This window comes from Protopterus annectens, chromosome 14.part0 (assembly GCF_019279795.1).
Source record: "Protopterus annectens isolate FY-2018-M chromosome 14.part0, PAN1.0, whole genome shotgun sequence".
In the NCBI taxonomy this organism is placed as follows: domain Eukaryota; kingdom Metazoa; phylum Chordata; order Ceratodontiformes; family Protopteridae; genus Protopterus; species Protopterus annectens.
The window spans coordinates 549,929,934-550,002,022 of NC_056748.1; positions in this window are offsets into that span (position 1 = coordinate 549,929,934).

A 72,089-nucleotide genomic window follows, 5' to 3' on the forward strand; every position below is an offset into this window, starting at 1 on the left:
ATAAACTAATCATTCTGGATATCCACATTCTGCCACCACCCCTGGTCAAAGAAACCACTGTGAAAAACTTTTCAAAAGCAAACTTCATGTTACTTAAGACCGAGGTGGGAAGTTTCAAAGCCCCTATGCTAAAGGATAATTCTGTCCAAGCTGTAAAATCCTTTACTAATGCACTCTACGGGCACCTACAAGAATGCATGGATCATGCTATCCCAAACAAAACCAAGACTCACTCCTCCAAGAAAAGGAAACCAGTCTGGTGGACCCCTGCCATAAACAAGCTACACAATAGAAGGAGTAAACTAGTACAAAAAAGAGTAAAATCCCAAGAAGGGAAGACATCCCTGATCAGTATCAGCAAGAAACTACGTTCCCTCATAAAATCATCCAAGGCTAGCTTTGAAAGAAAAATTGCCATGGATCCAAAGCTAACCATAAGGCATTCTTTAGCTATGTCAAGAATCTAAGTGGTAATTCTCAGATCTGCTCAGAGTTAGTTTAGAATGGCACAAAATACACTGAACCGACCGATATAGCCAACATCCTGGCAGACAGGTTCAGTGCAAACTTCACCCCCCTCTCACCCCCAAAAGGGCCCATAACTATACAAGAAGAATGTAGTGCCCCTGAAATCACAGACACTCAGGTTAAAACAGCCCTCTCCAAAGCCAAAAACACAGCATCAATGGGACAAGCCGGAGAGTCAATTATAGCCCCTAGTTTGGATGGTGTCCCAGGCTGTGTCCTACTTGAGCTCAAACTAATCCTTCACCTAAACACACTGTTTAAACTCAGCCTCTCCACAGGCTACATGCCCACAGAGTGGCACACAGCAACAGTTATTCCACTCCACAAAAGTGGAGCCGCAACGGACCCCGGAAACTATCATTCTATAAGCCTGACTAGCTTGGTCTGCAAAGCTATGGAGCGCATCATCATGAATCTCATTAACAGAGACAATGGAAACCTTCAAACACTGGACCCTACCCAGTTTGGCTTTGTTAAGGGCAGATCATGCCTCCTAAACCTGGTGGACTTCTTTGAGACAGTTACCAAGGCTATAGATGAGGGAAAGGTGGTCCACACAGCCTACCTATACCTTGCAAAGGCCTTCAACACCATTCCCCACTCAGGTACAAGCACATCAGCTTGAACATAAACCCCTTCATCACGAGATGGGTTGCCAACTGGCTCATGGACAGGACCCACATAGTAAGAGTTGTGGGAGCTAAGTCTGAAATCTAAACCGGTTACAAGTGGCATTCCCCAGGGCTCAGTTCTAGGACCCTTCCTGTTCAGCATATACTTCTCAGAGGTACAGGTAAGCACAGGAGGACTATGGCTGACCAAGTTCGCAGACGACTGCAAACTAGGGGCTATAATTGACTCTCCAGCTGACACAGACATCCTCCAAAGGGGTCTCACTGAGACAGATACCTGGTGTCAAAACCATGGCCTCAAGCTAAATGCCAAAAAGTGCATAGTCATCCCCTTTGGAAAAAACAAAGTACCCACAAACTACCACATAGGTGGTAGCCCCCTAAATACGGAAGACGTAATAAGGGATCTGGGGACCCAAGTAGATTGTAACCTCTCCTCTGATTATCACATTGCCAAAGTGGTTAGAAAATCCTTCTATGTGGCCCACCTAATCACAAAAGGGTTTGCAACCAGATCAAAAGAGGCCATTGGGCCCTTCTATGCATCACTCATCAAACCCATCATAGAGTACAATGCCTCATTTGGGATGTACCTTACAAGACACCTGCAACAACTGGAAAGACCACAGAAGTACCTTACCAAGAGGATCACTGGCCTCAAGCAGATGCCCTATGCAGCTCGACTGAAGAAACTCCAGCTGTACTCGGTTGCATACCACCTACTCAGAGGTGATCTCTGCCTGACATACAAGGCCTTGTCCAACCCAGAATTGATGGACATGCTCCACCTAAAGAAAACCATATCCCCTCGAGCCACACGCTCCAGGGATCTAAACCTCACCACAACAATAAATAGGACGTGCTGGAGGGATAGATTCCTGTCCCAGAGACTTCCCATGCTCTAGAACAAGACTCCAATCTACATTAGGCAGAACTCCTCGCTAACCCTCTTCAAGAGAAACCTTGACGACTGGATGGGAAACAGAAAGTTTACCCAGGGATCACTCCAATGGCTCTGCTGGACAGAGGCACAGGGAACTAATCTAAGGGGGCGGTGAAAGCCATCACATTCCGGCTAGGCTTATAAATGCCTTCGGGCAGATAGCCTAGTACCTACCTATGAACCTATGAACCTATGAACATGTTTAGAGACACTTTAACAAATAAAACTTTCAGTGCTTAGAATATATATTTTTAAATTTTTGAACAGCCATACCAGTCTGAATTATGCGCTGATCAGTTATATCTGCAATATTTTACAGGACAATTCACACGTGACATCTGAATTTGCTTTTTTTTGGATAGCTCTTTCAGGACTACAGATTTTCCTGGTGACAGAGTTTCAGATCTCTCTGTCTTTATAGCTCTTGACTAGCTCAATTTTAACCGTGTTTTATCATTTTGTGACGAGTTAGTTATAACTCTAATTACGTTAGTTATAACTCTAATTACTTACCTGCCTAGAACTTCAGCTTTGATGTATTTGCAATATATAGATGTCTGTTACTCCTGGACAACTTTCCATTCTTTATAGGAATAAAAAACACAAAAGAAAAATCTAGCAAAGCTAGACTTTCTACTGTGGGATACCTTAAACCTCTTGTATCAGAGGCCACATGGGATATATGCAAATTACTCTTTTAAGGATATCATATCAGGTGTTTCAGCTAAATGGTAATTCTGAATGTCCATGACTTTTTCTTTTACTTTTACTTTTAAGTCTATTTATGGACAATTTCAGGCCAATAAAATCCCATGTTGCCTCTGATACAAAAGGTTTAAGGTATCACACAGTAGAAAGTCTAGCTTTGCTGGATTTTTCTTTTTGTGTTTTTTAACCAATTGTTTTTTCTGTGCGACCGTTTTACTCATTCTCCCTAAGAATAACACAATTTTGACTTAGTTGCTTTACTAACTACTTTAGTGTCAAGATGGTAACATTTCCATGGCTTTTGTATTTGTACTTTGCCTCCACCCTGGTAGTTAAATGGTGGTAATACTCTTGTTCACACTAAAAAGAGTCACAATCTCAGATACCCTCATTGCCTTTTGACTGTTTACAAGAAAATTTAACTTGTCCTTGTGGTTTCCAACAATGAAGAGGTTCAATACAACAACACCTAGCTATGTAAGAGAACTACTACCTTTAAGGCACCTTGCCAACCCATTGTCAACTTATTTTAAAAGACTTGTAACATGATATATAAGTTTGTTTAAATAAAAACACAAGGAATTCTTGATAAAATTTAACAAAGAATGAACATTATTTGCTGGAAAAATATATGTACAATAAGAATATTTTCATTATAAAACCTGACAAGCAGGAGGCCTAGTAGTTACGAACTACATTGATTACGTGGGTAAAATGATGGCAGTACTTAGTGATGAGGTACTGCAGGAAGTTTCCTTAAATTAAATAAATATGGCATACATGAATATACAGATGTGCCACTCAGAAGGTTGGATAAGGAGAAGGTTACAGTTAGCTGTCTGTCTGGTGGAGGGATCAGAAACACCACACATGCACTCAAGTCTCTCAGCAACAAGTACTGTTATGATTCTGTCATAGTACATGTTGGTGTGAGCATCTTGAGATGTACCTCTCTGGACTACATGAAGAGAGACATGATTGAGCTCTCTGATTATGTGCCCCAGCTGGGCATGTCCATAGCCTTAAGCAGTATACTACCCTCACCTAGGATGATGCCACAATATGAACAAAAGATGATTGATTTCAACAATTGCCTTATCTTCTGGTATCACTCCAAGGGGAGCCAGTTCCTGTCAGCCTGGGATTATATGGTTGATAGACCTCTATACTTTGACAGAAATGGTCTTACCTGTCACCTCAGGGATTTTGGTTACTGGCAAAGGCTGTTGCCTCTCCCATACTGCCATTTTTTTAGACACAAGAACAAAATTTCCAACATAAATTCCTCCCCATAAACCAACATCAGGGTCAAGCTGCTAAACCCTAGGAGTCTAAACTTAAAACTGCATTCACTGGAAGCTGCTCTCAGCTTGGAGGATGCTGATGTGTGTGCACTGACAGAGACCTGGTTCAGGGCTGCAGAATACACCACAGCCATACTGGGTTACAATGACTTCCACTCACTTCGGCCATCAATTGAGAGTGGGAAAGCTAAAGGAGGAGGGGTATCAGTACTTATCAAAGGCAAATACACCTCAAGACTGGAGGAGGGGTATCAGTACTTATCACAGGCAAATACACCTCAAGACTGGAGGAGGGGTATCAGTACTTATCAAAGGCAAATACACCTCAAGATTGGAGGAGGGGTATCAGTACTTATCAAAGGCAAATACACCTCAAGACTGGAGGAGGGTATCAGTACTTATCAAAGGCAAATACACCTCAAGTCTGGAGGAGGGGTATCAGTACTTATCAAAGGCAAATACATCTCAAGACTGATCAAAGGCAAATACACCTCAAGACTGGAGGAGGGGTATCAGTACTTATCAAAGGCAACTACACCTCAAGACTGGAGGAGGGGTATCAGTACTTACCAAAGGCAAATACACCTCAAGACTGGAGGAGGGGTACCAGTACTTATCAAAGGCAAATACACCTCAAGACTGGAGGAGGGGTATCAGTACTTATCAAAGGCAAATACATGTCAAGACTGGAGGAGGGTATCAGTACTTATCAAAGGCAAATACACCTCAAGACTGGAGGAGGGGTATCAGTACTTATCAAAGGCAAATACACCTCAAGACTGATAAGACTGAATGAGCCCCTTGAACTACTCCAAGTACAACTTAACATAGGCAAGACCCCTCTCCCAGTTATTGCCAGTTATAGGACCCCTTCCATGCACCAGGACACTAACAGTGTCTAGTTGGACCTACTGAAGTCACTCCATATACCACTAAACAGACTGGTATTGGGTGACTTCAATTACCCATCAATAAACTAGTCAAACTGTACCTGTACCAAAGCACTCACCCAGAGAGTTTTCAACTTTGTAAACTCAAATGCTCTGTACCAGTTAGTTGATTCCCCACAAGGGGTTCAAACAGTCTGGATCTGGTGCTTACAAGTACAGGTGATTATTGTACCACCCCAGGTGTACAGTCATCCCTGGTGAGATCTGTTACAGATCAGTCACACTAGAAGTAACAATTACATCTGACCCACCCCAGCTGAAACAAGGCTAATACATTTCTCCAAAGCTGACTACAACCTTTCATGAGACAGTATTAGTAGTTTCATAACTCCTGCCACTACTGATGGCAAAGATACTGCACCAACGCCTTGTGTAAACATCTACACAACTGCATCGACTCAGCTGTACCTGACAGCTTCAAAGTACTTTCCTCACGAAGAACAAACCTGCTTGGTGTATATCCACCATAAACAGGCTATATAACAGGAGAAAGAAACCAATGTCTAAAAGCAGTAGGGGATGGTCCCCTAACTCAAAGGATTCCCTCCTCAGCTTAAAAAAGAAAATAAGAAACCTAGTAATGAAATCTAAAGCTAACTACAAATCTAAATTGGCCACCCTTACTAAGGGCAACCATAAAACCTGCTTCAGCTATGTCTGTAACCTCAAAGGAAAATTGAAGATTTGTGCAGAACTTGTTGTAAATGGCACAGCCTATACTGAACCTGGGATAGTGCAAACATGCTGGCAGATATGTTCAGTGAGAACTTCTCCCCCTTGTCTCTGCCTGAAATACCACAAGACATCCTTCCTACTTGCCCCCCCCCTCCCCATTATCTCTAAGGAACAGGTTCATAATGCCCTTTCCAAGGTTAAAAAGATGGCCTCTATGTGATTGGACAACATCCCTGGCTGCTTTCTAAATAGTTTAAAGCAGCAGCTAACTGCACATCTAGGTACCCTCTTCAACCACAGCGTAATCAATGGGTATATCCCTGCAGAGTGGAAAACTGCTATTGTCATCCCCCTACACAGGGGGGAGGGTCCTCCACTTACCCCGGAAACTATAGACCAAAATGTATCAACAGCCTCATATGCAAGGCCATGCAGAGAATCATCATGGACCTTATCAACAAAGATCTAGGTGACCTCTAAACAGTAGACCCCTTCCAGTCTGGCTTCATTGAAGGGAGATCATGTCTATTGAACTTGGTGAACATCTTCGAGGCAGTCACCAAAGCCCTGGACAAGGATAAAACTGCACATACGGCCTATTTATTTTATTTATTTATTTGAAGTTTGTTAACCGGGAAAGTCCATTGGGCTAAAGTGAGCCCTTTTTCAATGGATTCCCAGGGAGAAAAGCTCCACAATATATAAATATATACAAAAAATATAATAAAACAGGTAGTTGATCCAGAAATTAATACAGTAATAGTTTTAAAATACATGTGCATGCAACAGATAATACAAGTAAAATATCAGGATATAATACCGAATGTTTTAGATACAGTTGATTGTCAAGCAAGAAGTAGCACAAACAGTAACAGTTACATCAGTAGAAGATCCCTAAAAGGAAATGTAAATATTCATTCCCCTTGTCTCCCCACCCCCGCCATATGTGGCAGGCAGAAAGTATAACTGAGCTTGGGTAGGGCAGTATGAGTAAGAGGAGGAGATGAGGGAGGGGGGGTTAGGATGGCACTATTCCCCACTTAGGTATAATTGATAAACTTACCCAACTGAATGTAAACCAGTATATCATTAGGTGAGCTGCAAACTGTCTCACTGATGGAACATACACAGTTAAAATAGGGGACTCTACATCCACCAGCAGACCAATAGCCAGTGGAGTTCCACAGGGCTTGGTGCTGGGGTCCCTTTTGTTTGGAATATACTTTTCAGAAGTATAGGCCAAGACAAAGGGTGTGTGGCTGACAAAGTTTGCAGATGACTGCAAGCTGGACATGGTCATAGAATACCCTAGTGACATTGACACCCTTCCAGAGGGTCTTACACAAACCAACGACTGGTGCCAAACTCATGGGCTTAAGTTAAATGGAAAAAAGTGTATCATCATCCCCTTTGGCAAGGGTGATGTCCCCACAAAGTGCCACATTAACAACAATACCTTAAGTACCCAATCCATGTTGAAGGATCTGGGTGCATAGGTTGACACCAACCTCTCCTTTGACCATCATGTTTCCTCAGTGATAAGGACATCCTTCTGCATTGCCCATCTTATTAGTAAGGGCATTGCCTCCAAGAAAAAGGAGGTTATAACACCCCTGTGCTCTTCCCTTATCAGACCAATAATATACCATAATGCCCCCTTTAGTATGTACCTTGCCAGGCACCTTTAGCAACTGGAGAGACCTCAGAGGCACCTTACAAAGAAAATTCATGGTGTTTAACACATGCCTTATGTTGATAGACTAAAATCCCTGTCTCTGTACTCTGTGTCATACATACTACTCACGGGAGATCTCTGCCTCACTTATAGGGCAACCTGAGATCCTGCCCTGATGGAATTGATGCACATTAAGAAGTAAAATAGCACTTGTTGCACTCACTCTAGTGACCTGAACATGCAATGCGACGTCAACAGGACTTCCTGGAGAGACAAGTTCATCTCCCAAAGGCTTCCCCTACTCTGGAATAAACTGCCAATCAAAGTGAAACAGACCCCATCTTTGACCCTATTTAAGCGTAATCTAGATGATTGGATGGGAAAACATAAATTCACCAGCATCCCTTCTAGACAGGGGCATCAGATGTTGAGCTAGGTCTGCTAATAGCATCAAGACGGATATGGGGTAAAAACTTGGCTAGCATTGTAAGGGCCTGTGTGCCATTAGCCTAGTAACTTTCAATGATCATTTTCAATGATCATGACAGCTTGCTTTATGACATGCTTGTTCAAGGACAGTTGGACAATAATGCTTATGAGTTTTTTGTTGCAAAACAGCTCTTGATTCCATCTAATGTTGGTATTCCCAATGTCCATGAAAATGTGGTGGATTCACCCATCAGGCCAATTGTGGATTCAGGAGGGGCTAAAAGACTTCTGATTACTATGTATGTTGATGGGAAATTAAAGATTGTAAAGAAGAAAGTAAGCTTTCTACTTAAAGCTTCGTGGGATTTTTTGAGACTTATGGTAAATGAGTTATATACAGATCAATTTTGTTTTATCATTGGAGATGTTAAAGGCTTATTTACAACTAGACCCCAAAACTTTAGGGTTTAGGGGGTATTTCCATGAAGTTAACAACATTTTGTGCTAAACTGAGCTAATGGAAATCATGTTAAAAAACAACTACATATATTTTGAAGGAGAATACTAACAACAGAAGCTCGGAGTGTTATGCCAACAAAGTGATGACTGAATGAGAGAAAAAATATTTATTTAACGCTGAATCTGTGAACTCTTGAAACCCGTATACCAGGTTCCTGGTTGGCATATGTATTTTCTGAACCTACACTAAAGAAAAACATTGTGAATTTCCATTAATAACCACACAGCTTGTTTTGTTTTAGTCAAGAGATGTATAATACAACATTTTCTTATCTCCATGTGGAAATAACTAAGGACCTGGTGAAAAAAGAGTTTGCTTCTAACATTTTCCGAAAACTCATTTACTCTGTTTCACTTCTACACAATAGTACTTTTCATCCTCACTATTAGAAAAAACAGACGTATTAAGGGACAGATAGCACCCCTTGTAAGGATAGTCTCAAAAGACAATTTGTTCTTAAAAACTTAAAAGCATATTAAAAAGGTAGGGGTATCCTGATGAGATTCTGATTAACAATTACAATGAAATTGTTCACAAAAAGGAGACAATATATACCCTGTTGTTGGGTAGGGCAGAGAATACCTTTCGTGACAACGTTTCCAACAGGAAGTTGGTAATCAATGAGTGGTATGGAAAGGCAATGAGCATGACTTATCCAGTGGGCAATTATTCCATTATGGAGGTGATCAGGACACACTGGAACATTTTTAAGTTTAGCAACCTTAACTCTAGGGCTGGTGAAAAAACCTGGATTTGTGTTTAAAAAGGGAAGAAATTTCAAAGACATAAAAGAAGAATGGTTAATTAAAATATTTATGGTTGCTGAATATTTGAATGAGAGACTACATTTGGGAGACTTTAGGAACATCACAGAGCACATGAACTCAGATGGATTGTTAAGCTGAATGCTGATAAGTCTCCTGGTCTTAATAAGGTGATTTCACTCAAGCCTTATTTAAAGGCACGGTGATTATGGTAGTGCTGTATATATTTTTATTATTTTAGTATTTAGTATTAAGTGAGGTTTTTGTTTATATGTTATGTTTTATGTTATAGTATATTTCTTTAATGTTTATTGAACCTCTCCATTTTGGCATCTACTTCACTGATTTCTAGGCCAGGAATCAGGATCATTGGTTAAATATGTTTGTAGATGACTGCAGACTAGGTAATTATTGTCAATTATACCATGACCCCCCCAAAACGTGCACGCTGATTGGCCAGCATGCACATTGTAAATCGAGTTATACTAATGGAAAAAGGTCCGGTCGCCCAGACTTTTTTCCATTAGTATAACTCTACTTTTAAAACCCTGTCTCGCTATGTTAAATGGGTTTAACATAGCGAGACAGCTTTAAAATAAGCAACGGAGATCTCCGTTGCTTATTTTAGCTGTCTCGCCATGCTAAACCCATTTAACATAGCGAGACAGGTTTTAAAGCAACGGAGAAAGCAAGATCTCCGTTGCTTTTTATTAGCTATGTTAAATGGGTTTAACATAGCGAGACAGTTTTAAAATAAGCAACGGACATCTCCGTTGCTTATTTTAAACTGTCTCGCTATGTTAAACCCATTTAACATAGCAAAACAGTAAAAAAGCAACAGAGATCTTGCTTTCTCCGCTGCTTTTGCCCACAGCTCTGATGTACTGCACAGGCGCCAAGAGTACATCAGAACTGCCGCGGATGCCAGACATCTGTGGAAGGGCAGTAAACAGGCATTATACTATGCCATTATTTAAGAAAAGTAATAGTTTCTTTTCTTAAATAATGTCATGGTATAATAGCAATAACCCACTTCTGGGTGTGGGTAATGCTGTATTTACCCACAGTTGGCTTTGTTTGGTCCCTCGGGCTTCACCCTCGGGACCAAACCACGCCAACCATGGGTAAATCCAGCATTTCCCACACCCAGGAGTGGGTTATTGCTATAATATCCTTCTATTAGCCATTCATTATAACAGGAACTAATCCTTCTCAGCAAGTGTGTATAGAAAAATGGCAAAAATGAAATGCAAAAAATGTACTATTGCCACATTTGGTAAATGACTTTCTCAGTCAATGTACAGTATAGCCAGTTCCACAATTCAAAATAACAATAATGTAGTCAGAGAGCTTGGAATCATGGTAGATATTTCCTTCTCCTTCAATCACCATGTAGCAAAGTAGTTAGCAAATCCTTCCGTTTAGCACAAATAACATACAAAGCTGTATCATCCATGTCAAAAGAAGTTATCTTAGCTCTATGTGCAGCCCTAATTAGACCAATTATTGAGTGCAGTGCCTCCTTCGGGATGTTGTTGTGTCTTTCGGCTTTTCCTGGTTAGGGTCACCACAGTGGAACTCTGGTCTGCTAATGATTGGTAGTTGATTTTTACGTGCCGAGTTACCAGCCCTGACGCACAACCTTCAATGAAGGTATGCCCATTCATGCATGTCTCCATGCAGAAGATGCTCTAGCTGAGAATCGAACCGGACAGCGTCTTACTGTGAGGCAACAATGCTACCGCAGCACCACCACCGCGGGTTGCCTCCTTCAGGATGTACCTTTCTAAATATATATAGTAACTAGAAAGGCCCTAGAGGTTTCTAACCAAGAAGATTGTTGCCTAAAGTTCCTGAGCATTATCATTTTGCCTAATTTCTGATAGGATGTTGTGGGTTGATCAAAGCCTTATGCTCCATGCCATTAGTGATGATGTACTCCTCAATCTCCTGTATCTTTACAAGCCAAATAGCTCCACTAATATAAGAACTAAGGACCTAAATATCTACCAGTACATAAGTAAAACATGTTTGATTTCCCCTGTGGAACAGACTTCCCCTGTTAGTTAAAAAGTGACATCTCTGCATCCTTCAAATTAAACTTGGGTGAATGGGTGGTATCCATACATTTGCTCAGGAATTGAACCACTTTGCACTTTTAGAGAAGGTGGCTACAGCATGAGGGCACATACTGGCAAGAAGTAAATGGCCATGTGACTCAGTTGCCTTAGTTTTTCTCTCTCAGGCTATGGTACTATGATCCCATAACTGCAAGTCACACAAATGTAAAATATAATCTGCAACAACCAAATTTAGAAAAAAACACTATAATGCTTTCAAAGCATTTTCACCCCATATACCACTGCTGCGTATATAAAAAACCAAGAGTATTGTACCTTGGAGTAATAGGAATAGACTGAGGTATCACAAGCATACAGTTAGTATGCAAGTAACCTAGTCACACTTTCTATCTAGCTGTTCTGATAATTGCAGCTACGTGTATGCACACGCCAATGGTTTAATATTTGTTAAACAAAAAATCTCTGTTAGAAGTTTACACCATGAGTGAGGCACTAGGATGCAAATGTTCCACAGAAACTCTGAGCAGATACCACAGAAAGATAACTGTTATTCCAATTAGAAAATAAAGACTGCCTGGGAAATAAACATGGGAAAATGGCTTAGCAATTTTGGCGTATGGCAAAATTCTGATAAAAGTATACATTTATGTAAATGTAAGCATTAGTATAAAACTGAAACGCTACATATAGCTGCAATGAAAAAGCAATAGTTTTTAACCTTCAGTAATAAACTTGTGACAACTTGTCAGGTATTGTAAAAAGAACTGATATAATTTATATTCTATGTCTCTGTCTTTGTCTTTGTGTCCTCATACATGCAAAGAATCGAGCAGTTTCTCTGTTTCAGATGATGTTTCATCATTCTATGTGAGAAATAGGAAAAACATTTCCACCGTGAAAGTAATTCTGCTGGTCTTAAGCATGAAACTTAACAAAATATGAACATTGCAGAACTGTCAGGTGACCATTTATTTCAAAGGTAAAAAGGAGACCCCAACCTGGCAACCCCCCCTTGTGAGTTTTAGCAGATCCACTGAGGCGAAGGACTGGCTTATCCACATCTTGTTGATTCATTCTGCCTTTCATAGTAATAGTCTGTAGACAATCTTAATATTCTACTGTATGATTCTATCTGTCAGATAATATCTGCAAAGTTTGTACAAAGACTGCTGGAACTTATGACGTAGCACAAAGGGTATATAAAAAGAAGACAAAAAGTAAAGATGTTTAACATGGTTTGCATGCTATAAGTATTATGAACTTACTGTTAAATCTTTGATTAGCCGTTGAAAGATGTAAAACGTAGAGTGGGTTTATGATTCCGTATGCATTGGAAACTATATGATCCTCTAAAGTAAACCTCAAACAAGCTATTCAATTATATTTGTTTCTTAATGGTCTAGTGAAGTCTTCTTTTCAAGAACATTATTGGATAGTTCAGTAAGCACTTTGGTTCCCATCTTAAGGAAGATAAGACAACCATGCATTCAAGGCATGTTATGGGGCAGTAGGATTGGGCTTAAAGCTATGTGAAAACAAGCAAAAGGTAAACTTTCCAAATTTTCATAGAGGGACCTTGGCACTGTGTATTTTGATACTACATATATATATATATATATATATATATATATATATATATATATATATATATATATATATATCAAATATAACTCTATGTATGTCTATATATATCTATCTAGATATATATATATATATATATGTGTGTGTGTGTGTGTGTGTGTGTATGTAGTATACATATATATATATATATATGTGTGTGTGTGTGTGTGTGTATGTGTATAATACATATATATATATATATATATATATATATATATATATATATATATATATAGATATGTAGTCCTGAGCATATCATCCTTCAAATGAGATAGTAAATCAAGGACTTAGCATCTCACCTTCTCAAGTTCGTGGTAACTCAGGTGGATGCACTAGATCCCATGGCATCTCTTGAAAATAGTAAAGGGTCCTTTATTTAACACTATGTAAAAAAAAAAAACAAAAAACATTATTTACTTGTTTACAAAATGTGCATATTTACAGGCATACATATACAAATCTTGATTTTTTTATTATTTTTCATTTTTCTTATAACATCCTTGTTGTTATTCTTCCAGAATTAACTCCCAATCCTTCAACAGCCATAATGTAATTTTTCACAGTATATATGAAAAAAATCCATTTCCATTTAAATAAAATTGCAGTCAGTCTTTCTTTCCAAATGAAATGTATTATATTAAATAAATTCTTATGTACCCTTCTCACATATTCTTTATTCTTGTTGTTTTAGTATCCATATATAATCGTATTCATATCTTTACTGTTTATGTCATTAATATTCTCAAAAATATTTTCTTCACACATTTTCCAGAGTTTCACCACTCTTTTATATTTCATAAAAATCATGTTCTATTGTCTTTTCTTCCCCACAAATAAATATGGTCTTTTAACTTTCTTTTTATATGGCACATATAACCCTTTACAGGTAACTTATTTATTACCAGTCTTTATGGAAATCCTGACAGTCCATTATCATGGTACACTTTTTTTCCTTACATTTATGGCTTTCATCACTTCTTCTGGTAAAAATTCTTATAGATTTACATAGTAATATTGTTGCAGCACATTATTATACTACATCCTTAAATCTTTCTCTGTATCATTTCTTTATATTTTCCATGTTAGTATTTTTTTTTCTTGATAATTTTAAATTCTTTCATTTACATATTCTTTTTCTCTTTTTCTTATTCTCATCATCTCCCAGAAGTTTTTTGTACTTATATTTAAACATTCTCAGTATTAATTTTTCATTCTCATCCTTTATCCACTTTCATATTCTATAGTAATTAAAAGAAGCAGAATAAACAACTGGGCTTAGGATCCCCAATCACCCTTGATCTTCACTCATATATAACTCACCTCTTTTCACTGGGTTTAATCTTGAATCCCCATATGAAAGAAAACAATTGTGTAATCTCCTTTTCATATTTTGGGATCATATAAACATTTGACATATATGCTATTTTTCCAATTAATACAGAATTCACTAGATAAACTTTTAACTAAATGTTAATCTATACATCATCCACGGAAGAGATATTTCTTTAATTTCCTTTAGCAACCCACCTCTTACATCATAACTACATAATTTTTCACAAATCATATCCCTAACAAAGGCACTTCATTCAATGAAAAATTCACCCCCACAATTATTATGACATCACCCAACCTCTTACTTTTATCTTTATTCAAGGTCATTCTCCTTTCCTTAAACATCTGTTCAGATGAGCACATCCCTCTTCCATATTTTGTTCTTAACAGCTACAACTATATTGTCTGTGTATGTCAAAACTACTGGAGTCACCACATCCTTTTGCATCACATATCTAGCAGCTTTCATTTTATACACTACTTCATTAACTATCGCATTTATTACTAATGGAAACAATAATGCACTCGTGTGACATCCTTGTCTTATACTACGCTGTGGCCTATTTCTTTACTCCTCTACCCATTCACTAACACTCTCACTCTGTTCTTTGATATGCTGACATATGCACTTGCCTAATTCTGTTACCTGTCTCATACTTCTCCATAACATCTTACAAATCATCATGTCCTATTCTAGAAATTGCCTTACTGATATCACCTGCCATAAATTTCACATCATCCCTTTTACTTAAAATATCATCCACAGTTTCTGTCACAACCAATAACAGTTCTTGACAGCCCTTCCCTTTTATAACATATATACTTTCTTCCATAATATCCCTCATCTTTCCTTCCATTCTCCAGTGTATTATTTTTATATAAATGTCATAATCTGTGTCATTTAGTGTGACAAGTGTCCATTGTTTATTTCATTCTTCTCATCTTTTTTTCCATATAAACATTATGATCCCACTACATAACTCTTCATAATCAAACCCTCCCTCCAACCATTCGTTTGGTACATTTACAAAATACTGTCCATGTCAATCCATTAATTTCTTGTATATTTCATCCCCTATATAATCTAGGCCTCATACTAAATCAACATTTACTCTGATAAGTGTTTTATCTAATTCACTATTACCAATTTTGCTTTCAAATTCTTCCTTAAACTCCTTCTAGATTTTTTTTACTTTCTCTTCTCTTGTATTTTCCTTCTTTTTGCTGTTATGCATATTTCCACTTGCTGTACTACAATGATCATAATTTGCTCTTGTATTCTTTTTAACCTCTCCATTTTCATTTCCCTCGTTATTCTAATATCCTCCTTTACTATTTTACTCAAATATGTAGATACCTCCTCCCCACTCCCTTGTAATAATTTCTCTGCCTAAACAGTAATGTCCTATTTTTTCTCAATTTCCTTTATATATATATTCTCTTTCCATATCATAATATTCTCTTGTATTATTAATTCTCCTATACATTCCTTACCACACTTCACTTTCTCTTCCTTTCTTATATCATTCTGCCATTGAAAAAAAAAACACTTTTAATACTTCATTTTAAATAAAATCCACCATTCAGACCAGTCCTTCTTGGTTATATGATCCTTCATAACTGCAATACTTCCCACCATCCAATTTCATCCCATGATTTCTCATTTATTCTTTTTATTCCCTTTCATATTTTAATATAATCCCTTTCTTGCATCATCTCCATCCTTATTGCTAAAAGTCCAGAAAAACGTCACAACTGTTATCACCATCTGCTACCCCCAAGCCTTTTGATAATACAAAATAATAATTCTCAAATCCAAGTGCCCCCTTCTGTAAGCCTATTTACAAAAGATTAATAACAGATTATATGGAAACAAAACCGTCACTATGCAAAACTAACTGGAGTGATGCATTTAGTGGAAAGACTGAAGAAGGAATGTGGAAAATTTTGAAAGAAGTACTGAATGTAAAATGTAAAAACAAAAATGTTTAACATCAGGATCTCTAGGCACACAATTTCAGAAGGATATATTTCCATAAGAACAAGATACCTGATTAAGATGAGAGACAAAATATATAAGAAATGGAAAAAAGGTTGAACTACAACTTTGAAAACTGAAATAAACAAGATATGGCAAACAAATTAAACGGTGTGAGATAAGATCAAGAAAATTTTGAAGAAGATTTATATAAAGATATTGAGCATAACAAGAAAATATTTTATAGATACATAAGATGTGGAAGGAGAAAAGATGTACAAATTAATTATCTGTGTATAGACTCTAAAATGTATTCTCAGACACAACAGATTATAGATCTATTTACAAAATCTCATGCAAAACAATGCGGCTCTACAAAGGGGGTGATAACTTGTCCTAGTGGACATTCAGGTAACCTCACATACTGAAATCAAATTAGATTACATTGAAAAAGAGCTATGCAGACTGGATCCAAACAAAGTGATTGGAGGAGACATAATTAGTAATGACCTGAGACACTTCCGTAAAAACTTACAGTCATATTATAACAATTATTTACAATGTCTTATAAATATGGTGAGATTCCTCAAGATTAGAGACATGCACTTATTAAGCCTGTTTTTAAGGGAAAAGGCAGCAGGACAAACCTAGAGTCATGTGGACCCTTCAGTTTACTTTCATGTTGTGGAAAAATAATGGGGAAGGTAATACTGGATAAGTTATTTTCAGAACTGGAAAGGTTAGGACTTAAAGCCATATATCAGCATGCATATATTGAAAATAGATCTATTTCCACCAGTAACATGATGTTCTATAACAATATAATAACATCTGTGAATGAAAATTGTGCTATGATGCTATTTACATAGATTTAACTTCAGCATTTGATAGGGTCAAACACAAAACACTGATCAAAAATTTAGAACACCTAGATATTGATGTACTCTTGATAAGATGGATAGCTGCATTGTTTACATGGCAAGTATCATGCAGCAACTGTACAGGTGAAATCCTTGGTTACAGTCAAGGTGTCCCACAAGGCTCTGTCCTAAGCCCTTACTTGTTTAGATTCTATCTTTCAGATCTATCTTTTCATCTTAGATGTTCTACAGTCTGTATGCAGATGACATGAAACTGGGTAAATGGATAATGTGTTAGAGATGGAACATGTCTGCAAAAAAACTTGACTAAATTGACCATTTGGGCACAGGAGAATAATATGCTGATAAATACACCAAAAACTAACCATATGAGATTTAGGAGGCACAGAGACTGAAACTGTAGATTCTTTTAAGGACCTGGGTATATGTGTAGATCCAGCTTTGAGTTTTTCTAATCATATCAACCAATTGTTTAATGATGGTCATAGAACAATAGGTTGTATAAAATGATTTATAAAGTTTAGAACATCAGAAATTATTAAGTCATTGTTTGTTAGTTACATTAGATGCAAACCTGAGTATGGAATAACAATATGGAAACCTTATTTGAAAGCAAGCATGAATAAACTGGAAAGAGTACTGCAGAAATGTGCTAAGAGCATTCATGGATGTGAAAATGTAAGTTATTACGAAAGACTAAAATATCCAAACTTGTAGTCTCATATAGATTTAAGAGGAGTCCTTATTCGTGTATATAGGGCATTAAGAGACAACTACCTCTGGGAATGGTTGGGGTTATCAAAAAGTAGTAGAAAATCATCAGGCAACCTATGCAGAATATTTTAGAAGTGTACTAACTGGTTGTCTGAGATGGAATAGACTACCAAATTACATTAAAGCAAGCACTAGTTTAGATACTTTTAAGAACAGTCTGGACACTTATTATGAGAACAACTGTTTTGGTATATTGGCAGGCTAGAAGGGTATTAATGCACATGCTTCAAATATTTGCATGTATGTATGTATACACTGAATTTTGTATTAGCATCAGTCCCTTCTCCTGTATATGTTCTTTCTTTCCCCTTATTTTTCATTGCTTACTGTTAGATCTTGACAATCCATCCAAAAAGTGTCCCCTTGTTTTACACAAACTGCATTCAGGCACACATTCATTCTGTGTGCCCTTACACTGGTTATATTGTATCTTGTCTTAATCATTAAATATATGAGAAGAGACCCCGCAAAAGAAAGATAATTTAGACTGGCCAGCATAACCTAACTTCTCTCTATGATCAGCCACAAAAATAACACTTGACAAGTGTTTCACCATTTGTTTTTTTTTCACATTTCAAAACAGATTCAAGCCTCCACCCTTCATATCATAACTTTCTCTCATATGTCACTTTCATAATATTATTAACACTTTCACGCAGACCCTGAATACATTTTTTAGAATCATCTTCTTCTAGTTCATCAATTCTAAATTGCAAAGTAACATTTATTTAACATTTAAGTTAGTACAAGAAAACAAATAATTGTCCCATGGATGAATGTCCTTCATTTTGTTACACATTTCCAGAAATTCATCATCAGTCCATCAATTATATATGGTAAGCCACAAAAAGTCACTGTCCCAATATGTATAAAAGATCACATTTCTTGAACTTTAAAACCCAGAACAGTTACCAAATTGTTCTACACATAGCACCTGCCAATTACAGTCTCATTTTTGTTTGCAATCTCACAGTTAGTATTCTGTTCTTTTTAAAAAAGTTTTAGTTACAGTTTGTTACTGTTCTCCTTTTTTGCCTGCTGTCACTACTACATATGTTTTAGTTACTGCATTATGCGCTGCCACAAAACCAGAAACCACCTCAGTTTATTCATGCTTTTCTCTTTTATTTTCTGTCAACTGCATAAGTTTTAACTGCTGCATTCTTTGCTGCCACATCACATGCTTCCTCTTCCACATTATCATCCTCAGAACTTCTGAAAAAAAAATATTTGCCATCTCGCTCCATGAAACAACAGAACTGTCACCTGGATCATCCTGTTGATTATTTTTAACAGATCATCATCTGCAAGCCCTCCTGACACTAATTCTGTTATCTGCACCCTTTCAATAGACTTACTTTCTTCTCCATGACACTGCTAAATGCTGATCATCTGTAGCATCCACTGCTCAGGAATCCTATCCGTATCGAGAAAATGTTTTTCCAAATTCTTACTTCCCTCCTTCAAATTCTCCACAGATTTTCTCTCCTACTCCAAGCTGCTGCTTCCCATAGACCACTTTCTTGCTGCTGCAGGAGCCCTCCAGTCACCATCTATCAGCTCCAAAGAGTAGGAACGTTCCCCAATACCCTGGTCAAATCTCTCCTATTAGTATAAATACCACTTTAGGTCTTCCCTGAAAAGAGGCCACTAGCATAGTGAAACGAACCCAGTCATCAAAGAATAGCTAACTAACTAACTAACTAACTAACAAACTAACTAACTAACTAACTAACTAACTAACTAAATAGTAATTCTGGGCTGACACAAGTGCCACTGAATGTGGTGGTAGGATGGAAACCACTATGACATCAGGATGGCTGGCACTGATGGGGTCTGAATCCCACCACTGTACCAAGGGTGAAGTAATAGAAGGAAAATACACATAAATGTAGCTCAATAATTAATTCATAACTTATAACCAGGCCCCAAGAACATAACTATTCAATCCTGTCCAGTCTATGGGTTTTCAACATCCACACCCCAGACTGGACTACACACAGGCTACATGCAGAGCTAAGTCTTTAGCAAAGCACCTCCCAGGATATAATGTCAACAATCTCACTATGAACCAATGTGTTCTAGTGTCCCTTTATTCATGGAAGCTGCCCCCACCCCACATACACATACACAGTTCTTAGGGAAAGTTGGCACAATTGTCTAATTTCCCACATCCTTCTTCCTGGCACATTAGTACTGCTCCTAATTTGGAAAAATACAGGCACTTCCACTAATCTGCTGCTCTTAAACCAATCCAAGTATGAAATAGACCAATTAATACTTCTTTCACTGGTAAGAGGCCTAGCAGTTTAATGGGAAACGTGCCATTCAGCTTTTTAACTGACAGTGCGAATAATGATTACCGTCTTCTGAGATAAAGAACAGTGCATAAATATACTTTTAAACAAATAAATGCCAATTGCAAGAGCTTAAAGGTGAATAAAGAACTGTATTTACATAATTAAGAATATAGTAAAACTACAGTTTAAAATATATGCAGGCTGGCACAGACAAAAAATAAAAGGCAATAAAAAGTAGACAAGTCAAAGTCAAAGTAAACTTTATTGTCGATCAGATATACACAGCAGTGCAAGCTGAATGAAATTACACTGCTTTGGTCCCCGTGCAAGACATAACAATGAACACATAGTTGGAATGACAGTAAGACTAATACACATACAGTAATAATTAAAATATTAACAACACAATAAATTACCACAATTGGACAGGAAGACATTAGACAATATTAAACTAGTAGGTATTGCAAGACTATGACTTCACATTGTGATTGCTTAGAATATTGCACTTCATCAGTTGTAGTATGATATATTCTGATGTTCATATTGCACATGTATGGTGTGGTGACTCACTCCTCACTATTGCACATTCATGAAGTAATAGCATAAGAAATAAGGCTAACTGTACCAGCTACTGAAACAATTTGCCAGAGTGATAATACTTCACAGCAAGTAGCATATTGATCTAATATTCACTGTCATGCCTGGCATTCAAGTTCAGCAGCCTTATGGTTAGAGGGAAGAAGCTCCTGTTTTGCAGTGTAAGCTGCGATATGACTTGTCTGAGGAAAGGAGGAAGTGGATGCCATGGGCAGGGTGAAAGGGATCGTTTATTATCTTCCTACCCCTTCCCACACACCAAGTCTCATGCAGATCATTCATGGATGAGAGTGAGGAACCAATGACTTTTTCTGCTGTCTTCACTACCCTCAAGAGAGCCTTGTGGTCAGATGCTTTGCAGTTATCATACCAAACTATGATGTTATTTGAGAGGATGCTCTTGATGGTCCCCCTGTAGAAGGTTTTAAGGATGGACTGAGACAGGTTTGCCTTCCTCAGTTTCCATAGGAAGTGAAGATGTTGTTGTGCCTTCTTCACTGTGTGGCTAATATGAGTCGACCAGGGTAGGTCATCTGAGATGTGCACCCCTAGGAACTTGGTGTTTTTGACTCTTTCCACTGCCATCCCCTTAATTTCCAAAGGTTTATGTATTTCCTAAGTCCTCCTGAAGTCCACTACTAATTCTTTGGTCTTGCTTACATTTAAGGCCAGATTGTTGCTGTCGCACCAGCCTATCAGATGCTCCACTTCATTCCTGTAGACTGTTTCCTCACCATATCTGACAATGCCAATGACAGTGGTGTCATCTGTGAACCTGATGATTTTGTTGGATTCATGCTTGGCCATGCAATCATGTGTCAACAAGGTGAACAGCAAAGGACTCAGGACACAGCCCTGAGGGACAGCCATGCTCAGTGTAATATTAATTGAACTGCTATTTTCCATTTTCATCAGTGATTTGTGTAAGATCATCCCAAATGCAACATGCATTCAATATGCAGATGACTCCACTTTAGTATGCTCCGACACTTCACATACAGAGTTGCAGATTCTATTCTAAAATAATTTTAACACAGTTGAAAATTGGCTCCTTAACTGTCATCTCATGTTAAATCCTAATAAAACCAAACTGCTGCTTTTCTCCCCCACTCACAGGTCTGCCCCTATAGCCTTTACATTAAAATCCAACAATGGCACCATTATTTCCCCAGATTCCACAACCAAACTGTTAAGAGTTATAATAGATAATAACCTTAAGTTTGATCTGTATATCAATAAAACTATTAAAACAGTTAATACAAAACTTGGCTCACTATATACGATCAAGTCCTTCCTAATGCCATTAGCCAGAACTGCAATTGCTTGTACACATCTACTCTCCACCTTCCTCTATGCTTCCCCTCTATTTACAAACCTCAGGAAAACTGACCTTAATAAGCTTTCTAGCAGCTACAATCACATTGTTAGATTTGCTACCAATGCAGCCTACAGAACTTATCACTGTCATAATCTAAATCTACTAGGATGCCTTGAGCTGCCTAATCTACTTCAGGTTAATCAGCTAATAGTTGCACTCAAGATCCTGTACAAACCAGATAATACACCTGTACTTAAAAACCTCATCACCCCTACAGTAACCAGCGCACTTCGTTCATCTGAAAGACTACTAGTTCAAACTCACAAATCCAACAACACAGCTGGTAAATCTGTATTTGCCTACTCTGTTGGCAAAACTTGGAATTCTCTTCCTGATAATCTTAAATCTGAACTCTCTCTACCTCAGTTCAAGAAAAATCTGATTAAGTACTTTAACAAACGATGGCTATGTCCTCATCCTAATCCAGACTAACTCTAACCATCACTTGTGTGCACATGGAGGACTTCTGCCTACACTTTATTGTTTCTTAACTTATAAATCATATGGTCTCCTTGGATCTACTACCAGGTTAGCCTACTAGGCATTCAATACCCTATCATTCTTAAAAACACTGTTTAGAATTTTCCATCTGAGTAAAATGTAATAATTTGTTTGTGTATCTGTTTTTGTGTTTGTTTACATCTGTGTAAAAATCCTTTTATTTGTGTTTTATTTTGTGTTTTAAACTGTAAAAATGTAACAGTTTGTTGAATGTCCTTTTGGAGCTTTTCTCCCCAGGTCTTTGTATCCAGTCGGACTATCCCCGTAAACAAATGTAAAATAAATAAATAAATAAAATTATTTCTCACACATACTTTTTGGGATCTGTTGATAAGAAAGTCCAGTAACCAGATACATGGTGTGTGTGTGTGTGTGTGGGGGGGGGGGGGGGGGTTGCTGCCCAACTGGATTAGCTTCAATATCAGATTGTGGGGGATGACAGCGTTAAATGAGGAACTAAAATCAATTAAGAGCATTCTGACATAGCAATTCTTGTTCTTTAGATGTGCCAAGGATTCATGAGGTTGCATCAGCCATGCAGTGGTTAGATCTATAAGCAAACTGTAATGTATCCAGTGTTGCAGGTAGGCTTGAAAAGATATGGTTTTTGATCAACTGCTCAAAACACTTCATTACTGTTGATGTAAGGGCAACTGGCCAGTAATCATTTAGGTTTGTTGGTTGGGATTTCCTGGGTAAGAAAATTATTGTTATATTTTTGAAACAACTAGGTATAATGGCTAGTTGCAGGGATATGTTGAATACATATGTTAGTACAGTGGACAATTAGGTAGCACAGTCTCTTAGAACTCTTCCCATAATATTATCAGGACCAGCTGCTTTTCTTGGGTTTACCCCCTCAGGTTCTTCAGATCACCAGATGTTCTTAGACATAGCACTTCCTCACCCTGTTCAACAGGGAGCTTATTTGGCACAGCGTTGTACATATCAAATCTGCTGAAGTAGGTGTTTAGTTTGTTCAGAAACTCTGTGCTGTCATCACATAGAGAGGATGAAGGCCTGTAGTTGGTTATGGCCTGTATGCCTTGCCAGAAATGTCTGAAGTCCTTTTGGTCAGAGAAGTGTCCCTGAATTTTATGTCCGTAGGTCCTCTTAGCCTCCTTTATACCTCTTCTTATATTTGCTCTGGCATCTCTTAGGGCATCCTTGTCTTTTGATTTAAATGTAGCATTTCATGTCTTTAGGAGCTCATATACTTCATCAGATAGCCAGGGCATCTGTTTACCATGCAAGGTGATAAATCTGATGATTGTTACTTCATCAACACATTTTAAAATATAGGCCATTACAGATTCCATATACTCCTCCAGGTCAATATGGTGGTTCTTTGCAGCTGCATATCTAAGGACCGACCAGTTTATACATTCAAAGTAGTCCTGTAGTGCCAAGACAGCTCCCACAGTTCATATCCTTACTTTTTGGTTGTAGGTTTGCCCCTGTTCAGCAGTGGTGTGTATGCAGGAAGCAGCATGATGGCCAAATGGTCTGAGTTGCCCAGATGTGGATAAGGTACTGCTTTGTAGACTAGTTTTACGTTTGTGTGCACCTTATCCAGAGTATTTTCCCCTCTTGTTGCAAAGTTCACATGTTAATGGTAATGGGGTAATATGGATTTCAAGTCAGCTTGATTGAAATCACCTACAATTATATGGGCAAACAATGGTTCTTATTTTGGAGGTCATTTGCTGGCAGATACAGAATGTTCAATGCCATGTTAATATTAGCACTAGGGGGCATGTAAACAGCTGGTATGCTCTCTCCAATGAATTCCCCTAGGCAAGTAGAATGGCCCGAATTTTAGTGTCATGAACTCCAGTTCTCTGAGCAGTGACAGGTGATTATTCCACAGTTTGTACACCAGTTGTTGTTGATATACACACAAACACCCCCTCTACGAGATTTGGCACAGATACTTATTTCTTTCATCATAAAATAATGACATCCCCTCCACAAATATTGTACTATCATTTATATTGGAGTTTAGTAATTTATTTCTCACCTTAGATTATGTGGAAAGATCCATCCTTAAAGGAGAACTGCACCCACAGACTCAAATAAACATGTTTATTTCATCATGGTTTGGTGTTTCCTACATTTTAACACAACTCTGGGACTATGTACAGGTTTTTAAATATTTTTATATGTAATTTCAGAGTTGACTACATGGAGTCTGGCATCTTGAAGTAATTCTGATTGTTTAGTCTGCCTCTAGGTATCCCACAATGCACTACGTGTCTGTAAAACAATACATCACTCAGGCCTCTTTCTTCCTAAAGCTCCTGTCACTGCATTGATTTTGCATACATACACTGCCATCTTTATGTCAGCTAGTTTTAACTAATGTTTCATTCCATTCAATGACTACTTAAAACACAAACAGTGCAAATGCCACAGGACAGACTTTCAAAGTGCGTTTTACTGCTGCTTCTTTTTAGAATGGCTAAATTGCAGTCTTTGTAAAGCCTGAATTGTACTACTTTGACTCCTTTTTTTTTTTGTAACTAAGCAAGGATGGAAGAGAGAAGAATATTCTAAGCCATGAGATGTAAAGACAACAGCGAAGGTAAAACCGAGAGGAAAGAGCACAAACATAGCTAGAAAGAATCAAAGGTAATGAGAAATAAAACAAATTATTTATTCAATGTGAAAGACAATAAAGGGGCATTACAATTGCATAAACCACATTATCAGGCAACTGGAAAGTATGAAAAATTTGTTAACTAAAGAAAATGTTTAAGATAAAAGTATTTGATGAAATGATTAACTGTAAAGCAAAACGAGTATTTTTAAAGCAGAAAACAAGTATGTTTAAAGAAAGCAATTGTATTTGTGGCAAAGTTGGGCATGTTTAGAGTAAAACAAGACCAAGAAAAGTAGACTGGGCATGAAAACGGCTTAAACAAGGAAAATGATTACAATAAGAAAAGAAAAGGGCATATTTAGCAAAATAAAGCAAGGCGACTGCATGTGTCTGGGCAAAGTGCTGTGTTTGGGCATAACTACAACTTCATGTTGTATCAAGAGTGTAACTAAAGTTATTCGAAGTATCTCAGAGTGTGTAAAAGGGCTTACAGTGAGTGCTTATTGCTGTGCATTTATTTCAGAGTTCATTGTGTGCAAAGTGCAACTGTTTCATGCAATCCAGTCAAATATAGCTATGTTGAAAAAGTTCTTGTGCTGGGTGTGTCTATTCTCCAAGTGCCGCCATTACAGAGTGCTTATTGTATTGTAAAAAGTTGCCTAGGAAGGTACTGCCATTTTGGGGACATTTCAGTGTGCTGTATGCAGTTACTTCAAAAGTTATTGAGTTTTGGGCAACAGATGTTTGATTTATTCACATTGTGCTGTTGCTTGACATGTTTCTTACACTGATAGAGGCATTTTCTTACAAAAGACAACATTGCAAGAGTATTACAGTGCTCTTGAGTTATTCAGTTGCATTGTAAAGTTCTTGAATATTTCTTGAAGTGACAACTTTAACAAGTGATGGTAAACGACTTTAGCATTTCTGCCTTTACCGATAAAATTCACAAGTGATGATAAATTACGTTAGCATTTCTGCCTTTACTGATGATATTCTGAAAGCATTGAAAAGCTTGAGAAGTTATTTTACAAAGTTCAGTAAAGTATCGAAAAGACCAAAACGTTTATTTCACAAAGTCCAGTTATTCAAAATGTGAATCAGCAAAACCCAAATCTAGCTTTATTGTTAACTGTTGCAATTGTGGTACGAATCAGGAGTCTAAAAGAGAGATGTGCTTAGCATTTGGTCAGCAATGTCACAAGTATAAAAAGTTGACCATTTCCAAAAGTTTTTTAAGTCAAGTAAGCCTCGCGCAGTTGTAAAGAAAGGTTGCACAAAAAATCAAATTGATCAAGTAGAGCCAAAACAATCAGCTTTCTATGTAGATGGTGAGTCAGTGCTTGGGGAAAGATCTGATGCAGTAAACCTACTGAGAAGCAGTGAAGTGTTTTGTACAATCAGGATTAATGTAAAATCCACAGAGCTCAAAGTAGACACTGGGTCAAAGTGCAATGTTATATCCGTGGACACATTTGCAAAAGTGAGTACTAATAAACAACTCAATGTAACCAGTAGTGCGAGACTTGCTGCTTATGGAGATGAAGAAATTCAAACCGAAGGTTCAGTGATACTTTCATGTTATTTGGCCAAGAACTGTTACAACTTGTTATTCTAAGTAGTCTGAAGGCCAGTGCAATCTTCACTGGGTCTCAAAGATAGTTTAAGATTGAATCTGCTTTCTTTTACTAAAGAAGTTCATCATGTAAGTGCATTTATACATTCCAATTTCTCCAAAGCCATTTTCTCAGAGTATGCTGATGTTTTCAATGACAAATTGGGCAAGCTTCCAGTTGTATATTCCATGAAGTTAGACCCAGAGATCACGCCAGTAGTCAGACCAGCAAGAAGAGTTCTGATAGCTATGCAAGATAAAAGCTCAGTTGGATAAAATGGTGCAGCAAGGTGTGATTTGTCCAGTTACAGAACCATCTGAATGAGGATCGTCCATGGTAGCTGCTCACGAGAAAGGTTCAGATGAAAACAGAATATGCATTAACCCAAGAAATTTGAACAAAACATTAAAAAGACCATATCATCCAATGTGCACAGTTGAAGAAGTTGCAGCTCTCATACCACATGCTACTGTATTTTCTGTTTTGGATGCAAAGAGTTCATTTTGTCAAGTGATGCTGGATTGCAAATCCTCATTACTAACTACTTTTGGTACTCTGTTTGGCAGATACAGATTCCTAAGAATACCATATGGAACAAATTCTGGAATTGAAGTTTTTAAGCCTGCAATGGAACAAATGTTTTGGGTTATCCTTGTGCCATAATAGCAGATGATCTACTGGTTGGAGGCAATGGTGAAGCAGAGAATGACAGAAACTTCAAGAAAGTTCTACACAGAGCATGTGAAGTGAACTTAAAGCTCAATCCTCTAAAATGCAAATTCAGACTTTCAGAAGTTACATACGTAGGACATTTGTTTACAAGTACAGGCTGGAGACCTGACCTGACCAAGGAAGCAGCTATTCTAGAGATGTCAGTGCCAGACAATGTACAAAGTTTACAGTATTTTCTGGGCATGGTCAACTATTTAGGCAAATTTATACCAGACTTTAGTGAGTTAGCAGCATCTTTAAGAGCGCTAACATCCAAAAATGTTGCATGGTCTGGGTTGGAACATCATCAAAATGCATTTGAAGACCTTAAGCAGAAAATTGCCGCCCCACCTATGTTAAGATACTATGATGTGAACAAACCAGTTATTCTTTCCTGTGATGCTTCAAAATTTGGCCTAGGCACAGTCATACCTCAAGAGGGCAGACCAGTAGCCTATACATCTAGAACACCAACCCAAACTGAGATGCAATATGCTCAAATTGAGAAAGAGCTTTTGGTTATAGTATTTGCATGCTCCAAGTTTCATGATTATATTTGTGGTCAAGCTATTCAGATTGAAACTGATCATCAACCTCTAGTCACTATTCCAAAGAAGCCTATGCATTCAGCTCCAGCGAGATTACAAAGAATGATGCTCAGATTGCAAAAGTACAATTTCAAATTGGTCTACATTAAAGACAAGTTGCTTTATCTTGCTGATACTTTATCCAGATCTCCTAGAAATACAACAGAATATGATTGAAGCAAAGTCTTTCGACTTTGATGTGATGTCAGTGCATAATTTTTTCACCACAAGACTTCATGAGTTAAGAGAACACACGCAGACATCCAATTTCAGAGAAACTCAGTCATTATATTAATGTCAGATGGACATCAAAGCAATCTTGTGTATCACCTGAGGCGCAAGTGTATTTTCCTTACAGAGATGAATTGTTGATGGAAGATGGCCTTATTTTCAAAGGTCCCAAAATTGTTGTTCCTGCTTCCTGACAACAAGAATGTATTCAAACTTTGCATTGTGGTCACCCAAGATCCACATCCGCTAAGAGAAGAACCAGAGAATTGTTTTTTTTTTTTGCCTTCATTATCAAAAGACATTGATAGAGTTCTTTCTTCTTGTTCAATATGCAAAAGTATTAGACTGCAGTTACGAAAAGTATCACTTCAGCTAAGTCCAGTTGCTAAACTACCTTGTTCTACTGTAGTAACTGATATCTTTGAATGGAACAATCAGCACTGCCTGGTTTTGTTAGATTCTTATTCAAATTGGTTTGAGATTGATGTACTACCAAACCTATCCTCATCTACTTTTATTACTAAGTCAAAACGTCATTTCTCAGTTTATGGTAGACCACACAAACTTTTTTTCTGACAATAGTACTCAATTCACTATCCAGTTGTTTCAGAAATTTGCAAAAGAATGGGACTTTGTACATGTCACTAGTAGTTCTGAATATCCTCAGTCCAATGGTCTAGCTGAATGAGCAGTACAGAGTGCAGAGCTTTTACATGAAAGGTCAAAGTGTGACAATACCGATGTATTCTTGAATTTACTTAATCTCAGCTTGGCTCACCTGCTCAAAGACTACCTTCCAGGCAAACTAGAACTATGCTACCTATTTCCTGAAGTTTGTTGCAGCCTAAACCCAAGAACAATAAAACCATCAAGGCTCAATTGTTTAAGAAGTGTAATAACTGGAAATCTAGTTATGACAGCTTGAGCAGATTACTTCATCTGTTGAGGGAAGGGGAGAGGGTAAGAATCCAGGCAACAAAAAGTTTTGATCGAATAGTACAGATTACAGGCATCTGTGCAGAGCTGAGATCTTACTTGATAAATTCTGAAGGAGTGGAATATAGGAGGAATCGCAAACATATTCTTGCTGTACCAGAATCATCAACATCATTGCAATCATAACATTGTATCTGTGATGCAAACTCTAAATCAAAGAATGAATCAGACACTGTTTCCACATCAGAATGTGTTCAAAAGTCTGATTCTGTTCCAGAAAGTGATTCAAACATTCCATGGGTCAACCGTTTTGCAGAAACTGTCCCAGTTGCTAAATCTAATTCCCAGTATTATGTTACACGATATGGACGAGTGTGTAAACCAAGTGTGAAATACTCAGCAACATGAACTCGATTGTACATACCTATATGTTTAACATTGTATAATGCATGTCTATAGATTACCTGTGATTTCTGCATGCCAAACAGTCTCATAACAATTGTATGGTCTGTTTCTCAAAGTGGGAGGATGTAGATCAGAGTGTAAAGTGTGCATGCTTGTATCTTTAAGAAGCATGTAAGGCTGTACGTGCACATATATAACCCGCACAAGTGCACAACCTTAGTGCCATTTTGAAGGAGCAGCTAGGGATTGAGCAAGATGATCATAGTCAAATGTATATAAGTTACTTAATTTACAGTCTATAGTCAACAATAGTAATATGTGTGTAGAGAATAAAGCTGCTTGAACAGAACCCACAAAGATTTATTTATTCGTGTTCTAACATGAAAGCGACACTTCCCATGCCTAATTTTCAACTGGTTAGACAGGTTTGACAGCTTTCTGCAGTTTTTACCATATTCCAGTAAGATTCGAAGCTGCAGGAGTTCCTGGAGTGTGTTTGAGTTTATAGGCCTCTCTACTAGCAGTTCATCAAGTATGCAGCACAGCGAGATATGAGATCAGATTTCCAGAAGATTCTCAGCATTGTAGTTAATCATACCTTCATTTGTTGCCCTTAAATCTGTTTTTTCTGTTTCTGATGAAAAACAAGAAAAACAGTGCACTTTTCTGTAGGGATCAAAGCAGCTGCTGCCACACAGGGCACCACCATTTTTTTTTTCAAGATGCATACAAAAAAAAAATGAACTCCATATAGCTAAGGTCTCTGGCTAAATCATGCTACAGAAATATTAGCTCTAACTACCAAAAAATGAATAATTAGTACTTACAGATGGTTCCACCACAAACAAGACAGCAACATCTACAATCTCATGCATAGCATTATACATACTGTTATATACCCTTACTTTTCCTCAGCTCCCAGTGTTCATCACATGATATCAATTTTCTGACAATGGAGGAAAACAAGAAGTAAAAACAGTCATAGTAACAACAGACTTACATGCTGTACGTCAAAGTATGATTCCTTCCCTTTGAATCCACTCTGGTGTTTTAAGGATATGCAGGCCATTAAGTCCATCAGTCATTACGGCAGTTAATCCCAGCAGTAAGTTACATTAACAAGAGGAGATAGGACGTCTGGAGAAACACACTTCAGAAGACATTCCTTGTTCTTTTATATTCAAAACAACAGAAGTTATACATCTCTCTAGTCATGAGAACAACAGACCCATTATAGATGAACTAGACAGAAGAAAAAAATACATTACATTTTTAACTCAGCATTAACCCTGGTTTGACACATGCAGTGTATATATATATATATATATATATATATATATATATATTTATATATATTTATATATATATATATATATATATATATATATATATATATATATATATATATATGCACTGCTTGTGTGTAGGTTAATCCCTTTAGCAATTACCCTAGGAAACTTACTATCCTGTGTCAAAGGGTTACTTTTGCTATGAAGCTATATTTCATTGAAACAACATGGTTGAATGGAATTGCATAAAATAAAAAAATAAATAAATATCCTGTACCCAAATAAGTCTTTGAGTTAAAAAGTGGTTGTTATCTGCTAGTAAGTAATGTAGATCATATGTATGTTGTTTTTGGATAACTGTTTTGTTTTCTTGACATTTATATATGTAGCTTGACCATAGTGGTTCTCGTGGTTAGAAAAAACAATTATGTTTGCTACAGTTGTGCCTAAAGAATAATAAACCATCAGCTTACATGTAACTAGATATACTAATAGATATATATTTGTCCCTGGGGGGGATCTGAAGGCAATTTTCTCAAATGTTTCACCTAATTTAAAGCTGTGATCATAGTTGAGGGTTTATGCATTTTAATGATATGTTTTGCAGTGTCACAGACCATGTCAAGTAGCTACTCTATAGCTAGTCAAAGTGAGGTGCCTACACTTGCTGAAAGTGTCAGAAGATAAGCTTGATTAGAACTTAAATATAGTTTTAGCACTTTCTGCTATTGATTAATTCTAGCTTGGAGCAATTTGTCTTTAATATCTAACCATGACTTTTGAGCCTGTAAACAGTGTTTTGAGAAAATGCTGTGCTGTCCTGAAGTTTGAACTGTGTATACCACGTAGGATAAATGAAAGATTGTCCTTGCAGATTAATGAAACTGTATTCATTGTGTAGAGAAAATTACCACTACCTTTTTTCCAATGTATAAAATAATCAAAGCTTTTTATATTATCCTTTCTATTTTTTCTTGCTTAGGATGATATTACCTTGTGTACCACTTCTGCTCTGACAGTGGTGTGCTGCCAGAGCAAGTAATAATACAGCTAGGTTTGAATGGAATTTCCTTACCAGAGAGTGTGTTAGTGAACTAAACTGATGTCCCACTTAAAACCACGTGTGTGTGTGTGTGTGTGTGTGTGTGTGTGTGTGTGTGTGTGTGTGTGTGTGTGTGTGTGTGTGTGTGTGTGTGTGTGATGTACATAGTTTTGAAGATGTGTGCTGACTCCATGTTTTGTTTAAGATACCCTGACTGGGTCTGAAATGCATCCATATGATGCTGTCCCTTGTATCATGTGGATTGCTTACTATGTCACCAGTAATACCTCTGCTCAAGCACCTCACACCAGGTTGTTCATATGTTTCATCATGGACAGATTTACAGGGATACAAACTACAAAACTGCAGGCATTATGGCATTAGGCATGTGCCTCCTTTTTGAATCAATTATGACTCTCACTAAACCTTTGAAAATGATCAAATTTGGAACTGTTTTGATGAAAAGCTGATTTAGTTGTTTTTGTATATAGTCTGTGTGTGTGTGTGTGTGTGTGTGTGTGTGTGTGTGTGTGTGTGTGTGTGCGTGTGTGTGTGTGTGTGTGTTTGTGTGTGTGTGTATTTTAACCACAGGATATTGTATGCTAGAATGACTAAACATAATAAAAGTAAAAAAAAAATCCATATTACCACTCTAAAACTAAATCAGCTATACACATCTGACAGCTCATTGTAACATAAATGCAAAACACAACTCAGAGGATGACAGAAAGCTGAATTTATACAATACCATTTAAAATAAATTGTTTCATTAATTTTATTCATAACAATGTTTATGACTATGGCAGTAAGTAAAGTACATTTCCAGGGAAATCTCCCAAGGTAACAATATAATGCAAATTAAATACTGCATTATAAATGTATGTATACAACAGTGGTCTTTGTGGTAATATATATCACAGAATAATGATTTAAAATTTGATTAACAAGCCAGAAATGTATTGCAGTTATTGTTTATTTAAACACTACACAAACTCAAGTTAGCTTGGAGTGAACTACAATGGAGCCTTAAGCAAAACAATAATATGGCAGTTTTGTATGACATTATAAAGCAAAGCTAACAGATCTGATATATTAGACACAGTGCTATCTGAGTCACAGATCTGTTGTACTTCTCTCCACTGCAGGCTATACGGAGTTGAATACACCTTCTCTAGTATTTTATGCAGTCGTTCAGTATGTTACAGTAAACATTAAACATGGCTAATTTTGTCGTTGAAGCAGGCATATAAATAATACATGCATATTCAAATTATGTACATCAGCAAAACTGCACATGACTGAAGAATGCAGAAAAAACCTATTTGCACTTTTCATGTCATATAATGGACTAAGCTATCTAAATTCAATCAGACTGTAAAGGTAATTTGTTTTAGAGCTTTAATAGACATTGGGTCACAAATCTCCTCCTTATTGTCTTTAAGAAGAAAATCCTACATCTTATATTTGCCTGGTAAACACTCTAGATTAAATATAACATTCCAAACAATACAGGAACTCTTAGGACTTTAAAGGCTCAACAAAAATACATGCCCCAAATTACTGATAAACAGTTTTGACAGGGATTTCACTCAATTTTCATAGCTTAATTCTTTCATCTGGATTCATCTACTGGTGAGATACCTTTGTTTTCTGTTTAGTTGAATGACATACTTAAGTAAAAAAAAAAAAACAGACAAACAAAAACCTACAAAATGCCTTACTGTGGCCAATTATTGGCCTCACTGAAGATTAGGCATCAGAATTAATAATGCAAGGTTTATCACTCAAATTCAGACATATAACTCTGTATTCGGCTCTTACCACTGTAGGTCCACTGTGATCAAATCAGGGATCTTTAGCTAAGGTCATGCCATACAGGGATAAAGCCTTGACTGTACCCAGGTGGCCTCAGTTTGATTAGTGGCTTGGCTGCTTGATGGCACTGGCAGGGGAAGATGGCAATGCCCAGTGAGGGGGGGGGGCAGAGTGGTGGTAGAGCAGAAGGTACACCGAAGCAATCTGCTGGAGGAGAAACAGGTTTCAGTGGGTGTCCTGGAGGGCAGGCTTTGGCCATTTACTAGTTAGTTCATAGAATTGCCTTAGACGTTAATATAATTGCAGATGTACATGCCCCTTATTCACCCAGAGGCACATAAGTAAAATGCACACAACAGAAAACACTTCTTAGACAGGAAATTACAGCATAAAGAAAAAATTTGCAATTCAGCAGAATGTTTTCTAGCATGGCAGTAACCAGTTAGAGAATCATAGGAGATACTTGGAGCATGCGAAGCTTAAGGTATGTCAGAAATGACTTGCAAGTATATCAGAGGCAGCTTGTGGCATGTCAATTATTATGTAGTTTGTGCCAAAGGTCTCCAGAGATATGCCACAGATCATGACTGGTGCGTTAGAGGTCATGTGGAACATAGGTCACTGAGCATGTTTGTAGATCACTTGTGGTTTATCAGTGGTTACCTGTACATTTTGCAGATCCCCAGGGGCTGTCAGAAGTCACCTGGGCATGTAGCTCATCACCTGGGGCATGTCAGATTCACCTGGTTACGTCATTCATTGAGGTATCTCAGAGATCACTTAAGTTCTAACCCATTACTGGAAAGGGGTACTTATCATCTATTTATAAAACAAACAAAAAATAAAAATGCATAATAATGACAAAATATGGAATTATTATAGATCAGTTAATGGACATGATAAAAAACTAATTCTTCTCTCTCCAAAGCAGACATCACTTTCATTACATTGGAGACTTTTTACATGGCAATTCATACACAGATCTTATGTAACCCCTCATAAAAATGGAACTTATGTTTAAGAAAAATATTGGCTGTTGGAGATGTGATTTATCAATAAAAGCAGACTGGCAACATATGTTCTACGAATGCCATTTGATTAAACCATATTGGGAAAAAATAAATTATTTTCTGCAAATGGTATTCAATGATAAATTCCAGATTTCCAAATCTATTATTTTGTTTAATGCACCTGTACCTGACTGTGTGCCAAGAACAAAATATGGAATCTTATGGACTCTCCTAGCTATTGCAAGGAAGAACATTACATCAAACTGGAAATCCAAAGCTTCTCCAACTTTTAAGCAATTCATGAATATGGTGTCAGCAGTATCGCAATTGGAAATGAACACTATTAAAGGAAGAACTGAAAGAACTACATCATTATACGTAGCATGGCAAAAAGTAACTGAAATACTGGAGAATAATGACTGCAGCAGATTATAATCAGGAAACAATTGTATAGAAAGTCAATTATATGTCAACAATAGACAGCCTTGTAAATACTTTATTTTGGTTTTAATGTTTGATATCTGTTTAGAGGTTTTAGCCTACCTTTTTAAATAATTTGTAAATACTTCATTGTCATAAATAACCTGCATTCATGTTTTCTTGTTTTTGGAAATGAATAAAAATATTTAAAAAAAAAAAAAAAAGAAAACTTCTGAGACATACCAGAAGATAGCTGAATTCTGTCAGAGGCATCTTGAGTATACCAGATGTAATACCGGGCAAGTGAAGACTGGCTAGGGCAGATCAGAAGACAGCCAGACAAGATACGCTTATTTTTAGCAGATCAGGAGTCAAAATAGAATTTTAGATATCATATCAGCATTTCTATAACCACCTAGCTTATGTCAAAGATGACAGATGTCAGAGATACACATTATGGACTACCGGCATTATGTCAGAGATTATCTGAAGTATTTTAGATGTCATCTCTACATATCAAATACATACTAAGAGCAGACAGATGTTTCTTTAGATATGTCCCTTCTAGGATATATGAGTTCACTTTAGAGTTGTCATACATCACTTAATGGCAGATAGGAGGCTATGTGAGGTATGCAATAAGTCACCAGGGCATGTCATTGGCCACATAGGCCATATACAGAACTACTATGGACATGTCAAAGGCCCCTAGCTGATTACAACTGGACTAGTGAAATTATCAAAGTTACTGTGGTTGTAGAATGTACCAGGAGGAGAGGAAGAAATGGGATCCTTTGCTCACTAAGGGGAACTGAGCTGTGCAAATAAAAGTCAGCATCCCCTGATGCTCTCAAAGTACTTGGGCTAAAATGCTCACTGAAATTGTTTTGCTGAGCTGTGCTGGCAAACAATGTAATAGGTGACCAGAAACCCTGAAATGTTTGTTTACTTGTCTATGTAGATTTCAGCAGTTATCACACTGAGCACTTGATATCATTTCACTTAGATCTACCCTGGCTCTGCAACTACTGTATTAGCCATTTCTAGGTGCATGGGGTATGAACACGATTAATCAGCATAAAGAAACCTTCTTTAAAATATAAAACAAAATCCAGTGACCAGCTCTCTCTGCATAGGTGTAGATATTGGTTTACGTGTTGAACATGCTGATGATTTACTTTGAAAGCTTACCCCACATTTGAACAATTAAACTTTGAAATGCAAGCTTATCTGTAACTTTTTAAACAAAGAACAATACATTTTCTTATTATTTCACTGAACTATAATGAACACCACTAAAAGCTATGCAATGGCAGTAACACGGCTAAATGATTCTTGCTATAGGATACAATGTGTTTTGATTTCCTGTTGTCATTAATTGAAAGGCCAGAAGAGGGCACCATGAGATAAAAATACCGCTGACTTTTGCGTTACAACCCTACAAGATTTTTTCACACATTCCAAGGAATCTGACTCACCCAAACCTTAATTATGAAGACCGCCTTTTCTTTTGCTTTGACACTGATGACAAAATACAGTGAATGCAATTAAAATTTGTGGAGTTTATATGTATACAGAAATGATACAGCCTCTGCCCTTTTGTACTTCATGCCTGTTTTATTAATGGACATCCTCATATTAATCATATGAAATGTAAGGATATGCCTTTTCATATATCAGCAAGACGGTGCACTGCCCCCATGACAGTACTCTGTCCCCCCAAAATGTATTGCCCCCACCACATTTGTGAATGTTTACATCTAATGTGTTAAAACTAAACAATCAGCTCAATGCTGTCTGTCATTTGATCAGCATTAGAAAATTACCTAAAAAGCATGCACAGGGTCCTTAACAAGGATTTCCAATTCATTCTCCTCACCCTCACAAGAGAGTATTACTCGTTCATGCTTGTCAGAAGAAGAAGAAGAGGAAGAATTGCAGTTTATTCCAGTTTTTTTTAACTTACTGGCCTCCCCCAGCACTTCCTACCCAGACTGACTTCCTATGGTGTGATTAATCTAACAAGTCTCAGAACCAGATGAAAATACAGTGATCATTCCTTCTCATTTATGGGTCCATCCATCTGTAATCTTCTCACATCTGTCAGAGAATTACACAGCCTGTTCTTCTTTACACTTAAGCTGATTTAACACCTCACCTTAAGGGCAAAATGAAAATTTTTGAATACTATCCTATAATCTGAAGCTGCCTGCCCACAGTCCCAAACCGTAGCAACATCCCTATCATCTCCTAAATCATTGCCGTCGATCTTGATTCTGAGCTCAGACTCACTCACATCTTCCCTCCCTGCCTCTTCACTTTTATTCTACCTCCCATTTTCAGAAAGTTGCCATCCCACCTTCTCTGCTCCTCCTATCTCTCTTTACTTAAACTTTGAGGCGACACCTTCCAGTCTTACTTATTATATCATTCCAACATACAACTTCTCCTCTGTCCTACGCTTTCTTAGCATTCTTTGCATAAGCATGTATAGAGACTTCAGAAAAGATTTTCTTTCTGATTTGTTATTATTTTTATGTAGGAGGACTGGTACCTTTATTTGTTCTTTAATCTGTTTAATATTTGTTTACTGGTATTGTTGAATTGGTCATAGCACATTTTGACCAGGGCACAGGGAAGAAAAACTCTTATGTAAAATACATATGATTGCTCAACATATATATGATTGCAGCATTACTGTCTAGTAAGAGACAAGTTGAAATTATAATAGGAAATATATATCAAAGAAACATCCAATCTGATGAATGTGTGCCTAAAGACTCTCGTGAAATCTCTTGCAAGCTAAGCCAAGACTGTAAGTTCCAAAAACAAAACTTCACTACACAGACATTGCCTTCTCCAGTCTTGCTTCTTAACTGTGGTATTTATTCATTATCAGACTGAAAGGCCTCTGATCCAACTTTAACTTCAGACAATAACTCAGTGAAGACCTCCTTATTCAAGCACAATGCATATTCTCTAATGTAGGACACATGACATACAACTCTACTACATACATCATTTTCACCTCTGCCAACCCCCCCCCCCCTCCAGATGACATGCTTGAACCCTGCCTGCTCATTCCCCTCTCTCTTTTCCCTCTATATTCCCATAGTCTTATATACTGCATAGTCTTCAAGGCAGATACATTTATTACTTATTTATATTTTTTTACACTTTCTTGACCAAGTTAGTTCCACTAGACTAATGGCCTCTTTCAGAGGCAGATGTGAAGTGGTATTCATTCTGACTAGGGCACAGAGGACTTCCCCTATTCTTTGGAAGAGAAGGACTAAAGCACTCTCAGGGGCTGTTAAATGGGCAGGGTGGCTGCTACTGCAGTTACAGGAGTTCCTAGATGGAGGAGAGTGCAGCAGGGATGGGTAGAGGAACAGGAGAACATTTACTGAAGGAAGGAAAAGGAGGTGAAATAACTGTTACAGAATTGGAAAATGGAAGACTAGCGACACAAGTGCTGACCGATTTGATGAATTAGGCAGAGCCAAAGGAAGGAGAGGAAGAAATATGGAGTGACATAGTGGACTGAGTATGACTGGAGGTAGAAGCTGAAAGATTGGAAAAAGAATCAAAAGCTGGTGAAGGAATAACACAAAGTATTCTCGGCTGGTGGAGTAGCCAGCTTTTAGGTTTTGTCACTGCAACAGGGTATTTTCTTTCAAGAAACAAGTTATGCAGATGAAGCAAGACATGGAAGAATGAACTGAGAGGAAGAGAGGGAACAAATATTTGTAGTTTCTCAGCAGCCACAGAGAAGACAGCCAGTGGTAAAAATAAAAAGAAAAAAAAATGACAGTGTGTACAGGTATGAAATGGATAGCAGTATTTTTGCCACCAAGGTTTTGTTTTGACATTAAATACATAATGGCATAAATTCATTTGGGAGCTAAACATTTTTGTGAAGTGACATTTGAATGCTTTAATGTGCTGGAAAATTTTATGACTGAGACTGAGAAAAGAAATACAGTAGCACCATGGAGAGACTTTATTTCAGAGCTTGGGAGTACAACTAAAAAGAAAATAAGTGTGTAATTTAAGACTTCAGATATGGACAAGCAACAGTTTGCTCTTTCACTGTGTAATAAAGCAATTAAAGTTAAAAAAATATGTCATGAAAGTGACGTATGGACTGGGAGATGGGAAGTGTGGGTAACAATTATTTATTTTTATTTATTTGTATTTGTTTACCTGGGTAGTACACTGATCTCAATGGGCCTGGGCGAACATTATCACATTAGAAATGAACAAAACATATTTACAGAACAAGGAGAATATGCTGCAACATTTAATTCACAAAGCAGGTGACAATGTCAAAACATGGATAGAAAAAAATGGAATTATGATTATCAGGGCTTTATGGATAAGATGTGACCATAATGACTGAGATGCCTTATGCTACAGGGATGGCAGCAAATCATTATATAGAGAGGTATGAAGACATTAGAAGAGGCAAGTGAGAATAGTTGTAAAACAGGATACCATGGGGAGAAGACAGAGAGAAGGTGAGAGAAGCATGCCAAGGGAAGAAGACTAAAAAGGAGAAGAAGTGTGGCAGAGATGCAAAGAGAATAGGAAAGCAGGATGAATGAGAGGCAGTATGTAAGGGGATGACAAGATGGGATAAGCAAGGATGAAATATGGATAAAAGGGTTAAGGACAATGAATGTTAAAGATAGGAAAATTCAACAAATATAAAATGCAATATTTGTGAATGGTAAAAGAGGCTTTATTAAGTACCAGTGCAAACACAGAGCATGCTATTTCTTTGGGGATGAAATCATTTAATATAAGACAGTAACAAACAAAGCGTGATCAGTGTGGGGCAAGGGGACGTGTGGCAAAAAACTTTAATCCTGTTTGTAGAAAATGTAAAGAATTTCGGCACTTCTGGTTTGACTGCTCTATATTAGAACAGGAAATGGTAGATGAAGAGAAAAGCTCAGAAGAAAGACAAACAATAGAAAACATTATTACAGAAGATGTTGAAAGAGAAGTTGGCATAAGGGGAGGGGATACTGAAGAAAGGTTAAACAATGAAGAGGTATTCAGAGAAAAAATAGCTCAAAGTAAGGTTATTGATATACAGGAAGAGAACAGATTTGTAATTTCAGAAAGTAAAGAGGAAGAAGAGGGAGAAATGGAGGGTTTCTATCATATGAGCGAATCGCACAAATTGAGAATACTCATACTATTGAACATACTGGACCTTGAACTTCCTATTGTGGAGAGCTGCTCCACCCACCCCACCCTCGCTAAATATATATTCCAACTCTGAGATCGCACTACAGTGATGAAAGGGCAAATATCCCATTCTTCACTGTACTGCAATCTCAGAATCTATGTTCGATATTATGAGCGTTCGCAATTTGTGTGATTCGCTCATATGATATAGACCCAAAATGGAGACATGAGAAAAAGAAAATAGTGACAAGTCAACTGGTTGGTGACTTAGGAGAAGGAAATGAAAAATAATATCTGGAAGAAAGTCACAAAAAAGAAAAAGTACGATAAAGACATTTTAGCATTAAATGTGAATAGCATTAAATATTATACAAGGATGGTTGTTGGTGTTGGAATGGTATAAAGATAATAATGTATGTTTTTGTTTGCTTGATACCAGATGTAGTGAAGAAGAACAAAGGAAAATAATACAGGCAGTATTGGGGGGGGGGGGTTGTTTGGTTGTTAGGAAATTAACATGATCTAGAATAGGAATTCTTATAAAAATGAAAAAAAAGGTCTAGATGTATCAATAGTAGTGCCTAGGAGGGTAGGAAATGTAATATGAGAATGAGACAAAAATTTATAAAATTAATAGTGGTTTATGCATATACTAACATGACAGAGGAAAAAACAGTTGTTCAAAGAAATTAAATACATATGTTAGTGAATATGTCAATAGTGTTAGTTGAAGACTTTAACTTCAACTTGAGGAGAAGAAAGAGAAAAATAACACAGGGTATTAAGATGTTAAGGGAATTAAAATGTGGTTATCTAAAAGTAGGAAAGAAGAGAGAATAGGCATAAAAAGGGGGTATTTTAAACTGAAATTGATTAGATAGTTTACTCTAAACACTTGAAAGAAATAACAGAGGCAGTACATATGGCAGAGTTTTCAGATTATAGAGCAATATGAGCTAGAATAGGGAAAGACAGAAAAATAATAAAGGAGGGAAAAAAAGATAAAGAGATTAACTGCAGAGTTTAAAATGGAGAAAGAAATGATAAGAGAGAAAAATTATAGAAAAATCATATTCCATTGAGACCATGTTATAAAAATTAGAAACAGTGGTAGGTAATGTGTAACCAGAATTATAAAATATATTTAAAATGGGAAGAAGAATAAAAAAGATAAGATGAAAAATAAAGAAATGTTATGGTATTATGAGAAAGAGATATGATAAGGAATTAAACAAAATAATGGAAATAAAAAAATGGATGTATAAAATGATTAGAGAAAAAGTGAAATAATGTTACATAGGCAACGTTATTTTTTTCCTGAAAGAAAAAAGAGGAATATTCTCCTTATTTAGGAAAAGAAGTAAAGACGAGAGAAGGAAGACTTTATGTTATCTTAGTTGGCAAAGCAGACATAAAATACAAACAAGAGGATATTAAGGAAGTAGTAGAGAATTATATAGCAAAAATGTATGAAAAAAAGGAAATAGTTGGGTAAGAAGAATTGGAAGTGAAAAAAAAATCATAAAAAGTCCAAATCTTCTTAGAAAATTATATAACAACAGAAATAGACAGGATGATGGCAGAAGGTGAGAATGACTCAGCATCAGGGCTATATTGTACAAGTTATGAGTATTATAAGGAAATGAATAAATACAAAAGGGTTTTTTTTAATATTAAATGAATGGATGAAGGAAGGTATCAATGAAGAAAACATACATGGCTAATTTATAATGTTTATAAGGAAAAAGACGAAAGAAATTGTATACAAAATTGAGGCCTATAACAGCAGGGTATATTAACTATAAAACATTTATGAAAATACTATAAAGAGATAGAATAAGTATTGAATAACATAGAAGAAAAGGGGATCTATAGTATAAAAGGAAGAGAGGTGAAAGAAATGTTAATTACATTGAAAAAAAGTAGTAGAGGTTATTATTAAAGTAAACAAAGAAGACTTTGATTAAGTGAACCATGAAGCAATGTGGCAGATTTTAGAAGCATATGGCATAGAAGAAAAATATTAACACAGTATGGAAATGTTATGAAAATTCATGTGTATGTTTTATGATGGATGGGGAAAAAGGATACATGGATGGATGAATGGATGGATGGATGGATGGATGGATGGATGGATGGATGAATGGATGGATGGATGGATGGATGGAGAAAAATAAGTATTAAGGGAGGACTAAATCAGGGATGCCCAATGAGTATGTGATTATTTGTAGTAGTAATGAATGTAGTGGCATGGATATGTATGTATGAAATGAGGCAGGCAAGGTGTGAGATTAAAAGAAATGATATATTAGTGATATGTTTGACATGTACAAATTATTTAGTTGCAATAAGATAAAAACGGTTGGATTAGTGAGGTCATAATAATGATTGAAACACTGTTAAAAATCTGGTTTGCAGTTTAAGTGAAGTGTAAGGGATTTGGTTTGGTAAAAAATAAAATTAATATATTTCACAAGAAAGAAAATAAAGACTGTGGGAATGAAAGTTGATTAGTATGAAAGTGTACTTTGTCAACAGAGAGATATACTATAACAAATAAAAAAGTGTTAGCTTGGTGGAAGAGATTTTTATCATTTCAGAAAAAAAAGATGTTTATGTTGAATACTTATGTATGAAAATAGTATATTAAGGGGGTGTATATATGTTTCCACTCAAATGGAAAACGAGTTATTAGAATTTATAGCTTCATTTGGGCCTCATGGCTGAATCCTGTGAGAAGAGGTATAATTTATAATAAAAAAGAAGCTAGTGTGAATTTAAAAAATCCAGTGGTGCATTCAGCATCTTTGCATTTATGAGAAAGGCAAAATAAAGACAAAAATAAATGATAGGTAAGATGTTAAATGGAAAATATACCAATGAGTAGGAAGAAAAAACAAATAAAATAAAAGGGAAAATTGACATGACTGAGTTTAAACATGAAAATAAAATAAAATTATGGATGTTAAGGTTAATTGGGGTTGATGGTGTGACGACCGTGCCCTGGCACAGCAATCAAGGAGACTAAATCTTCACCACTAACACCATGGATGTCGTCTCATAGAAGAGAGGAAAGGATAACTAATATACACAGTAAAGTAAAATTTCCCTTAAGTGCACACAGAGATCACAGTCAGTCTGGGGCTGGTTGCTCCCTTGCTCACCAGGTCCCCAATAAGACTCCCCACTGGCACAGCTATAGGGTCCAGGTCTCAGCCTAGCTGGGCAAGCTAAAACCTCCAGTACACTCTCTGTCCAACCAGTGCTTCATGTCCCTGCCCATGTAACTGACACAACACACACACACTTTGAGATAAGTATTTATACAACTTCACAGACACTCCTGGGAAAGGCTGACACAGATTCTTCAGGTGTGCCCCTTTACCCAGACCAGACAGTAGTAATCTCTGCCACCACCCAGCTAATAATATCAGCTACTAAAAGGTCCTTAAAAGGGTGCCCAATTATTACTGTGCAATATTATTATCCAATGGTAATGTGACTATTCAGTCTAGGCTTACAGACAGTAAACTCTATAAATATATAATGTACTCTAAAGCATAATTTATCAATACATAAACCAGCCACAGGTAGAAGGTTTTAAAAATATTTAATAATAAATAATTAAAACACAAAACTACTACACCACAGAGATATCTAAGAGTTCAGAGATCACACAGAAACTTAAAATAATACAGTAGGACAGGTCTGATTTCAAAGAGAAATACCTAATTAATCTTTACTAGCTTTAACTATTCCTACAAGAAAGTACAGTGATAAAAACTTACATGTGAGCTTAGGCAGAGTGCTGAGTTGGATATCCAAGGTCAAACTGCCCCAAGTCTCTTGTGAGAAATAGTATTTAAACATTGCTAACAAACATGTCTGCTGGGTCCCTCCCAAATTACATAATGTTGACATTTAGGTTTACCCAGGCAAACAAACTGCATTATTTAGCAATCTAACACCTGCTCAGAAACTTACAACAATAAAAGGCATTTCGCATATACACTCTAACAGAAACCAGAGCAATAAAGCACCTTCCGCATGTAAATTCTGGTCATAAACTTTAGCCTTAAAACAATGGGCATGAAACATTCATCCAGACACACTGCAGCCAAATTCTAACATGAAAGGGTGACAACATGCTTCACTGGGCCAGTAGATTGCAATGTTGTCACATATTTTGCAGTTCCACATTTCACAGTATTCATTTACACTCAAGAAAACATGCCTGTATTTTACATTTATTTACAAATGCCAGAATTATATATCAAATTTTATTTGACTAGGCTGGCAGCCTTTGCCTATCTCTCCCCAATTATCACATCTCTTCCCCCCAGGGAACTCAAGCAAGTTTTTCAAGTGCCCCTTGAGAAACATCGCTTGAGAGTGTCAGGTCTATCTGGGTGTACCTCACCCCATTCCCTCTCTTGAGAGCCCATCTGCACTGGCATTGCTACTCCCACTGCGGTGCTGCACTGACATATATGCTTGCAACCCAAGACTCCATCTTAGCAACTTGGCATTTTGCTGACTGGCTCTGTTTAACCATGTTAGAGGGTTGTGATCTGTCATCACAGTGAATTTTCTTCCATACAGATAAGTTTCTGTAGTACCCTCACTATGGCTAGACATTCCTTTTCTACCACTGCATAGCATTCCTCCCTGGGTTGGAGCCTACAACTGAGATAAACCACTGGGTGCTCTTCTCCCTCTGAAGAAATCCGGCTAAGTACAGACCCCACCCCATAGTTTGAAGCATCCACCTACACAACAAATTCTTTGCTATAGTCTGGAGTGGCTAACACAGGGGGTCCTCCCAAAGCTTCCTTAAGCTTCTGAAATGCCTGCTCACATGCTGGGTCCACACTATCTTATCTGGCATGTCCTTCCTTGTCAGGTCTGTGAGGGGAGCAGCTATGGTACTATAATTGGGAATGAACTTTCTGTAGTACCCTGCTGTCCCCAAGAATGCCCTCACCTGCTTTTTGGTAACAGGTGCAGGCCATGCCTGAATGGCTTCCACTTTGGCAGGTTTTGGCCTTATCTTACCACTCCCCACTCTATGTCCTAAGTAGGAGACCTCTGCCATACCCCCCTGACAATTGCTCGGCTTAATGGTCAACCCTGCCCTCTGTAGTCTGCCCAGCACCTCCCTGACATGCTGAAGGTTTTCTTGCCAGGAATGGCTGTAGATATCAATATCATCCATGTAAGCAAGGGCAATCCCTCCTGCTCCTGCTAAGATATGATCTACCAGCCTCTGGAAAGTCACTGGGGCATTTGTCATGCCAAAGGGCATCTTTCTGAACTCATACAAGCCAAAAGGAGTCACAGAGGCTGACTTCTCCCTAGCACTGGGAGTCAAGAGCACCTGCCAGTAACCCTTGGTATGATCAATGGTTGTAAGATATTTAACCCCACCCAGCTGCTCTAGGGCCTCATCTGTCCTAGGCATGGGGTAAGCATCCAATTCTGTGTGACTATTTAATTTCCTGTAATCCACACAGAACCTGGTGCTGCCATCCTTCTTTGGCACCAACATCACTGGTGAAGCCCAGGGACTGTTGGACTCTGGAATCACCCCTAGTTCCAACATCTCCTGTACCTCTTCCCTCAGAGTCTGTTTGACTCTCTCAGGCACCCTATAAGGGGCCTGCCTGATAGGCCTTTGGGGTCCTGTATCCACCTGGTGCTGCACCAGGTGGGTGCTTCCTGGTTTCCCAGTGATCATGCCCCCAAACTCCTGCAACACTGCCCGGATTTCTCAAACCTGGATAGGAGATGGCTGCTGGGACATTGCTACCCCTTCCTCCGAGGTGTCAGCCCGAGCCTCACTGAGGAGATCAGTCACAAGATCTCTCTCAGACTCCTCCTGCAATCCACAGGAAATGCTCAGCACAAGGGCCTCCCTATTATGGGAAGGTTTCATCATGTTAACATGGTACAGTTTGTGCCCCTGCCATTTGCCTAGCACTTTCACCATGTAGTTAACACCATTTACCTTTCTTACCACCTTGTAGGGTCCCTCCCAAGCTGCCTGCAACTTGTTGTGTCTGACAGGAATGAGAACCATCACCTGCTGCCCTGCAACATACTCTCTAGCTCAAAAATTCCTGTCATACCACACCTTTTTTTGTTTTTGGGCTTCTGCCAGGTTCTCCTTGGCCAGGCCCATGAGTTCCCTGAGCCTTGTCCTGAGGTTCAGGACATATGCCACAACAGACTCCTTGTGAGACTCACACGCACCTTCCCACTCATCTCAAATTAAATCTAGAGGGCCCCCTCACCCTATGCCCATACAGCAACTCAAAGGGTGAAAAACCTGTGGATTCCTGTGCATCCTCTCTGTAAGCAAACAACAGATGGGGCAAATATTTGTCCTACTCCATCTTAAACTGATCTGCAAATGCCCGTAGCATGGACTTGATTGTAGAGTTTAACCTTTCAACAAGACCATCAGTCTGGGGATGGTAGGGGGTGGTCTTCATGTGCTTCACTCCACAGGACTTCCACAGACAAGCTAGCAGGTCTGACATAAAATTGGCACCTCTGTCAGACAGTATTTCCTTGGGAAACCTACCTAGCTTAAAATCTCTAACAAAGCATTTGCCACCTTCTCTGCCTTAATGGAGGACAAAGCCACTGCCTTAGGGTATTGTGTAGGATAATCCACTGCCACTAGGATATACTTTTTCCCTGTGGAACTTGGGGTACTCAGAGGACTCACAATATCCATAGCGACTCTATGAAATGGCTCCTAAATCACAGGCAAAGGCATTAAAGTAACTCTCACCTTGTCTCCTGCCTTGTCTACATTTTGGCAGTGCTCACATGTCCTGCAGTACCCTGTTACATCTCTGGAAATTCCAGGCCAATAGAAGTTTTGCATAATACACCTCTTTGTATGTTTTATGCCCATATGACCTGCAAAGGGAATATCATGGACTATGGCTAGAAGCGCCAGACAGTAAGCTCTAGGCACTATCAACTGCTGTTCTCTCTCACCTTCTAGCCCTCCCTCTGGGGTCCACTCTCTGTACAGTAACCCTTTGTTCCAGTATACAAATCCCCCCTTCCCTTGAGAATCAGGTGCCTCCCTAGCTACCTGCCTCAGGCCTTGCAATGTAGGGTCTGAGAGCTGAGCCTCTCTCAAGTCTCTCCTTGTAACCCTTCCCAGCTCCCCTTCCACAGGAAGTCTGGCATCCTCTGATAGTGGTGCCTCACTGTCAGCTTTGGTACTACTACTCACCTCTACCTTTGCAGTTACCCTGTCCAAGGGAACATCAGTACCCACAAGCAGCTGTGGCTCACCTTCAGTGTCACTGCTACAGAGCAGCTCACTGCCTTAAGTAACCACCTCAGCGGTCCTGGCTGCATGTATGCAGTCTGTCTGGGTTTCCCCCAGGCTACCAGACCCACATGCTTGTCTCTTAGCCTCACTGCATGTAACTGCATAAGTACATAGTACTGCCTCATTCAAATCCTTCCTCTCAGGGCATCTGCAGGATGGTAGTTCCATACCCATATTGTCTCAAGACAACCTACTATTGGCATTTTGTCTTTACCACTTACTGGCTCCCTCACCTTTGGTTCCCCACCTTGCCTACGTGAACACCTGTATGCCACATGGCCCCACTGGTTGCATTCAAAACATTTCACCCTAGGTCCTGGACGTATACCTGGACTAGTGGCTTCTCCTGCTACCAGTGGATTCTGTTGGGGCAGTCTGTGCTGCCCACCATGGGTTCCTTTAGACCCATGAGCAGTACTGGGGGGTCCCCTTCCTGTGTAGGGCTGCCCTGCTGGCCAGTTATAGGTCTTCCTCCTTCCCCAACTCATCTGAAGTAGCACATTATCTATCAGCTAACCAGATCCTCATGTCCTCAGGCAAAGTGCTAAGGGCTTGTTCCCTTACCAAAAGGTCTGCCAGCCCTTCAAAAGTGGTGAACTAACATCCACTCACCCAGCTTTGAAAATAAGTGATCAGTTCAGCAACATATGCACATACATTTTCATCTGCCTTGCGTCTATGCTCACAAAGCTTTTTTCCTATACATTTCAGATGTTAGCTTAAAACATTCCAACAAGTGTCTTTTTATGGCAGTATAATCAAAACAGTCAGTGTCATGCATTTTTGCTAAAGAAATTACAGCTTTACCATGGAGTAAGGGGGTCAGGAACCGTACCCAGAGCCCTTGGTCAGCTTTATACTGTTTACATACCTGCTCAAGCATATGAATGAAGCTATCAAAATTATCGCCCTCTTTAAACTGTGGAAGAAATTTACTGACCTTTTGTGCTTCTGGGGTCAGGTTACTCCCTTCCCCATTACCTGCATGACTCTGGCGAAGAGTCAGTATTTCCCTCTCATGCCTCCTCTGCCATTCATTTTCCTCAGCTTGTAGACTCTTCATTTCCTTGGCTGCTTCAAGTTCCATATGCCTGGCCTCCAACTCAAGTCTCTTTTTCTCCAGCTGGATTTTTACGTCCACTGCAGAAAGGTTGAGCTGTCCATTCTCCGAGGATATTGTATCTCTACAGTCAGTCTGATTGTCCTCCAGGCTGCTGTTTTCTGATGCAGCTGTAACCAAGGCTTCAATCAGGTCTGCTGTAATCAGGTTTCCATGCAGCAGTCCCTTAGCTTGGCACATCTCCACCAGCTGGCTCCTTGTCAGCTTTCCATACTTTTCTGCTGACATGCTGCCTGCTCACCCTGACTAACACTAAGCTAACAAAAGAAATAGAACAGTTGTGATCTGAACTCTGAGTATACACTGCATGGCTGTTTCAGAGTACAAAACACGTTTAGAGGTCACTGTACATAAGCTACAGGAATTCGATCTACCCAAACCACTACAAGCCAATAAATATATGAAGTAGATCCCACCACTGCCACCACTTGTGACGACCATGCCCTGGCTCAGCAATCAAGGAGCCTCAAGCCTCACCACTAACACCAGGGAGGTCATCTCATAGAAGAGAGGAAAGCATAACTAATACACACAGTAAAGTACAATTTCCCTTATGTGCACACAGCGATCACAGTCAGTCAGGGGCTGGTTGCTCCCTTGCTCACCAGGTCCCCAATAAGACTTCCCACTGGCACAGCTATAGGGTCCAGGTCTCAGCCTAGCTGGGCAAGCTAAAACATCCAGTATTTCCTCTGTCCAACCAGTGCTTCATGTCCCTGCCCAAGTAACTGACACAACACACACATACACTTTGAGATAAGTATTTATACAACTTCAAAGACACTCCTGGGAAAGGCTGACACAGATTCTCCAGCTGTGCCCCTTTACCCAGACCATACAGTAGTAATCCCTGCCACCACCCAGCTCATAATATCAGCTACTAAAAGGCTCTTAAATTGGTGTTCAGTTATTACTGTGCAATATTATTATCCAATGGTAATGTGACTATTCAATCTAGGCTTATTGGAAGGGCTTAGACAGTAAACCCTATAAATATATAATGTACTCTAAAGCATAATTTATCTCTACATAAACCAGCCACAGTTAAAAGGTTTTAAAAATATTTAATAATAAATAATTAAAACACAAGACAAAACTACTACACCACAGAGATATCTAAGAGTTCAGATATCACACAAAAACTTAAAATAATACAGTAGGACAGGTCTGATTTCAAAGAGAAATGCTTAATTAATCTTTACTAGCTTTAACTATTCCTACAATAAATCACAGTGCTAAAAACTTACACTTGAGCTTAGGCAACATGCTGAGTTAGATATCCAAGATCAAAATGCCCCAAGTCTCTTGTGAGAAATAGTATTTAAACATTACTAACAAACATGTTTGCTGGGTCCCTCCCAAATTACATCATGTTGACACTTAGGTTTTCCCAGGCAACCAAACTGCATTATTTAGCAATCTAACACCTGCTCAGAAACTTAGAACAATAAAAGGCATTTCAAATATACACTCTAGCAAAAACCAAAACAATAAAGCACCTTCCACATGTAAATTCTGGTCATAAACTTTAGCCTTAAAACAATGGGCATGAAACCTTCATGCAGACGCACTGGAGATGATTTGTAACATGAAAGGGTCACAACATGCTTCACTGGGCCAGTAGAGTGCAATGTTGTCACATATTTTGCAGTTCCACATTTCACAGTATTCTTTTACACTCAAGAAAACATGCCTGTATTTTACCATTTATTTACAAATGCCAGAATTATATATCAAATTCTATTTGACTAGGCTGGCAGCCTTCGCCCATCTCTCCCCAATCGTCACAGATGGGAAAAGAAAAGAATGGTCAAATATGATTTAAGATTTTTTTCTGGGGTGTATACATGTAAGGAAATAAAAGAAGATAAAAACACAATCAAAACAGAGAAAAAAAATTTTAAAATGTTTATGAAGCAGATGATTTTTGTGAGTAATTCTATTAGACAAATTGCAGGTAAAATGGAATATGAAATATAAAGTGAAGATGGAAAAAGTGTGTGACTGCACTGAAGAAGAAACAACAATTTTTTTAATTGTAAAAAGAATAAAGAATTTTGGGAAAAAGTTTAAAATAAATATAGATGGGATGCATTAAACTGTATAATATGAATAAGATATTATTTGAGAAGTATTATAATATAAAGAAATGTGGCATTGATGAATGGGGATAAACTACTGTTTGTGACAGTACAGGTGCTGTGGACAAAAATATGTGAGAATTTGTTATATAACAAGAAAATGGAAGAGATGATGCATTAGCTGAAATAAGAAAGAGGTTGTGGAAGAAAGGGTGGAGGGTAGGGGGAATATTGAAAAAAAGGGAAGTAAATATATATTTTTTTAATTTAAGTTCTTTTGTGTTAATAACTTATACATAATTTCATGTATGAATGTAAAACAGTGAGAATGTAAAATAACGAATGATCAAGGAACTGTTAATGAACTGTTTCCTGTGGCGCAATGGTGCAATCTTTGGTTCCCTTAGCCTCCATTGTCTAACTGCGTGACTTTGAGCAAGTCACTTAACCACACTGTATTTCCATCCTGAGTTTAAAAAAGGTGCATGGAGGTCAGTGGTCTACCCCAGAAAACACATACAAATGAATTGATTCGAAGTTTTTTATGTGGTATAAAATAACAATAAAAGTTAATAAAGTACCCCTATGCATTTCAGTAAGGGCCATGGTATCTTTTGTCACATTAAACTCAATCTGCCTGAGTTGGTGGAAGGTCAAGTAAATGTAAAAGATACCATGGCCCAGGCAGATGGAGTTTAATGTCACATTCAAAGCATGGCACACTTGGAATGCAACATCTCACTTATGCTGCACTGCATTGTTAGTATTGGAAAATGAATCCAACTATCTGGTGTGGGAATTACTCTACAGTTATATATTGTAACAGTTTTACACTTAATTTCTCTTAAAACTATGTAGTATAATATTTGTGTTTTTCAAAAAATCTTTTTTTTTTGTAAATTGTAAAATTTGTACAGTTTTGAGTAGTGGATTATCTATGCTTTCCTTTCTATTGTTAAAACTGTGCTACTCTCAGCTGATAAGATTGTGCTCATCTGCATTGTGTCTGCAAATCATCTAATGATATCAGTGCACTACCCTGGTAAACAAACAAAACAAATGAAAATAAAATAAATAAAATATAGCATTCTGACTACTAAAAGGAAGAATATGATAAATATGAGCTTTGATCTCTACATGAATATATCTGTCGTAGAATATTTAGATTCTGTGTGCAATGTAGAACATAGATAGATATATAGACAGACACAGATAGATATGATACATTGCATTTTGCATGCCACAAGAATTTGTTGACACTGTGCCTGTATCTAACTGCATTTGTAGAAGGGGTAGCTTTTGTTAGGATTTAGCACTTTTTCTTTCAGGAAGTAAAACCTTACCTAGTAATATCATCTACGAAATAGTATGAAGATATAAAAACAGGTATTGGCTGCTTGAACATCCAATTGAGTTATGCTGTAATAAAATGATTTAGGTAATGAGTTCAGTTTCTAGGTCAGTTCAGGAAATGGTGGGAAATTGTGCAGGATTTTGAAATATATCATGAAGTTTCAATGAGAGGGAAAAGTATACAAAATAGGGGTGAAGTGAATGAGTATGATAGAGGTGCTGATGAGTGAATTGGAGTGTGACAGTGGGAGATGGAAAGAAAGAGAATGGTCTTGACAAAATAGAAAGTACCTTGCAAAATAGTTCTATATCTTGTTTGTTTGGGGACAATGGCAAGACAGAGAGTAGGCTTAGCAGAACAGTAGTTAGAAAAGCAGAAGAACTTTGTGTTTTATTTATTTGGGAATGCAAACAATTTAGCACATTCTAAAATAAGAACAACAGTTTTATAAGTTGCACTTACCCAACAGTAGATTTTAAAATTCCAACTGTACAATGTTCATTATTCTCACTGCTGCAGTTTCCTTTAGGCTATACGGGTTGATTACCAAAGGCTATGCAAACCAGGAGGAGGAGGAAGGATATGGCCATAGGAGGTCCAGGAGAATGGTCTTAGCAGTTTTTGATCTGGAAAAAGAAATCCAGCTTGTAATGCCTTGTAAAGGTGTATATGGAGGACCATGTAGCAGCCTCTAGAAAGCTTTTACATGGAAGTCATAAAAGAAGACAGGGACCTCATAGATTTTGTCTTGAAACCATATAGAACTTGTTTACCATGGTGGAAATAGTCTGTTTGACATGGGTTGTCCTTTCTTAGCCCCAGTATAAGAAACAAAAAGCTGATTTTTGCTTTTCTAAAGGAATTCTTTCTGTCGAGACAGTACCTGAACTGCCTTGTGCATGCCAAGAGTATGTAGAATCCTTTCTCCCTGCTTCTCAGTGTTAGGATAGAACACCAGGAGATTGATGGCCTTATTCAAAGAAAATCCTGGAACAACTTTGAACATGAATGAGGATTTTGCTCTTATTGACATTATCCCAAAAAACAGACTGGATGGGGTTTACCCACCAGGAAAGCTTGCAGCGCAGATATTCATCTTGCAAATGTCAGAGCAATGAGAACAGTTTCACATGATGTACCATAAATCTGTCTGATGTGCAGGTTCAGATGGAGATGTAGGTAACATTTTCAGCAGGAAGGAAAGATCCTAGGAAGGGGCAAGCTGTCTGCGATGTGTTCTCAGGTGAAACGCTTCTTTCAGAAACTGTTTTACTGAAAAACATTAAAGAAAGAGAAGTATCCATGGGCAGACTCATTGAAATAGATACACTATGTACCTTGATAAAGTAGCACAAAGGTCAGAGGCTAGTACCTCACATGAAAATTTGAGCATTAGTAATTCAATCCCAGATAAGATCATGGTTATTGGATAAGAACCAACCAGAAAATTCTTTCCCATGTCAAGTTACGATTCTGTAGTAGTAGGATTTCATGCCTTCTTTAGGTCTGCTGCATGTACTCTAAACAGAGGTATCAGAATCCAGGCTGATAAACGAAGACGCTTTAGGTTGGGGGTGTATCAAACTCACCCTGCTTTGTGTGAGTAGATCCAGTTGGTGGGAAAGCTTGTGGTAATTGTCCTTGGTCTATGCTACAAAAAGGGAGAACCAATATTGCCTGGGCCAAAAAGAGGTCTCCACAGGTATTTTTTGGAGAGTCCTTCTGAATTTTCAGAATTACCCTGGATAGTGGAAAGGGCAGAAGTACATAAAGAAACATTCATATGCAAAGAAATGAAAAAATCTGTTTTCTGTTTTGAAAGGAGGCCAACAGTTCTATTTGAGGCATTCCTCAGAATTAGATCAATACCTGGAAGGCCAGCTTGTTCGATTTGCATTTGGGAGGGTCTGTCCTGTTTCTGCTCCATTTGCTTGCCACTGTGATTTTGCTCTGCTGAAAAGTAATATGGTTGGAAGGTTAAAGAATGCTGAAGAACTAACACCAAAGCAATCATAGACAGCCAGTATAGACAGTATGACCTGGTGTCCCCATGCTTGTTGGTGTATCAATCAACATGGTGTTGTCTGTAATTGTCCAGACAAGTTCAAGGGTCCATAAATGATGAAGAGATAAAAAGACATGGATCACAGCCTGCACCTTTATCCCCATATGAACTGCCCTCCATGGAAAATCTGAGGCATCTGTATTTACAAATTGACTTGGAGGTTGAGGAGAAAAGGGAAGACATATTTGCTTGTATATGTAATCTCCACAGCTGGAGTTCCTTTTTCACAAAACGCTCAAGATTGGTATCTGAAAATCCAGATGCAAGTGATGGGTCCAAGTGTTTTTAAGACATCATTGAATGCTTCATATGCGCAACCTGGAAAGAGGAATCATGATAATCATAGATGCCATGAACCCCAGTATCCTGAGAAACTCTCTGGCTGAAATTGGAGACTGACATGAAAAAACTTTGGAAGGTTTCCAGATAAAATGCACCTCCTGCTATGTCAAAACCTTTTATGCTGTGCAGTATCTATAAGGCATTCTAGAAAGAGATTCCTATTGACAGGGTCAGTGCAGATTTCTGAATGTTTAACCTAACTCCCACATTGGTCAGAAAAATTGAAACCCATGTTAAGAAGTCCTGACACCTGAGAGAAGATTCTACACAAAGAAGTAACTCATTTCAACATGGAAAAAAGTGAGCACCATTCTGTTGCCATAAACGATGGCTGAAGCTAGACATATAAACATCCTTGAAGCAGCAGATAACACACAGGGTAATGTAAAGTAAGGAACTTATCATGTGACCTAAAACAGAAAGTCAGAGATCTTTTAGGTCCAATGTTAGCAAAAAGGTTCCCTCTGGAATATGAAGTAACAGAGTCTGAAAGGTCAACATCCTGAATGTCCTAACTTATACATAATGATTTAGGAAGGAAATATTTGATTTATAACTGATCTTCAAGAAGGATCTTTCTTTTGTAACAGAGAGATTGTGGAATAAAAACGTTTACCCCTTTGAATAAATGACACTGGTCTTATGACTTCTAGGGTGAGCAAACTCTGAAGAACTTGTTTGGTTCAGAGGGTTGGAAGGAACTTACCTGTATCCAGAGCTAAACTGTATCCCTCCTGAACCACCTTTCACACCTATGAGACTGTTATACTTTATTACCAAAAAGGAACAAACAAATCCACTTGTTGGGAAAGGCTTTGAGAGACTGGGACAGGAGAGGAGGGAGTAAGGATGGGGATGAATTCTGGCATAGCCATCCTGTTGTAGACTATCCCTCTCTTTTGTTTTAAAGGTTCCTATTTGTTACTGCTCCACTTCTGACATCTCTTTTTATTTTCCTGCTTGGCCTGAGATGGCAGGATTTGTTTCTTTTGTTTCTTAGGAATGAAAAAAAAGTGGGAGATTTGAAAGGGAGGGGGTCTGAAAACTCTTAGAAATTTAATTAATTTCCTTCTTTCAACAAATTGTTTGTGGACCTGATTATCAGTTCGGCTAAATAAAACTTTTTTTTATCTAAAGCTGAATACAAAAATTCAAACTATACTTCATCAGAAAACTTCTGATTTCATGTTCAGGCATACCTTCTCAAAACAGTAACAGAAGTCAAGACCCTAGACCCAGTATCTGCATAATCATACATACTCCTTAATGCATATTTTGACACTAGAGACATGTTAGAAACAATAAGTTTGAGATAGGTACTCCCATCAGCGAAAACCTATTGTTTCTAACATGTCTCTAGTTAGATCACTCTGTCTATACAAAAAGCTCAACTTTTCACATGCAGGTTGGATAGTTAAGAATTATATACGCCAGAGCAGAAGAAGAATACATTTTCACACCAAACCTGTCCCCAAATCTTTCCCTCATTATCAGCCGGGGAAGGATGGGATGATACCAGTAACCTTTTACCTGCTGGTTTACAGGATGAGCTTGGCACAGGGTAAGAGATAACTAGAAAAAAATGCATAACTGTTTGTTAGTTTAAGAAACTTTGTAAAGCTTATCTGCTTTTTGGGGACTGAAGGTTGTGAGTCTGGGTGTTATAGATAGCATTATATATACACCCTTCAAGGCTGGCACTAGAGTAATAATAGACATAGATGAGGCAAATCCACTTTCAACATAGCAAATATCTCCTCAGCTCAGGGGGAACAGCCTTTTTTCCCCCATAAAAAAATCTTCATCATTCTGGCAAAAATGATGTCCCAAGGATGTTGCCAGGACCAATTTTCCTCAACATCAGAGTACTGGATTTGGAAAGCTATAGGAGATGAAGGGCTGTTTATGTCAATGTTAGACTCATCTGATCTGCCTTCCTCAGGGATATTTTGACTGACCTAATTAACAGGCATTGGAGGGTGTGTACCAGGACAGACTGTAACAACTACTTAGCCAATGCAAGATAAAAGCAAGGTGGTTCATACAGCCTACCTTGATCTGGCCAAGGCCTTTGATACCATTCCCCACTCAGGAATCATAGAAAAACTCACTAAGCTAGGCATCAACCCCTATATCATTAGATGGTTTGCAAACTGGCTCACAGGTAGAACCCACAGTGTGAAAGTAGCTGACTCCAAGTCAAACTGCAGACCAGTCATGAGTGGAGTCCTACAGGGTTTGATCCTGGGTCCTCTCCTGTTTAGTATCTACTTCTCTGAAGTCCAGGCCAACACGAAGGGACTCTGGCTAACAAAGTTTGCAGCCGATTGCAAGTTTGGAGCTATTATTAACTCCCCAAGTGATGTTGACATCCTACAGAAAGGCATCACTGAGACCAGCGACTGGTGTCAGAACCATGGCCTTAAGCTCAAAGCCAAAAAATGTGTCATCATCCCCTTTGGGAAAAACCTGGTTCCCATAAATTCCCACATTGATCGTAGTCTACTGAACACAGAAGGCGTTATAAGAGATCTGGGAACACAGGTTGACAGCAACCTCTCTTTTGACCCCCACATTGCCACTGTGGTCAGAAAGTCCTTCTATGTGGCACATCTCATTACTAAGGGTTTTGCATCCAGGAAGAAAGAGGTCATTGTCTCCCTCTACTCTTCCCTCATTAGGCCAATCATTGAGTACAATGCCCCATTTGGCATGTGCCTCACTAAACACCTGCAACAACTGGAGAGGCCGCAAAAGTACCTCACAAAGAGGATCTCAGGCCTTAAACATTTGTGCTATATGGACAGACTAAAAAAACTCCAACTATTCTCTGTCTCATATCGCCTACTTAGAGGTGATCTCTGCATGACTTACAAAGCCATGTCTGACCCAACTCTGTTAGAAATGCTACATGTGAAGAAATCCCAATCCCCCCATACCACACACTCCAGAGACCTCAACCTCATTACCGCAATCAACAGAACATGCTGAAGGGACAGGTTCATAACCCAGAGACTGCCCATGCTATGGAATAGATTTCCCATACATGTCAAGCAGAGCACCTCACTGGCCCTCTTCAAGAGAAATCTTAGTGAGTGGATGGGAAATAGTAAATTCACCCCAGGGATCACTCCAGTGGCTTTACCCGACAGAGGCATTGGGGACTAAGGTCAGGTGGCACAATGCCAGGGTAATCCTATGGGCTAGGCTTGTAAAGGCTCCAGGGCCATTAGCTTAGTACACACTTATGAACCTATGAAAAAAAGAAGTTTTATACTTACCTTAAAGTTCAAATCTGTGTTGTCCATTTTCATTTATCCTTGACATATGAGTTTGGTTCTGAGCATCTGAACCATATCAGCCATTACTATAGCTCATGATCACCAAAAACTGTCAGGCTAAACCCTTACCCATAATGCTCCTCTCCCAGTTACCTCAGATCAAGTTTGCAGAATACAGATTGAAAGAAAGAATGAAAGAAAGAAACCCAAAGCATTCATGGAAACCATATCTGGAACTATATACATATATCATCAACAATTATGTTAGCTGTCCATTCCACTGAAAATACAATGGCAGGGGATGGAGGGAGGAGAGCTGAGGAAAAATGAAAATGGACAACACAGATGGAACATTATGGTAAGTACATAACTTCTTTATCTGATGTTGTCAATTTTCATTTTATCCTTTACATATGGTACAGAGTCACCAGCTACCTTATATATCAGATGGACTCAAAGAAGAATATTCCTGACCAACATTGAGCCAAATGATGCTTTTCCCCTGGAGACAAAATCTAATTTGTAATGAGTAATAAAGGCATGGGGAGTAGTCCAAGCTGCTGCTGCACAAATATCATCCATAGAAGCTTTAGAATGAAAGACTGCTGAAGTAGCCACAGCCCTATTAGAATGATATTTTCTTGCACCTCAACTCCCATTTTATTATAGATGATATTATTTTGTTTCATTCTGCTTAATGGAGGAATTTAATACTTTATGAAGTTCTTTTTTTGTCAGCTATTTCATGTGGGGCCATGCACTGTGTGAACAATGCATAGTTTTGCAGAATGTCATTGATTTGTCTCATATTTAGTCTTGTCCTTTATAAAATATCTTATGAATGGGGAGAATATTCTAATAGGAACACCAGCCACTGAACAATACTTCAGTGGCCGGACTTCTTTCCATTGGCATATGCAGGATTTACAATGGACAAGCAAACTGGGTTGTCCAACCAGTGTGTACAATTTTGAATACAAATGAGAGTTTATTGCACAATTAGCTGTAAATCAAATGACATATAAATATAGGAAGTGTTACTTTTTAGTATGCTACTCAGCAAAACTGTGTCGTGATTCAAAAATCCTTAGTACTGCAAAAATAAGCTAGTTGACTGGCTTATCTGTTTGTTAAATAGATAACAAATAAAGGAAAACTTCTCTGCAGGGATCATAAGCTTCACTGCAATTTATGGACATTTCCACTAGGTGGCTATTGAGGTCATTATGTTCAAGTACTGATGAGTTCACATCCCTGACTGAATAGTTACAGAACTCTTAATTTAAAAAGACCACCAGCCAAGCTTTATGTTACTAAATACCTTTAAATATATTGCTTTTATTTTGTGCGTGTGTGTGCATGTGTGTGCGTGTCCGTGTGCGCATGCGTGTGTGCGTGTGCGCATGTGCGCGCACGTGTGTGTGTGTGTGTGTGTGTGTGTGTGTGTGTGTGTGTGTGTGTGATGGGGCAAGTAGAGAGGCCAGAAGTATGAAACAGTAACAAAAAAGAGAGAGATATAATGAAGACTGAAACTCAAGTAGGCTGTACATTTGCTCCTGTCAGAACAGATTTTGATGAATCAGCACCAGAGATTTATAAAATGAATGCTGCTAATTACCTTCCTTAAAATAGACGCAGTGTGTTTGCACTCTGCTGAGAAACAGCTGTGCCATGGAGGCTACATATACTGATTGAAAACCTGTTGAAGTCACACATATATGAAGCCATTATTAATTATGCAGTGCAATATTATTATCATATAACTTTTAATATCATAATGGGCCCTATTTAACCAAAAAGCATTCAATGAGTGAATGTTTACTTACTGTCATAGTCTGGGAGTACTTTTGCATTTGATAGCTTGTTCAAGGTCATGAAGTGCATAGGCTGAGGGCTGTATGGTTATTATGATATTTCATATATAAAGGCAAAATAAAACAAAAAACAAAGTTTAGATTTTATAAGTGGTACTACCATTTGATAAAAAATATTGTGTTGAATTGAATTATCTCCCCGAGTCCAGCTCCTTGAACTGTAAACATCTCAAAGGTTTTTACATAGGTTTTTTGCACCTCACAGTAAACCTTGCAACCTTTTTTTTTTTACTTTTGTAGGTTGCTTCTTTTTTCTCCACAGCTGGGTGAATGTGGAGTTATTATAAGTCAATATTTAGTATAAACTCAATCCAAAGGAGTGCATTATAGTGCCTTTTGGGAAAACCTCTCCCAGGAAAATTACTCCATTGATAAGACACCCCTAACACAATACTTAGAGATCTGGGAACATACATAGACAGCAATCTGGCCTTTGACCAACACATAACCACAGAAGTAGGGACATCATTGTATGTCACCCAACAGTAGTGGGTCTAGAAATGCCATTCTTCAATATATCTGCACTACACTCCTTAAATAGCTTCAATGAAAAAAAAAAACATATTTGTTGCTTTTAAATGAGCGTGTTAAACACTGTTTTCTATAAACCAAACATGCAAAGCACTGCTGAATACTTGTTTGAAGTTCTCTTTTAGGGATAAAAACTCTCATTTGTCCCAGAAATTGAATTAATGTTTTTTACAGCTCTCCTTGCCATCTCCTTCTGGTAAATGGGAAATACATACATGGTCATTTCGGGTTATCATCTGTTGCTCTGACTGTGCAGTAAAATACATTTAAATGCCTACATAGTAAGAAAATTGGTTAAAACTGAATTTAAGTATATCATTTTCCAGTTTCTGCACTCTAAACTCAGTTGACTGCAAAATGTCATGTCAGATAAATTTTTATAACCAACTTTTCTTGGTGTCAGCTGACATACTTAAAATTAAGTAGGGATAATTAACTATAGCTAAAGAATGAAATAATTAGCTATCCCCCTGCTTCATGAGCCTCTTGCCCTTATGAGTGTCATGATGGTGATAAGCTGAAAAAGGTAGAACAGACTTTTCTGCCACAGGAAGCTTATCTAGTAGATTTTTCAGGCATTTCCAGGCATTCTGAAACATAAAAGTTCCCCAACATGTCATGCATCTGCCATGGGACATCAACTCACTGGACTACACTTGCTACACCAACTATGCCAGATGCCCAGAGAGTATCATTGCAAGGTGCTTTAATGACCTCAACCAACTCCCCTCACAATATGGAGGAGGAAGAGTTTCTCTCTGAGATCATCCATGACCATCAAGCTCCATTCCTGCATAGACAGTTACATAGCTGCCCTGCACAGGAACCTCATTTCTGCTACCTGAATCTGTAATCTTTTCCTTTCAATCACCATATTAAGCTCAAGATCATAGATGAAGATGAGAAAAGAGACTTTTTAACTGAGTGCATTGTCCAGCGAATTATTTATCACTTCACCTGCACAATCCAGTACAACATCTGCAGTACTTGCTCTGCTGGACTCACAATATGTTCACTCACCTGATACCTTCTACCTTCACTCATGTACAAGAATCTGAGATGTTTAAATTTCTCTACATGATGTAGTTGCTCTCCATTCACTTACAAAGAAAAGCTACTCTTTTCCCTAAAAATAACCATGACCTCTGAGTCGGAGACATGTTGATTTTCATCCCAGCAACTTCGCCCTCAGCAGTGAATCACTCCAGCATACAATGGAGATCATAGTCCCTTGAAGCTAACAGGACAGCATCATCTGCAAACAAGGATAGAACCTTCACATTCCAAAAACTGGCAGTCTTCAGACCTTGGCTGCCCCTTGATATCATCCTCAAAAAGAATCAAAACATAAGTGGAGATAAGATGTACTTGCTGGTCCTGCAACTGCTTTTAATAGGTTCATAAGTTCATAGGTAAGTACTAGGCTATCTGCCCAAGGGCATTTATAAGCCTTGCCAGAATGTGTTGACTTTCGCCACCCCCTTAGATTAGTTCCCTGTGCCTCTGTCCAGCAGAGCCATTAGTTCCCTGTGCCACTGTCCAACAGAGCCACTGCAGTGATCCCTGGGGTAAATTTTCCTGTTTCTCATCCACCAATCAAGGTTTCTTTTGAAGAGTGTTATTGAGGGGCTCTGCCTGATGTATATTGGAATCCTGTTCCAAAGCATGGGGAGTATCTGGGACAGGAATCTATCACTCCAGCATGTCCTATTTATTGTTGTGGTGAGGTTTATATCTCTAAGGTGTGTGGCTCTCCGGGATTTTTTTTTTTAGGTGGAGCATGTCCATCATTTCTGTGTTGGACATGGCCTTGTATGCAATCCAAATTGTAGCTTGCTACAGATCCCCCACCATGCCCCAAGATTCTCACTACACCTTTCTAAACATACTGGAAGATATTAAGATACAACCAAACACCCTAATACTGGGATTTCAACTACCCTGCCATTAACTGGGAAAACTACTTGTGTACCAACGGTTCTTGGAATTCATAAATTCCAATGCTCTGGATTAACTAATCCATTGTCCCACCAGGGGCTCCAATATCCTAGACTTGGTCATTACCAACATGGAAGATAGATGCTCCACACTGGTGGTCACCCCCTCATTGGTCAGGTCTGACCATAAGCAAATCACCCTTGACATCCACATCCACCCCCACCCCCCAGATTGGAAACCTCCATAAAAAAACTTCTCCAAAGCCAACTTCATGCTACTGAAGTCAGAAGTGACAAACTTCATGACACCCATGCAGACGGGATCTGAAAGTTTGACTGCAGAATTATACACTAAGGCACTGTATGAGCACATCCACTCATACATGAATCGTGCCATCCCAAATAGAACCAAGATGCTCTTTGCCAAAAAAAGGAAGCCAATCTGGTGGCCCCCTGCTATAAATAAACTATGCAACAGAAGGAAGAAACTGTTGCAGAAAAGAGGAAAATCCCAGGATGCAAAAAACTCCCTCACCAGCCTCAGTTAGAAGTTGAGATCCCTCATAAAATCCTCAAAAACTAGTTAAGAAAATAAAATTGCCAAAGATTCTAAAGACAACCACAAGACATTCTATAGTTATGTCAAGAATCTAAATGGCAATGCTCAGATCTGCTCTGAGCTACAACAGAATGGCATTAAATATACTGATCCCGAGGATATTGCCAATATTCTGGCAGATCGATTTCGTGCCAACTTCACCCCCCTCTCACACCCTAAAGGGCCCATCTCAATATCAAAAGATTGCCAAATTCCGGTAATCATGGCCACACAGGTAGAAACCGCACTCTCCAAAGCTAAGAATACAGCATCCATGGGACCAGATGACATCCCAGGCTGTGTACTACATGAACTACAAAATGAACTGGCACCTCACCTAAGTGTCATGTTTAATCATAGCCTCACCTCAGGCTTTGTGCCCACTGAGTGGTGCACAGGTACAGTTATCCCACTCCACAAGGGGGGATCCGCCTTGGATCCCAGGGACTACCATCCCATCAGTCTGACAAGCCTGATCTGCAAGGGCATGGCATGCATTATCATGGAACTTATAAACAAAGACATTGGCAACCTTCAAACACTGGACCCCACCCAGTTTGGGATTGTGAAGGGCCGATCTTGTCTCCTGAATCTGACTGACTTCTTCTAATCAGTCTACAGAGCTGTGGATGAGGGTAAGGCAGTCCACACAACCTATCTGGACCTTGCCAAGTCCTTCGACACCATCCCCCACTCTGGAATCATAGATAAACTTACTAAGCTGGGCATAAATCCCTACGCACTCAATGGGTTGCCAACTGACTTACTGACAGAACCCAGACTGTAAAAGTAGCTGACTCCAAATCCAGATCCAGACAAGTGACAAGTGGAGTACCTCAGGGTTCAATCCTGGGACCACTCTTATAGGTTCATAGGTTCATAGGTTCATACTAGGCTATCTGCCCTGGGGCAATTATAAGCATAGCCCGATTCTGTATGGCTTACACCACCCCTTGATTTGAGTATACTGTGCCCTTTTTAAGGTTTAGTTTACTGTGCCTCTGTCTAATAGCGACACGGGAGTAATCCCTGGGACAAACCTACGATCCCCTAGCTACTTATCGAGATTCTTTTTGAAGAGATTCAGTGAGGTGCTCTGCCTCACATGAACTGGAATTCTATTTCAGAGCGAAGGGAGCTTCTGGGTTATGAACCTGTCCCTCCAGCAAGTTCTATTTATTTCTGTGCTGAGGTTCAAGTCCCTCGAGCTTGTGGCTCTAAGGGATTTAGATTTACTGAGGTGGAGCATGTCCATTAATTCTGGATTTGACATAGCTTTGTATGTCAGGCATAGATCGCCTCAAAGTAGGCGGTATGCAACTGAGTAGAGCTGGAGTTTTTTTAACTGAGCAGCATATGGCATCTGTTTGAGACCCTTGATCCTCTTGGTGAGATAATTTTGGGGTCTTTCTAATTGCTGCAGGTGTCGGGTAAGGTACATCCCAAAAGGGGCATTGTATTCTATGATGGGCCTGATGAGGGATGAATAAAGGCACGATTACCTCTCTTGATCTAGATGTGAAACCCTTTGTGATGAGGTGGGCTATGTAGAAGGTCTTTCTAACCACTTTGGCAATGTGGTTTTCAAAGGAGAGATTGCTATCAACTTGGGTCCCCAGGTCCCTAATAACTTTCTCTGTACTTAATGGGTTTCCGCCTATGTGGTAATTTGTGGGCACATTATTTTTGCCAAAGGGTATGACTATACATTTTTTGGCATTTAGCTTTAAACCATGGTGCTGGCACCAGTTATCTGTCTCTGTGAGACCTTTTTGAAGGATGTTTGTGTCAGCTGGAGAGTTGATTATGGCGCCCAGTTTGCAGTCATCTGCGAACTTGGTGAGCCATAGTCCTCCCACATTTGTCTGTACCTCGGAAAAGTATATACCGAACAAGAGTGGTCCCAGGACAGAACCCTGTGGGATGCCACTTGTGACCGGTTTCGAGTCTGACATGGCTCCAGCAACTCTCACTCTGTGGGTTCTGTCTTTGAGCCAGTTTGTGACCCATCTTGTGACATAGGGGGTTATATTTAAGCTGAATAACTTATCTATGATGCCCGAGTGGGTTATTGTGTCAAATGCCTTTGCAAGGTCCAGATAGGCTGTGTGGCCTACCTTCCCTTCATCTATGGCTTTGGTGATTGTTTCAAAGAAGTCAACCAGGTTCAAAAGGCAGGATCTGCCCTTGACAAAGCCGAACTGGGTAGGATCTAGTGTCTGTAGGTCCCCAATGTCTTTGTTTATGAGCTCCATGATGATCCTCTCCATAGCCTTGCAGACTAAGCTAGTCAGGCTTATGGGGCGATAGTTTCCAGAGTCCGTAGAGGCTCCACTTTTGTGGAGTGGGACCACTGTTGCTGTACGCCATTCTGTGGGCACATATCCTGTAGTATGGCTGAGATTGTATAGCTGTTTTATTTGAGGGATTAGTTCCTCTTGTAGTTCATGTAGGATGCAACATGGGACGCCATCTGGTCCCATGGAAGCAGTGTTTTTTTGCTTTGGAGAGGGCAGCCTTCACCTGAGCATCTGAGATGTTTGGGAGGCAGCCCTCTGCCGGGATAGATACTTGTTCTTTTGGGGGGAGGGGGTGGAGAAGTTTGCACTGAACCTGTCTGCCAGGATATTGGCGATGTCTGTGGGTTCAGTGTATTTTTTGTCGTTTAGAATCAACTCAGAACAAGTCTGGGAGTTGCATCCCAGGTTTCTAACATAACTGAAGAAAGTCTTATGATTGTCTTTGGTGTCCTGTGCAATTTTTCTCTCAAAGCTGGCCTTGGAGGATTTTATGAGGGATCGTAATTTTTTGCTAGTACTGATCAGAGATGCCTTCCCTATTAGGGATTTTGCTCTATCATGTAGTAGCTTCCTCCTTCTGTTGTACAGTTTATTTGTGGCAGGGGTCCACCAGACTGGATGCCTGCCTTTGGATGACTGACTGGGTCTTGGTTTTGTTTGGGATAGCATGATCCATGCATTCCTGGAGATGTCCGTAGAATGCATTTATATAGGATTCTGCAGTTTGGGCTGTAGTTTCCACTGGCCCTGGGGCCTTGAAGGATTCCACTTCGGTTTTGAGAAGTGAGAAGTTCGCTTTTGAGAAGTTTTTCACTGTGGTTTTCTGGGCTGGGGGTGGGGTCGGGATGTGGACATCCAGTGAAATTAATTTAAGGTCTGATCTTACCAATGAGGGATATACTTCTGGTGTGGAGCATAGAGTCCCCATGTTGGTAATGATCAGGTCTGGTATGTTGTCCCCTCTTGTGGGAGTGGTGAATAGTTGTTCCATAGCATTTGAGTTTATAATTTCCAGGAATCTTTGGGCTAAGGTGCTGGGGCTTGAGTAGTGCTCCCAGTCAATGTTTGGGTAGTTGAAGTTGCCCAATATAATGGTGTTCGGAGAGATCTTCATGTTCTCCAATGTTTTCAGGAAAGCCGAATGGGATTCCTGACTTTGAGAGGGTGGTCTGTAGGATGCTATAAACTGAAAAGCAGTCTTGCTCACTGTTAGTTGCACATGGATGGTCTCCGATACTTCGTGCAATGCCACTAACCTGGAGGTGTGGATATCCTTGATAAATATGGAAACTCCCCCTCCTTTTGTGGTTCGGTCTGGGTTTTGGGGCTGAAAAGCATGATACGAGGTATATCCTGGTAGTGCTGGGGTGCTCTCTGGAGCCTTGAACCAGGTTTCTGTCACTGCACAGATATCGATGTTCTCCATACTGAAGAGAGCTTTGAGTGCTTGCATCTTGAGGTTAAGACTTCTGGCGTTTAGCAGCATTACCCTTAGTTTCTTGTTCCTTGTGCTGTCTATGGGGGTGGGTTTGAATTTTGAGCCTTGCCTAAAAAAGGCACTATGGGGGTGGCAAGAGCCTTTGCCAATATCCGAAAGCCCAGTGGTGACAGGTGCAAGCCGTCCCTAGTGAAGCAACGTGGCTTGTCGAGCATGTCATCCCAGGCTGACAGACACTGGATCCCCTTTGAATGACACCAAAATTTTAGCCAATTGTTAAAATCGATCATTTTGTCTTTGTACTGTGGCATCATTCTAGGTGAGGGTAAGATGCTGCTCAAGGTCAGGGTCATACCAGCCTGGCCTTCATGATCAGAGAGCTCCTCTATGTCTCTTTTCATGTAGTCCAGGGAGGTACGTCTCAGGTCATTCACACCAGCATTTACAATGACTGAGTCATATTTGTATTTGCTTTAGAGTGACCTGAATGCTTGCATTATGTGTTGGATCCTAGCACCCGACAGGCAGCTCACCGTGACCTTCTCTTTATTCAGCCTGGTGAGCGGGACGTCAGTGTGTCTGACAATAGAGTCACCTATAACAAGAGTATCAGGTGTGTTATTCAGCCTTAAGGGCTGTGGCTGCTTGGCACACTGACTTTGTGGGTTATGTGTTGTGTGTGTTTTGTTTTGAGGTAGCGTTTGCTTGGATGTCTGCTTTGGAGGTCTCTGTTGCTTAGGTAGATTTTTATTGAGCCTCCGAGTATGTTTTTGTGTATTTATGTGTTTGGTTCGCTGATGTGGTGGGACTATGTGATACTGGAATTGTGTTGTGTGAGGTTACCTTCTCCTCCTGACTGGTTACACCAGTTTTGAGATGAGAGAGCTCAGCCTCCAGTTTGGCTAAATAGTTGCATCTCTCACATATATTTGAACCTGTTTGGAGGAGGAGAAGGTTGTCCGTGTACATGAGACAGTTGTAACATTGCCTCAAAATTCCCAGATTCACCAGCTGGACTGGAGAAGAAACCATTATCTGACCTTTGGACATGCTAGAGTAACAGGGAAACTGAATTTAAGACGGACCAATAGAGGACAGGGTAATCGTAGAGAGTATAAGAGTAAGTAGTGCTTATGGTTTAATAGTGCTAACTTGTAGGATTACTTAATTGGACCAGTGAATGGCCTTAGAATGAGAATATGGTGTTTAAATTGAGAGATAGAGCAGTTCTAAGGGAAAAAGTGAAGAGCAGACTTTGTGGAGCCAGGAATAGTTTAAACCCAATTAGGCGGCGCTGCCCGTTGTTGCGCTATGCTCAAAAACGCGCAAAAACGCGCAAAAGAGGGTTTTAAGAGAGGAAGATGAAGGAGTTTTGGAATTTACCCAAAATGGCCAATAAAACTACAGTTTCAAGTCAGTAACCACTCCCACAGGGGCAGGCAGGCTGCTCAATGTTTTTCACTGCCACTGATCAACAGAGAGACTTTCCTTTAGCCCAAGCAAAAAATGGCCTCACAGAAACTTACAAACAGTTCAAGAACAGCAAGCCTGTAACTGAACTTTTTTAAATCTCAGAAAAGTGGGAAAAGAGCAAGATTTTTTTTGTTTTTTTGTTTTTTTCAGAGATAGCAGAGGTTAACAAGTATCAACAAGTTATAACAGTCCAGTAAATGACTCCACACAAGAGTGCTAGGCCAAAGACAGATAAAATGCAAGTTTTGAAAAAAAAACGATTTTAAAAATAAGTGCAAACAGGAAATTCAGTTTCCTTGTTTGGCATCTACTTCTCTGAAGTACATGTCAACACTAAGGGACTCTGGCTAACAAAGTTCACAGATGACTGCAAACTGGGAGCCATTATTGAATCCCCAAATGATGTGGATATTCTACAAAAGGGCCTTACAGAAACAAATGCCTGGTGCCAGAGCCATGGGCTCAAGCTTAATGCCAAGAAATGTATAGTTATCCCCTTTGGAAAAAAAACATGTACCCATGAATTACCACACAGGTGGCAGTACACTAAACATCAAAAGTGTGATGAGAGACTTAGGGACACAGGTGGACAGTGGTCTCACTTTCGATAACCACATCACCATAACAGTCAGGAAATCCTTCTATGTGGCACACCTCATCACTAAGGGCTTTTCATCCAGAAAAAAAGGAGGTCATTGTCCCACTGTACTCATCCCTCATTAGACCCATTATAGAGTATAATGCCTCGTTTGGTATGTACCTCACAAGACATCTGCAACAGCTGGAAAGGCCACAGAAATACCTCACTAAAAGTATCACAGGCCTAAAGCAGATGCCATATGCTGACCGTCTAAAAAAACTCCAGCTATACTCTGTGGCATATCGTCTACTCAGAGGCGATCTCTGCTTAACATACAAGGCCATGTCAAACCCTGAGCTGTTGGACATGCTCCACTTAAAGAAATCCCAATCCCTCAGAGACACACACTCCAGGGATCTAAACCTTGTCATCCCAATGAACAAAGCTTGCTGGAGGGATAGGTTCCTGACCCAGAGACTTCCCATACTCTGGAATAGACTGCCCATACATGTTAAGCAGTGCACCTCCTTGGCCCTCTTCAAAAGGAACCTTGATGATTGGATGGGAGATAGGAAATTCACCCCAGGGATCATGTCAGTCTCCCTGCTAGGCAGGTGTCCAGAGAAGTAAATATTGTGGGAAGAAATATCCAGGGAATTGTTATGGCTAGGCTTGTATAGGCCCTAAGGCCGATAGCCTAGTACCAATCTATGAACCTATGAACCTATGAGATCACCTCTGAGTAAGCGGTATGCAAACGAGTACAGCTGGAGTTTCTTGAGTCAGACTGCATAGGGCATCTGTTTGAGGCCAATAATCTTCTTGGTGAGGTACTTTTCTGGTCTTTCCAGCTGTTGCAGGTGTCTTGTAAGGTACATCCCAAATGGGGCATTGCATTCTATGATGGGTCTAGTGAGTGATGAGTACAAAGGCACAATAACCTCTTTTGTTCTAGATGTGAACCCTTTTGTGATTAGGTGGGTCACATAGAAGGATTTTCTAACCACCTTGGCAATATGATTATCAAAGGAGCGATTACTATCTACTTGGGTCCCCAGATCCCTTATTACATTTTCTGTATTTAGGGGACTACCACCTATGTGGTAGTTCGCAGGTACTTGTTTTTTCCAAAGGGGATGATTATGCACTTTTTGGCATTTAGCTTGAGGCATGATTTTGACACCAGGTATACGTCTCAGTGAGACCCATCTGGAGGGTGTCTGTATCAGCTGTAGAATCAATTATGGCCCCTAGTTTGTAGTCATCTATGAACTTGGTCAGCCATAGTCCTCCTATGCTTGCCTGTACCTCTGAGAATTATACACCGAACAGGAGGGGTCCTGGGACTGAGCAATGGGGAATGCCACTTGTAACCGGTTTAGAGTCGGATGTAGAGTCGACAACTCTCACCATGTGGGTTCTATCATGAGCCAGTTGGCAACCCATCTCATGACATAGGGGTTTATGTTCAAGCTGGTGAGCTTATCTATAATAAGAGAATGGGGAATGGTGTTGAAAGCCTTTATGAGGTCTAGGTAGGCTGTGTGGACCTCCTTTCCCTCATCTAATGCCTTGGTAACTGTCTCAAAGAAGTCCACAAGGTTTAGGAGGCATGGTCTGCCCTTAACAAAGCCAAATTGGGTAGGGTCCAAGGTTTGGAGGTCCCCAATGCCTTTGTTAATGAGTTCCATGATGATGCGCTCCATAGCCTTGCAGACCAGGCTAGTCAGGCTTATAGGGCGATAGTTCCTAAAGGTCTGTTGTGGCTCCACCTTTGTGGAGCAGGATAACTGTTGCTGTGTGCCACTCTGTGGGTAGGTAGCCTGTAGAGAGGCTGAGTTTGAACAGTGTGTTTAGGTGAGGGGTTAGTTCATTTTGGAGCTCTTGTAAGACACAGCCTGGGACACCGTCTTGTCCCATTGAAGCTGTGTTTTTGGCTTTGGATAGAGCTGTTTTAACTTGTGTGTCGGTGACTGATGGGGCCCTATATTCTTCTGGTATGGTTATGAGACCTTTAGGGGGTGAGAGGGGGTGAAGTTTGCATTAAACCTGTCTGCCAGAATGTTGGGAATATCAGTCGGTTCAGTGTATTTTGTACCATTCTGCACTAACTCAGAGCAGATCTGAGAGTTTTCACTTAGGTTCTTGACATAGCTAAAGAATGCTTTGTGGTTATCTTTGGAGTCACTGGCAATATTTCTTTTGACACTAGCCTTGGAAGATTTAATGAGTTATCATAGTTTCTTGCTGATACTGATCAGGGATGTCTTTCCTTCTTGGGATTTTACTCTTTTCTGTACTAGTTTCCTCCTTCTGTTGTATAGCTTGTTTATGTCAAGGGTCCACCAGACTGGTTTCCTTTTCATGGAGGAGTGAGTCTTGGTTTCACTTGGGATAGCACGATCCATGCATTCCTGCAGATGCTCATAGAGTGCCTTTGTAAAGGTTTCAGCAGCTTGGATAGCATTGTTCTTTAGCATGGGGGCTGTGAACCTTTCCACCTCAGTCTTAAGTAATGTGAAGTTTGCTTTTGAAAAGTTTTTCACGGTGGTTTCCTTGATTGGCAGTGGGGGTGGAATGTGGATATCCAGAGTGATTAATCTATGGTCTGATCTAACCAGCGAGGGGTTGACCTCCGGTGTGGAACAAATACAAAAATATGGACTCGACTTAACAGTCTTCCGATATAGGGACGGGATGGCACAGAGCACTGACCCTGGGACCACAGAATGTACTACAAGACATTCTAGGGTATGTAGTCACACACCTTCTCCAAGTCCACAAAACATACAGGATTAGTATTTGCAAACTTCCATGAAACCCCAGTATCTGTACAAGAACTAACAGAGAAGTCAGAGTGGTATCACCATTGCTCCTCCTGAATCAGAGGGAAACCTTATTAATGTCCACTGTTTTGCAGCACCATGGCATATGCTTTCCAGGGAGACTGAAGAGTCTGAGACATCTATAATCAGAACATAACTTCTTGTCCCCTTTTTTGGAAATGTTTACAGCTGCTGCATTTTGCCACTTCTGAAGTATGATCCCAGCTTGTATACAGCACCAAAAAGGCATATTAACTATGACAAACTAATAATTTCCACTACCTTCACTATTTCCAACTAATTTACATTTACTCCCAAAAACTTGCCACAGCTGAACTATTTAATTACTACACTGACCTCATTTATCAAAACGGATCCTGTTCCACTATCTGCTTTTCATAGGATCATAGGATCATAGGAAGTTACTAGGCTATTGGCCCTGAGGCTCTTACAAGCCTAACCAAAAATTAGGCCATGTTCCAACAAGTCAGCACCCAATG